Source organism: Megalobrama amblycephala, linkage group LG9 (assembly GCF_018812025.1).
Source record: "Megalobrama amblycephala isolate DHTTF-2021 linkage group LG9, ASM1881202v1, whole genome shotgun sequence".
Lineage (NCBI taxonomy): Eukaryota > Metazoa > Chordata > Actinopteri > Cypriniformes > Xenocyprididae > Megalobrama > Megalobrama amblycephala.
Window position 1 is genome coordinate 9,032,467 of NC_063052.1, and position 72,089 is coordinate 9,104,555.

A 72,089-nucleotide genomic window follows, 5' to 3' on the forward strand; every position below is an offset into this window, starting at 1 on the left:
GTATTATTTTTTTGTATTTGTTTTATTCAGTGTTGCTATCAGCAAACACTAACAGTTACATTAGTGTTAGTATATTGAAGTATTAACTGTCCATACATTGCACTTTAAAAAGAATCTGTTGAGTCTCTTGTTGGTGAATAGAATATATTTTTTGGAATATTTTTTCTTTGTATCTGTCAAAATAGTACAAGATTATCCTACAATATATGTGACATCACATAAGGGGTTAGCACAAAAGTAATCTAAATGTAATCCAAAAGTAGTCCGATTACGTTACCCAAAATGTGTAATCTAAGAGATTATATTACTTATTACAAACTTTGTCATTTAACTTGTAATCAGTAACTGATTACAATTCATAAGTAATCTACCCAGCTCTGTATATATATATATATATATATATATATATATATATATATATACAGTACAGTCCAAAAGTTTGGAACCACTAATGGCTCGTTTCCACTGAGCGGTACGGTTCGGTTCGGTACGGTACGCAATTTTTGCCGTTTCCATTGTCAAAAGTTGTGAATGGTACCCTAATTCCGAACCGTACCGTACCACTTTTTTGGGACCCTTTCGTTGGGGTACCAAGCATAACAGTACCGTACCAAAAGGGTGGAGCTACACTCTGCAAAACGTTGATTGGTTGACAGAGAATCGTCACTTGCGCGTGCTACAAGGGGAATGACAACACAAGAGAAGCCACACACAAATGTGGTTCAGACAACGCGTGCATTAATTATCTTCACTTCATGTAGGCTATATAACAAAACAAAATATAAAACATAACCCTGCCTCTTTTCGTTTTTATTTAAAAAATATGAAACCTATTAATGTGTGGTTCAGGCAATATGTGCATATGTACTCTGATTATCTTCACTGTATGTAGCCTATAATAAAATGAAATAAGACAAAACAACCTTCTTTTTTTGTTAAACGTCAGTTTTAATTATCAATAATAACCATTATAAATAAAATATGAGAAGCTATACAATAAGAAATAAAGACAAGCAAACAATTCAGTCAAACGTACAGCGCACTACAACGGTAAAGTTAAATAAATATATAAAGTAAAACTTCACTTTCCCTTCAGCCAAAACGATTTGCCCGGGAACAAATTATAAATTAATGAGACCAAAGATTGCCCGTTATACACAAGATGAATATCTTGTTTTTAACCACTACAGAGACATCAGAGCCAGCGGCGAATGTCAGAAGGACTAGCCGAGGTACAGCTGCTCTCGGCTGGGTACATGAGCACCGAGCGCCCGGTGATCGCCTGGATCTCACAACTCCGACAACGTCAGATCAAATTTTCAAATAGGCGCTATCTTTATAAATTAACCACAGATTTGAGATTTAAACAACTACATTCTCGCCTGAAAAACTTTTAAAACTACATTTCATGACACAGTAAAATAGTTTTTAAATTACGCGGGTTTTCTCCTCCGCTTGCTGGTAGGTGCTGCTGCATGGACGTCTGAACTTTGCGATCTTGGTATTCTGAAACGCCGAATGTTGGCGTGCAGCAAGCAAAGCTCGTCTTCTTCTTGTGACAGACAGCCTCAAGCCGATAAGCAAGAACAAGATTTGATGTAGTATGTCCTCCATTGTTGTTTACTATATCGTTTTCTTCTTCGCGCGAGAATGACGTCGATCACTATTTTCCGGCTACACCACGCCTATCAAGTAAGGGTACTGTTTGCGGTGGAAACGCAAGCCTGATCAAGGTGTACCGCTCCGAACCGTACCGAACTGTACCGAACCGAACCGTATCGCTCAGTGGAAACGAGGCATAAGGTTTTTAATGTTTTTAAAAGAAGTTTCGTCTGCTCACCAAGGCTACATTTATTTAATTAAAAATACAGTAAAAACAGTAATATTGTGAAATATTATTACAATTTAAAATAACTGTTTTCTATTTGAATATATTTCACAAAGTAATTTATTCCTGTGATGCAAAGCTGAATTTTCAGCATCATTACTCCAGTCTTCAGTGTCACATGATCCTTCAGAAATCATTCTAATATGCTGATCTGTTGCTCAAGAAACATTTAATGTGTACAATTGTACAAAATATTTGTGTAAAATATTTTTTTTCAGGATTATTTGATGAATAGAAAATTCAAAAGAACAGTGTTTATCTGAAATCTAATCTTTTGTAACATTATAAATGTCTTTACTGCCACTTTTGATTGATTTAATGCATCCTTGCTGAATAAAAGTATTCATTTCTTTAATTTCTTTTCAAAAAAATAAAAATAAAAATTCTTACTGACCCCAAACTTTTGAACGGTAGTGTATAATGCTACAGAAGCTTTGTATTTCAGATAAATGCTGTTCTTTTGAACTTTCTATTCATCAAGGAATCCTGAAAAAAAAAGTACACAACTGTTTTCAACATTGAAAATAATCATAAATGTTTATTGAGCAGCAGATCAGCATATTAGAATGATTTCTGAAGGATCATGTGACACTGAAGACTGGAGTAACGATGCTGAAAATTCAGCTTTGCATCACAGGAATAAATGACTTTGTCAAATATATTTAAATAGTACACAGTTATTTTAAATTGTAATAATATTTCACAATATTACTGTTTTTTACTGTATTTTTAATTAAATAAATGTAGCCTTGGTGAGCAGACGAAACTTCTTTTAAAAACATTAAAAATCTTAGTGGTTCCAAACTTTTGGACTGTACTGATATATATACATATATAGATATATATACATATACATATATATATATATATATATATATATATATATATATATTATAGAAATAAAAACCATTTAATTAATTTGGATAATGGTTGCTTCAATTCCATCCAGCTCATCCAACACAAGCTGCAGAGTTGTACGTAGTGCAGCAGGAATCAGAGTTTAATGATCATGTGAAGAGAGTAAGTGACTGACAAGACCATGGCAGAGGATTCGTTGTGCAACAGAGCCTAAAGGAGTCCGACAAATGTCTGATCTTACAGAATACGCGCTCAGCACAGGCGCTCCTTATTCACAGAGTATGCATGACTGTGAAATCGAAAGTAAAATGCAAGCACTCATTAAAACACAATTTCAATATCCCGCATTTTGAAATCGTCTCCCTGATGCATGCAAATACCTCCCAATATGAAAGTTATCTTAGGCTGGGCTGTGTAGCTGTCACCATCTCTTAGCTCCGTATCACGCTTGAAGAAATATTTGGTCTCTATTTGCACTTTTAATTTTGAGAGAGTATGATTATGGTTGCACTTACAGTATTGTTTGCACTTAATAAGACTAAGAGAAAAATCTTGTTTCATCTCATTCTTGTGAACTCAATCTCGTGTCTTGTCTTGTCTTGTCTTGTCACACCCCTATATATATATATATATATATATATATATATATATATATATATATATATATAGTAGTCAACATTTGAAGTGAATCAAAACTTTTCATCAAAGTTGTCCTAAAACCTTCTCCTTAGGACAACTTAGTTCTTAAGACAACTTTGATTAACCTTTTTTGATCCACTTCAGATGTTGACTACTGTAATATATATATATATATATATATATATATATATATATATATATATATATATATATATATATATATATTTTTTTTTTTTTTTTTTTTTTTTTTTTTTTTTTTTTACATATATACGCACAATTACTAAAATAGCAAAATGTAAACCATGTTAGATGGTGGGACACCAAAAAAAAGTCTTAATTTTTAAGAGATTTTAGTATGACATAAAAAGTTAAAAAATGTCAATGTTATGATATACAGTAAGTCATTTTTATGAGATATAAAGTCAAAATCATGAAATTTAAGTTGTTAAGTTGAATGTTAAGTTGAAATTTAAGTTTAATATTGTCATAATTATGTCACCCAATTTGGACTTTGGTATTTGGACTAATTTGGTTGGTATTTCATAATTTACTTTTTTTCTCACAATTATGACGTCAAAATTATGAGATAATCATAGTATAAATTATGATGTATTAAAGCATAATTATGAGATATAAAGTCAAACTTATAAGATTTAAGTTTACTTTTTGTCACAATTATGAGCTTTTTATCTCATAATTTTCACTTTTTGTTATAATCTCATAAATCTGTAATTCATGTCATAATTTTGACTTTTCTCAAAAAACAAGTCAAAATTATGAAATAGCACTAATTATGAAATAAAAAGCAAAATTATGATATATTAAGGCATAATTATGAGATATAAAGGTAAAAGAGTGAGGCAATGATGAAAAGTTCTAAATGAATGCTGAATCTAACAAAATAAAAATCTATGTCGGTCAATGAGAGACTATCAAACTTTAAATCAACCATATAAAAATAAAAGTTATCTAACAGGGTCTGCATATTGAGCGCTTTGGGCTGAAGTGTAATACTTGGGTTTAGATGTTCAGAACAAACCGTAACCAAAATATCTGAGGAATATCAATACAGGGACTGTTAAAAAGATGTTCAAGATACTGAAAACAGCAGAATCAAAAGATGGTGCTTCAGCTTCAACTACCAAAACTCTCTCAGAGTAAAAACAAAAACTCCAGTAACTGGAGTCGAGTCCAAACACTGTTCTGTCTAGGTGATGTCCTGAAGGCTAGAGCAAAACACACTCTCACAGTCCATGCCTCCTGCAAAAGTGAGCCACAGATCTGTCACAACACAGGCCTGCAGAGACATTACCCCTTTGTCATAGCGGTTCAAAAACAGCTCTGTGTTCCAGCTGGCATTTGAGTTGCCAGGTATGACAAGCGGAAGCTCTGCTTGAGCAGGACACATCTACATTCACCCGAAGTCTGGCTGAGACGCTTCGTGACAGCTCTCCTTTCCTCACCCCCTCGATACAACCCCATCCTTCCCCCGGTTCAGAAGAGCACAAGTCTTGACTGCTAAGTCACTGTCTCTCTCTCACAGCCTGTTTGCCAGCTCTCCCTTTATATCTAGTCCTTTTCCCTTATTCTTGTTCATCCTGGTCTCAAGGTCTTAACTCTTTCTCCCACAGCTACATTTTGTCTCGGCGACCTCTGGTAAATCTCCTTCGTTATGCAGACAGGGATGGAGGATTCGGTATATAGAGACAGTTTTTGAAACGGTGACCATGGCCTGTATTGTGCTGCCTCTCCAGAGATCTTGTACTGCAATTCATGTTTACATTCATGTTCCTTAAAGCTACTTTCAATTCTTACCCAAAGCTTCTTATAAGTACAACATGTGGGCAGGAAGTAAAGGCTTCAAGTCACATAGTGCTAATGAAACACTGGGAAGATAAAGCCGAACAGGTAATAGTTTAGGTTTATTTCAGACGATGTGGTTTGGATTATTAATATTTACGTCTAGTTGACAATTTAATTAAAAACAGAGTCACAAATATAGAATTACTCTGCAGCTGTGTTGCTTCTCCTCTCAGCATGGGCTGAGTTGTAAAGCTTTTTTCCAAAGCTTCAGCAATAACCTGCTGGCTTCCTAGAAAATGTTGATGGAGGATAGTGGAGCTTCAGCCCTCTCTAGTGGTGCCTTAGTGAAATGATCAAAGACTCTCTTTGTTCTGTGGCCACCGTTTCCATCTTTCTCTCATTCCTCATTCAACCAGTACCATGATCTCCATGATGAAGATAGACTCTATAGTGGTGTGCCCTTCTCATGAGAATCTCATGAAACCAATCAACAACATTTTCAGATTACTGATTTTACCAAAGTATCAGAAGAAGAAAAAAAATCTGGTTTTAGATCCCTTTAGAATTGATTTTATTGTGGCATTATTGTGTAGTAGGGTATAACAGGGCTAAAGGCACACTGGGGTAAAAGGTGCATTTGACTTTAAGGATGATTTATACTTCTGTGTTGACCTATGCCGGAGCCTCTGTGCTGTAGGCTATGCGTCTGTTTTATGCCTGAGGGAGGGGTTCTAGCTGACCAATCACAGTGCTTGCGGTCCACGTAGAATTGACGTGTTGTTACATTTTTAGGCTGATTTACACTTCTGCGTCGAGGCTGATTTACAATTCTGCTGTAGCTACAGCGTAGGCTGTGCGTAGCATACAACGTAGCCTGACGTAGTGATGTGACGTTTAACACCAAGGCTTCAAAGCTTGTATCAAAAAAACGAAACATCTCGCAGTGAAGCACTGTATCGGAGCTTGATTCATTTTGCCATAACCACGTGATCGGTGACGTCCGAAGCTTTGTTTTCGCACACAACCACGTGACTGCTTCGTATTTTGATTCGTATAACGTGAACCCTTGTGCAGATGTGAAGTGTCATTTGCTTTTTAGCAAAAGAATATCGTAATGCGAATAAATATTTACATTTGCAGTTTTGTGCATGTTCAGTTTGTATTTATTCCCAGTTCATACTTCATGACAATCTTCATTTTTTTAGATAATATATGCCCAAGCTTGCCTATTTCCCCCAAAAAAATGTATTCACAGACTCATTTATTCAAACTGTGTAAGTAAAATGACACGTGAAAGACTTTATGTATAATAATAATTTACATTGTTTTATACGCTTTTCAAAGCACAAACTGATTTATTACATGAAACAGTCCGAAAATAGCTGGGTTGTCTGGGACGCAAATGCAGTTTTTTCCACCTTTTGACCACAAGATATCGTTAGTGTGCACTGTGTTGAAAAGCTTCGAGTAATGAACCTTTTTACGATACACTTGAGGGGAAAGCCTCGGTGCTTCGCAAAGCTTAATTTCACCATCACTAGCCTGACGTGCACCTCTTCAAAAATGTAACAACGCGTCAATTCTACGCGGACCGCAAGCGCTCTGATTGGTCTGCTAGAACCCCTCCCTCGGGTCAAAAAACTGGCGCGGAGCACTCGGAGAAGAGCGAACACTTTCAACTTCCATATGAATGAAAAAAACACTCAGAGGACACATACAGTCAAACAGCAACAAAAGTCGTTACCTATTTGCCGCTTCTCTGCCGTTTCTGTTTGTAAGCTTCTCTGACAACGTACACGACGAGCTGCTTCCTCTTCGGCTTTTGTTTTGATACTCAACATGACCGCGTAGCTACACTGCCTCCTAGTGGTCTGCATGCACATCGACGCGGACAACGACGCAGAAGTATAAATGAAAACAGACGCATAGCCTACGGCGCAGAGGCTCCGGCGTAGATCCGACACTGAAGTATAAATCAGCCTTTTGAAGAGGTGCACAATTTTGATCTATCTATTTAATGTTTTTTTTTTTGTTTGTTTGTTTTGTTTTTTTTGTTTTTTTTTTTAAATGAAGATTTAAGTAGCAAATGAGAATCGCTAAAATTATTGAAGATATTTTGAGGCAAAAGTCTTGTGAATGATCTTCAGTTTAGTTCAAGGTAGCCTAATTAAAGCAACAGTTTTTCAATACTGGAAGAATCTGTAAAAGTATGTTATTTTGGGTAAAAGGCGCCCCTGCTGTTGGGACGAAACTAAAGGCACAATAATTAACATGATAATTAAAAATGTTATTAATTAAGTACTTTTATTCAGCAAGGATGCATTAAAGGTGCCCTAGAATTAAAAATTGAATTTACCTTATTTAAATAACAAGAGTTCAGTACATGGAAATGACATACAATGAGTCTCAAACACCATTGTTTCCTCCTTCTTATATAAATCTCATTTGTTTAAAAGACCTCCGAAGAACAGGCGAATCTCAACATAACACCGACTGTTACATAACAGTCGGGATCATTAATATGTATGCCCCCAATATTTGCATATGCCAGATGGGCAGCCAGTAACGTCTGGAGAGCATGAGCAATTAAAGGGGCCGCAGCCTGAATCGGCGCATTTCTAATTATGCCCCAAAATAGGCAGTTAAAAAAATTAATTAAAAAAAAAATCGATGGGGTATTTTGAGCGGAAACTTCACAGACACATTCAGGGGATTTTCTATTCATCAAAGAATCCTGTTTTCAACATTGATAATAATAAGAAATGTTTCTTGATCACCAAATCAGCATATTAGAATGATTTCTGAAGGATCATGTGACACTGATTTTTCAGCAGCTGCTGCTTTAGTCTTTAGCTTTGGCATCACATTTTAAAATCTTTCTAAGACATTTATTTTTAAATGAAATAATATGTCACAATGTTACTTACTTACTTATGTTACTTTACTGTATTTTAAATCAAATAAATGCAGCTTTGGCAAACATAAGTGACATGTTCTTTTGAAAACATAAATCTCCAAACTTTTGAACAGTGTATGTAATAATTTTTTAACTGCTTTCTGAATCTAACGAGCATCACTACTGAGAATAATGGGAATTAGAACATAACAGGAATTGGCAATAAAAAAGATAAATGCCTAAACATATTTAGTAATGGGAATTGGTGGTTAGGGAATGTGCTTGATTATCATTTAACAAATGTTTTTTCTTCCTTTTAACTCTGGGGTGAAATACGACCTGGAGGACATGTTTTTGTGAGATTCGCCTCTTAAGATTTCTGTCAAGCAGAGAGAATGAGTGACAGGTTTACAGAAAGCGAGGGCAAAGTAGGACAAAGTGTTGTACAGCTTTTGTAATACCATGTTTTATGTATCACTGTGAGAAACAAGCATAGGGGGCACTTGCTAACAATGTTTATACCTGGGTTATGAAAAAGTCATGGCAAATCCTGCTCTGTATTCAAAATGATAGAAGTTTAATCTAAAATACTTCACATTTTATAGGTCTTGGGACTATCCTACCGCCTGGCAAAAAAATAAAAAAATCTGTGCAAGGTTATCGATTTGAATGCAACTGTTGTGGGCAAATTTGTGGCAGGAAGAATGCTGGAGGAGATCAGGCCGGGCTAGTTTGAAATTACACACAGTAGAAACATGCCAAATCAGTGAGGACTTCCAGAAACATGTTCTGCATAAGCTGTTATGTGTTATAGGTAAACAAACTTGCAATACTGTATATCTGCATGCAAACTCTCAAAGATGGGTACGGCGTAATACAAGCTGACAGCCCAAGGCATTATATTTGAAAACAAACTCCTTTTGACAGCATGGAGGTGAAAGTTGTATCCAATTACTCTCGGAGAGCCTTGCAGAAACAAATATTCGTGCATATTCACCCACAGATACTAGGCTGTAACAGAACCTGCCTATAGGAGGAAATGGTGGTTCAGAAGTCTTTTTCCTGCTCCCATCTTCTATCTACCTGTATATCTGCACTTAATCTTGTCCAGCTGTATGATATTCATCTAGTTTCACAGATAAGGCTTAAGCTAGTCTTAGTTCTAACTGAAAGCAACTTGCACTGACATACCTTAAAATATGTCAGTGCCATTTTTTTGTTTCAAAATAAACACCAGTAATATTTTTATTTTTTCTAATTCACATTTATAAAAGCTACTTAAATGTCCTGAACTAAGGCCTTATCCTGGCTTAATCTAAGCCCTGTCTGTGAATCCAGACCATTGAGCGTCATATCTTGTTGCACGAAAACACATGACAAACATAAAGTGATCCGATCCACCCTTAGATGGAATGTTGCTTTTAGGTTTCTAGATAAACCACAAGCTAATCACACACTTTCAGCTTGACACTTTTCAGTTTGTACTCTCTAATTCTGCTTTTTACACCATGGGTATTTTATGTGTGACAATATAAGGCAAGAATAACCAACTTTATTCAAGATGCACCATAAATGTGGCATGTCAAATATCCAATAAAATATATTGAAAATGTTGTCTAGCTTTATGAGCTTAGTTGTCACAGCAATATACGACGATGACTATAAGTTTTTATACTAGAACAATGTTATTTCATGCAAAGAAACACTCCTTATACAGTAGTGAGCAAAAACACACACCACCATACACCCACATCACACACACCCACACACACCTATGTAAACAAAAGATTTGCCATCTAATGTACTGCTTTAAAGTTTGTTTAGTTTTAAACAACCATGACTAGCTGTTAAACCGGACTGAGAAACTTTATTAAATGCCCCTGGTGTTTCACAAATTTACAATAGCACATCCTTCAGTGTAGAGTGAAACTGGTTCAATGATGTTTCATTTGAAGTGAACTCAGGTGAGTGTACAGCCAGTCATAGATATTATTGGGCACAGCCAAAATCAAGTCTGTCTACATTGTCAACAGAACTTTTACTTTTGATTCCAGTGAAGTACAAACACCGCATACAGTAACTTCGGACCACTAAAAGGTAAGGATATATACAATTTCTATCTGCTCAAACTAATTGTTTAAAATAACTGATGGCTTGCTTATTTGTATTAGTAAGTTCAACTTTAAGTTTCCTGAAATAATATTATGCATCAAGAGAACAGCAAAGTATCCAAACGATGACAACTAATGTCTAACCAATTAGACAGTGTTTTCAACACACAAACGAACAAGGACACATTAAATGGTAAATGCTGCATGCAGACATGACAAACAGTGATAATTAACTAAAGTACAATTAAACAAATATAAGTTGCAAATATCTTTTTTTTATGGGGGGGGTTGTGGAAAAAAAACAGCTTGATATTGGCTGCTGGAGAATAATAGCTTTAAATATTTAAATTTATTTAGTTTTAAATATTAGCTGCCTAATTTACAGCTCCTTCAAGTTAATCCTCAAAAAGCTGAAAAACAATGTTGCTTATAATATTTAGGTTGTAGCTCATGTTCTTATTATTATAAATTACCAAAATGAAGTATATTAGATACATATAAATTACTAAAATGAAGTAGATACAGTACAGTCCAAAAGTTTGGAACCACTAAGATTTTTAATGTTTTTAAAAGAAGTTTCGTCTGCTCACCAAGGCTACATTTATTTAATTAAAAATACAGTAAAAAACAGTAATATTGTGAAATATTATTACAATTTAAAATAACTGTGTACTAGTTAAATATATTTGACCAAGTAATTTATTCCTGTGATGCAAAGCTGAATTTTCAGCATCGTTTTTCTTCAGTGTCACATGATCCTTCAGAAATCATTCTAATATGCTGATTTGCTGCTCAATAAACATGTATGATTATTTTCAATGTTGAAAACAGTTGTGTACTTTTTTTTTTCAGGATTCCTTGATGAATAGAAAGTTCAAAAGAACAGAATTTATCTGAAATACAAAGCTTCTGTAGCATTATACACTACCGTTCAAAAGTTTGGGGTCAGTAAGAATTTTTATTTTTATTTTTTTGAAAGAAATTAAAGAAATTAATACTTTTATTCAGCAAGGATGCATTAAATCAATCAAAAGTGGCAGTAAAGACATTTATAATGTTACAAAAGATTAGATTTCAGATAAACACTGTTCTTTTGAACTTTCTATTCATCAAATAATCCTGAAAAAAATATTGTACACTTTAACATTTTTTTAATTGAATGTTAAAGGCAGGGTAGAAGATTTGTTCCAGATTTTTTATTTATTTATTTATTTATTTATTTAAAAAAAATTTTTTTGCTAGCAATCACTAAGTTAAGTGGTCTAAATGTATTTATATGTATAGCCTATATATGGTCTGTGGAAAGCGTAGGACCATAAAATGTTCATCCAATCATTGCATTCGGTCCGATACAATGTCATACCTGCTTGTCAACGTATGTATTTTTCAACCCAATCTCATGGAAATATATTTTATGAGGTGGCTAATTTGTACGAATTCGTACAACCTCACTCGTATGAACTAGTACATTTTTTGTTAAATCGTACATATTTTACAAGTTGCCAAATTCATATGAATTCATATAAATGACCTACCTATAACCCATTCACACCATAACTACCATAGTAGTTATGGGGAGAGATGGAAACCCGTGACGTTATACTCGGAGTGGTTTGTGACCAGAATTTATGCGTTTCAATGGCAATACTATCAACGCTGAAATGAATCTGCAGCAGTCAGGTGGTACAGGCCACCTTTAAGATGTTGATGCTCATTATCTTTGCAATGTTATGTGCTTTGAGACATGAGGTAGTTTAACGCCGACTCTCAAGATGCTTTTGTTTGCTCCTTGCTGTACTCTTTCATGTGTGTCATCTTATTCTTTCAAAGCTAGCTCGCTATTGCTAGCCTCTCCGAAATGTATCGTGTGAAACAAGCATTCATTTAACTTAGGCAACTTTGCATCATCAAATTAGCTTTCATTAAAGGTCCCATTCTTCGTGATCCCATGTTTCAAACTTTAGTTAGTGTGTAATGTTGTTGTTAGAGTATAAATAAAATCTGTAAAATTTTAAAGCTCAAAGTTCAATGCCAAGCGAGATATTTTATTTAACAGAAGTCGCCTACATCGAACGGCCAGTTTGGACTACATCCCTCTACTTCCTTCTTTAATGACGTCACTAAAACAGTTTTTTGACTAACCTCCGCCCACAGGAATACACAAGAGTTGCGTTTGTAGAGTGTGTTTGTCGCCATGTCGTCGTAACGCTGTTATTTTCATCCCGCAGTCCAATCACCTTTGTTTGGCCTTCCCAGGGACGCTGTACTTAGAGATCAATGGTTACAATTTATGTTTAACTCGGTTCCCAAAAATTATAATCCACATGTAAAACTATGTGCAGCACACTTTATGGTAAGAGGCGTGACCTTTCCGGGCAAGGAGCGCTAAGCTGCTGTCGAATCACAACACAGGAACCGCTGGCACAATCAGAACTCGTTACGTATTTCTGAAGGAGGGACTTCATAGAACAAGGAAGTCATCAGCCCGTTTTTATGACAGTGGAAACAGCAGTATACAGATAAGTAAATATGTGAAAAATATTGTGTTTTTTTACACGAGAAACATGAACACATGTTATATTGCACACTATAAACACAATCAAAGCTTCAAAAAACCACGAAAAACAGGACCTTTAAATTCTATTTTATACACAGCATTAAATCAGTCAACCTGGTCTCAGGTCATTGATGCACTGATATTATTTTTTGTAGGACTAATATCCTTGTATGAGTAACTCCTGCTGTTTGTGGTGGCAGACATGAATTGGATGTCTCTACAAGTCCTGCTCGGCGGGGTCAGCCAATACTCCACTGCGTTTGGCCGCGTCTGGCTATCTGTGGTGTTCGTCTTCCGAATCCTGGTGTTTGTGGTGGCTATTCAACAGGTGTGGAATGATGAACAGAAAGACTTCATCTGCAACACCGCCCAGCCGGGCTGTGCTAACGTCTGCTACGACAAATTTTTCCCCATCTCCCACGTCCGTCTATGGGCTCTCCAGATCATTTTTGTCACTTGCCCATCTCTTATGGTGGTGGCTCACGTCAAGTATCGTCAAATGAAGGATGAGAAGTACACCGCTCTTCACAAGGATGATCATCTGTACGTCAACCCAGGGAAGAAGCGTGGAGGCCTGTGGTACACCTACATACTCAGCCTGGTGTTCAAAGCTGGCTTCGATGCAGGATTCCTCTATATTTTGTACTTTCTTTATCATTTCGACATGCCAAATGTTACCAAATGCACAGAAGAACCTTGTCCAAATACAGTTGACTGCTACATCTCCCGTCCTACAGAGAAGAAAATCTTCACCCTCTTTATGGTGGTCTCCACTTCTGTGTGCATCTTCATGTGTATCTGTGAGATATTCTACCTGATTAGCAACAAAGTTCGCAAATTCCTGCGCAAACAGAGAGACCGGATTACAGACCCCAACTATAGACGGGTGGATCCAACAGCTTCATCCACCCAGAACCTCAGCAACTTGGAAAAAGCAAAGGTTGCAGCAGTGGAAAAGGAGTCAGAGCCAACCTAATTATGATTCTGGAACAAACAAGCATGCAAACAGTATAAGACATGTTGGACCTTGGCTAATATTGTAGATAATCCAATCACGCCAATACACCAAAGGGATATTGCATTTAAAACAGTTTAATTACTTTTTCCTGTAACAATGACTCATCTATAACTAATTCTGAGTGTCCTTTTTGTATGTAATGAATCAGATACCAGTTATTAGGATGGTATTCTTGAGTCTCATTCAGTAGAGGAGCACACTGCCCCCTAGTGTACAGAAAATATAACCCCTTTACAAAACAACGTGGTGGGAGTTGACCACAAGCATTCTGTCCCTGGCATAATACAGCAAATTTAAGTCTGAAATCGACTACAAAACACTGGCATTATAGCACACTTAAACTCCGACACTCTTAAAAGTCAGACTCATTGGGAAGTCTTTACATTATAGGCTACATTAGTACCTTTATGAACTGCTCAAAAACATACTTAATGTAGCCTACATTCTCTGTGTTTAAATAATGTTTACAGAAATCATACGTTCAAATATCCAACAACACCCTTTATTGTAGCTTCACATGCTTCAATGTAAAGCACTACTAAATAGCCTACAACTTTCATGGTGCACATATCATGGTTTGACTAGTTAAATCAGTTATGACTCTTAATTTGAAGAGTGTAGGCCTATGAGTACTTAATTAGGCTACTATATATATATAGATATAGATATAGGGCAAATGCCTTTTAAAGTGTTGCTGCCATACGTCAATTGTTTTGTGTAATCATTTCACGGTTTAAAATAATGGCTGAAAAGCATATAATAGGTTATTTAAAGGGGACCTATTATGTCCCTTTTTATAAGTCTCAGGTGTCCCCAGAATGTGAAGTTTCAGCTCAAAATACCACACTGACTGACCTATTATTCCATGTTGTAAATGCCCTTTTTTCTTATCTTTTCCCTTATACCTTTGCACCGAAGACTTCTTGGAAAAATGCAGTAACAACTTAAAATATGAAAGGTATAAGTTAAAAATAAGACTAACAATGTTTACGTATATACACAGTCAGGTTCTTTTGGTAATGTTATTGATTATTTCCATGATAACGGTATTGTACTGGTGAGAGTTATTTAACTGTAACGGACAACTGAAATTATCCATATATACTCAGAACGATTAATGGTGTCAAGATTTTAGATCATTTTACGTACCATTCCATTTTGAACTGCACTGATGCATTATATTAAGATTCTAAAATTGTAAGAAATAGAAAAAAGACCAAAAGTATCGAACACGTGTTCATCCATTTAATGTTATTCTATGGATAATTTATTTTGGTTTATTTAATTTGATGCTGCTATGACTAACAGTGAGTATACTGTTTAAATCCTCTGTATATTTCTATGTCTTCTGCAATAAAAAGACAAACCATGACGATTTTTAATGTTTTTTTTTTTTATTTTGGACCGAGTCATTTTATATTAAGTGTTCTCATGTTACGAGGCAAATTTCACACAACCAAATATTATCCAGTTGATGAATAAAGTTAAGCTTTATTTTGAAACATTTCAAGGATTTTCAAGCAGATTCCATTGCCAGTTGTGGGCGGGGCCTTTTTCATCATGTGACGTCAAATAGGAGTATGCATTCCTGAACAGCCCATTTTGAGACAGTTTCAATAACAAACGGAGTGGATGGATTTTTTTCACAATAGAATGGTTGTGTACACACACTCTGTACACATAAATATGTTCAAAAACAATATAAAAGTGATTTTTGCATAATAATTCCCCTTTTAAAGGGATACTGTAATTTACCCAAAAATGAAATTTCTGTCATCATTTACTCACCCGTAGATTGTTCCAAACCAGTATAAATTTCTTTGTTCTGTTGAAAAACAAAGGAAGATATTTTGATGAAAGTTTGTAGCCCGGCCGCTTTGGGCCACCATTGACTACCACAGTATAATTTTTCCTACTATGGAAGTCAATGGTGGCCCAAAACGGCCTGGTTACAAACTTTCTTCAAAATATCTTCTTTTGCATTTCAGTACAACAAAATGTAAACAGGTTTGGAATAACCTGAGGATGAGTAAATGATGACATAATTTTCATTTTTGGGTGAACTATCCCTTTAAATCCTCTGTATATTTCTATGTCTTCTGCAATAAAAAGACAAACCATGACAATTTTTAAAAAAAAATTTATTTATTTTTGACCGAGTCTCATGTTACGAGGCAAATTTCACACAACCAAATATTATCCAGTTGATGAATAAATTTAAGCTTTATTTTGAAACATTTCAAGGATTTTCAAGCAGATTCCCTCACCAGTTGTGGGCGGGGCCTTTTTCAACATGTGACGTCAAATAGGAGTATGTATTCCTGAACAGCTCATTTTGAGACAGTTTCAATAACAAACGGAGTGGATGGATTTTTTTCACAATAGGATGGTTGTGTACACACACTCTGTACACATAAATATGTTCAAAAACAATATAAAAGTGATTTTTGCATAATAATTCCCCTTTTAAAGGGATAGTTTACCCAAAAATGAAATTTCTGTCATCATTTACTCACCCGTAGATTGTTCCAAACCAGTATAAATTTCTTTGTTCTGTTGAAAAACAAAGGAAGATATTTTGATGAAAGTTTGTAGCCCGGCCGCTTTGGGCCACCATTGACTACCACAGTATAATGTTTCCTACTATGGAAGTCAATGGTGGCCCAAAACGGCCTGGTTACAAACTTTCTTCAAAATATCTTCTTTTGCATTTCAGTACAACAAAATGTAAACAGGTTTGGAATAACCTGAGGATGAGTAAATGATGACATAATTTTCATTTTTGGGTGAACTATCCCTTTAAATCCTCTGTATATTTCTATGTCTTCTGCAATAAAAAGACAAACCATGACAATTAAAAAAAAAAATTTTATTTATTTTTGACTGAGTCTCATGTTACGAGGCAAATTTCACACAACCAAATATTATCCAGTTGATGAATAAATTTAAGCTTTATTTTGAAACATTTCAAGGATTTTCAAGCAGATTCCCTCACCAGTTGTGGGCGGGGCCTTTTTCAACATGTGACGTCAAATAGGAGTATGTATTCCTGAACAGCTCATTTTGAGACAGTTTCAATAACAAACGGAGTGGATGGATTTTTTTCACAATAGGATGGTTGTGTACACACACTCTGTACACATAAATATGTTCAAAAACAATATAAAAGTGATTTTTGCATAATAATTCCCCTTTTAAAGGGATAGTTTACCCAAAAATGAAATTTCTGTCATCATTTACTCACCCGTAGATTGTTCCAAACCAGTATAAATTTCTTTGTTCTGTTGAAAAACAAAGGAAGATATTTTGATGAAAGTTTGTAACTCGGCCGCTTTGGGCCACCGTTGACTACCACAGTATATTTTCTCCTACTATGGAAGTCAATGGTGGCCCAAACTGGCCTGGTTACAAACTTTCTTCAAAATATCTTCTTTTGCATTTCAGTACAACGAAATGTATACAGGTTTGGAATAACCTGAGGATGAGTAAATGATGACATAATTTTCATTTTTGGGTGAACTATCCCTTTAATGACAGGTTCCACTATGACAATATTAACCCCACATAGTTTGACTGTTGTCACAAAAGTTCTCTCTCTCTCTCTCTCTCTCTCTCTCTCTCTCAGTTCAATTCAAATAGATTTATTAGCATGGCATATGTACTTTTTGCATCACCATTAAAACGACATAGAAAATAGTTTAGATTAGAACAACTAAACAATTGAAATAACATTTGAACAAGCATAGAAGGAAAAATACTGAGAAAAGAAAAAATATATATAAGGATAATAATGATGATTATTACTATTATTATACAGAAATCGTGTAACAAGTTTACTTTAACTAATAAAATGAATTATTAAAATCAGCATTATAGCATATCTACATGTGAGTATAACAATATATTTATCAAATGTTCATTTCTCTCTCTGTTCAATAATGGAAACATTTTTTGTATCCCATTTGTATATGTTTGTACAGAAACTGACAGAAATAAAGGAATATTCACACGAGTAAAGACTGTGACAACTAGCCCCCGTCTCTAATACATATGGAGGCACGAAAATGTCATGTACATCCTTAATCATATATTACGCATGGCCACATAAATCACGCTCTTAGCTCAATAGAGTAACTCCACCCGCCTCCATAAATATGGTTACTAAAACAAAATTTCACACCATGTAAACAGTGACTCAAAGTTTCTACAATGAGCAGTTTTCCATTGTTTTAACCAATCAAATGGAAAATATGAGGCTGCGCCTTTGACAAACGTCATAACCAACCAATCAGCTTCGGGAGGCGGGACTTATTAAATACAGCCCGATCGCTCCATTTGCTAAAGATTCTCCGCGGAATGAGTTATCAATACGGACAGGTAAAGTCTGTCTTCCGGGTTTAGCATTTTACATTTTTATGTATGTTTTATGTTTATGTGATTCTTAAATATTTGTCGTACGGTCTAAACTCTTAGTGTTGGTGTACAGGCAACATTATTTATAACTGTGAACGCGTAATCGCCTAAACTTTGTAAAAACAGCCTTTTACAAGCTAGTCAGTTAGCCTGTAGCTACTCTGATGTGAAATACATTCAAAATTATGTTTTTGTGTCTGTTTATCGCGTGCTGGTCAGTCGTTTATCACATTACATGAAATGACTATGTATTTTACATCTTTTTCTTAATTAATGTCATACAACAAAGATGCAAAATAGAAATTGTGTCACTTTTGGGTCTAACCACTGAACCCTTTACCACCATCCACCAGTATACCGTAGTATTTACAGTTATTGTTACTAGTGTAAAATAACAATAAAAGAATATGAGGTTACTAGTATTACTCAGTACCATGTTATGGTCCAAACTTGTATGTTTTCTTCCGTAACACAAGAGATGTTCGACAGTCTCAGTCACCATTCACTTTCATTGTATGGAGAAAAATGCAGTGAAAGTGAATGGTGACTGAATATGTCATTATTCCTAAAATAGTTCCTATATTAATATGATAAAAAAATCAGTATAACAATATTAATTTTAGTCATACAGAACAACTGGAGGGTGAGTAAATAATGACAGAATCTACATATTTACCTAAACATTTCTTTTATTTTGATTATAATCCTTTATTTATTGTTTTGGTGACATAGCTGCCTTTGTTATGGACCACAGCTGACTCTCTGTTGATGTTTCATACAAACTTTTCCTTGTTTGTCTTTCGAAGGGTTATCCAGGACCAGGTGGTAACGCTCCCCAACGCCACCCGCCTCCAGGGGCGCCTTATGGAGGAGGTCCTGCTGCCGGACAGTATGGTTCACATTATGGCGGTGCCCCTCCAGGGCAACAGTATGGTGGAGGGGTTCCATATGGGTCTTATGGTCAACCCAGACCAGGAGCACCGTACGGTGGGGGCCAAGCTCCAGGTGGTCCATATGGAGGTTATGGACAACCCCAGAGTGGACCATATAGTCAGCAGGCACCTGCAGGTTAGAGACCTGTAACTCTATTTCATTTTAGTTGAGCAGAGTATCATATTAGGAGCATATATAAATATGTTACTAAATTAAATGTGTATGCGTGTGTGATTACAAAAAGGACACTTAAAATTCCACTGAAGTGCCTTGGAACACGCAGCTTTATTCATTGTGTTGATGTAATTTCCAATGAAACAGGAAGACAGGCGGGAAATATCTAGAAGCTCCTCCACCTTTTTTCAAAATAGCCAATAGTGTTTTGCCTAGATCACAGCTGGGCCAGAGCCGTTGAGCTTGTAAAGCCCCATTTTCCTCATAATCTCTAACCTTTTCTCCTCCATATTACAAAATAATAACCCTAACTTCATTTGCCACAATGGAAAGCATATTTACACCGTCTGAATCGTTTCCTATCCTCTATATAGTGCACTATAATGTGCCATTCATCATATAGAAACTAGTTTAGTTTAGATTTCAGCCGCAGCTTCAGCATCTGTTTATAGTGAAGGAGGGGGCGGGACTTCAGATTCTAGAGAGCATTTGATTGGACAGAAGATTTGATGAAAAGCTGAAGTCCGCGGTGATGTCATTAAAATCCATGATCCATTTTAGGGGAAGAATTTCCGAAAACCTTCCAGGATTTTTGGAAACTTTGGGGAAATTTTGGAAAGTTTCAACCTCTTAGCATCCGTATTGCAAATCAGAATATTAGAATGATTTCTTGATGATGCTGAAAATTCAGCTTTACCATCACAGGAATAAATTACATTTTAAAATATATTACAAATAAAAAATTATATTATTTACATTTATAAAGTTTTAATATTAATATAAAAAGTTATTTTGTATATTTTAAATGAACACTTTTTAAAATTGTAATAATATTCACAATATTACTGTTTTGCAGTTTTTTTTTTAATTAAATAAATGCAGCCTTGGTGAGCACAGCATAGCAAGAGACTTACCGACCCCGAACTTTTAAATGGTAGCGCACATCATGTTAATTTCTCTTAATAGACTGTGGAGAAATATGAATGTAGTTTGGAATATATTACTTTTTATCAGAATGTTTTCCACAGCTTCATACATCTGCAAATGCACCATAATAGATGTTGGTCCAGCAGGTGAATTTTTCAACATGGTCTCAGGAGTGGTAGGCAGCAGCTCCAGGCTGATTTGACTGATGATGTCTGAGCGTCAGGGTTGGCAGCTAAGACAGCGCGAGTCGCTGCCGTTCCATCAGGCATGCCGTGGCCGAGGGCTGTGAATAAAATACGAAAGATAGGAATTTATGAAGGTGCTGCAGACAAGGTCCTTGATCCTCCTGCACTGCAGCTGTGTCATATGCCCCTCACTGAATGAGTGATGCTGTTACACTGCAGGATGGCAGAAGCAGCTTGTACTGATCTGGTACAGAATGTGCCCACAGGAGAATTAGAGTGATGAGTGTGGTAATTCTGAGCGAAGGGGTTCGTGTGTATGTGTCCGTCTGCGTTTATGTCGGTAAGTATTCTATGATGTCCTGTGGGAAAGGCTGTCAGATTCAAAGACTGTCCTCTGAACAGTGCTTATCCCTCCCGAGGGATACGGTGACCGTCTGTGCTTCACCAAATTGCACAACTTATTCTTGTCCCTCTTGGGATCAAGATGACATATCACTAACAACCTAGGCTTTTTCGGACTGAGCCCATTTCCAATATGTTTTTCAAATCCGACCTATAGGACTGCTTGTTCTTATCATCGTCCTACTGTCATTTTGCAAGTAATGAACAATGTTTTGCACATTTATGCATATGCTGAATCCGAAAATGCTCCATTCAGTAAATAGCGGATGCCACGTGTGAATATAAATGAGCTAATTCGGTCCCAGCTCTATAAACAAAGGTTATTATTGTTAACTAAAACTAAAACCATAAAAAGGCAACATTTTTCATTTTCGTTTAGTTTTAAATTGATGTACTAAAATAAATAAAAACTACATAAGCTAAAAATATATGACAAATGACAAAAACATAACTTTATTTATTTATTGTCAGACTAAAAACAACTAATGGGATTTGAGTATACACCAAAAATAATACTTAAATAAAATGTAAATAAATGGTTTTCTGCGTGTCTGAACAATGCAGTAGTGTCTTGCACTTTTTCCTTTTTTTTTTTTCCTTTTCTTTTTTTTGAAGTGTCATCTTTTTTGAGTTATAGTTTAATTCCTAAATATAATTTTGACCTGTGGTTAACTATGGTTAAGTATTCTGTTTTTAACTGATTTAATTATCTCATATTGGAATATTTTGGAAATTCATTTGCATCTAACTCAATAATATCGGACGTTTTCATTTTGTAGGTAACATTCCCCCCGGCGTGAACCCTGAGGCCTACCAGTGGTTTTCTTCTGTGGATACAGATCATAGTGGCTACATTAACGCAAAAGAGCTGAAGCAAGCACTCATGAATTCCAACAACTCCACTTTCAATGACGAAACCTGCATTATGATGCTCAGTGAGTGCTGCCATTGTTACTATAACCCTCCTGACAGCGGGTAAATGATTGAATGGATGCTTGTATCACCATATAACTAAATTCAGAATGCTGCAATGTCAAAAAACAATACAGAAATAGAAGTCATCTGATGACAAAGGAAATTGAAGCAGGAATCAGTGCTTTGTCTTCATTTCCAGATATGTTTGACAAGACCAAATCCGGACGCGTGGATGTATTTGGTTTCTCTGCACTGTGGGTATTTCTGCAGCAGTGGAGGGCAATGTTCCAACAGTTCGACCGGGACCGATCGGGATCAATTAACAGCAACGAGATGCACCAGGGTGAGTAAATTAGAGGTCAAAAAGGACCCAAGATAACACGTTTGCAGTTAAGGGCACATGGTCACACTGTTATGACAACAGTTGTAGTCACTACTAGTCACTAAGCAGCACAGATTAGAATCAAATTTTTAGAATAAAAGTAGGGCTGGGCGATATATCGCATGCAATTGTCACGCGCATTTCGTCAGTAAAGCCGGTTCCCTGATTACCGCTAAATCGCCATCACCTGCTTTCAAATGGAGCGGCATTTAATAGACAGAGCCGTAGTTCACTGACAAGCCACGCAATATCGCGTTCATTATCGCAGATGAATCGCCTTTGATAATGAACGCGATATCGCGTAGCTTGTCAGTGATCTACGGCTCTGTCTATTAAATGCCGCTCCATTTGAAAGCAGGTGATGGTGATTTAGCGGTAATCAGGGAACCGGCTTTACTGACGAAATGCGCGTGACAATTGCATGCGATATATCGCCCAGCCCTAAATAAAAGTATAAAATTCTTTACAAAAAAAAAAAAAAAAAAACTCATCCTGACAGTTTGATATAGACCACACATATTGTTGTAGTTCTTAATAAACCTGCCAGCCAGTTGCCAGTAGTTTTATTTACTTGTGAAAATTCATTTTACTCACATTTGGCACTTAGTAAAGTACTGGTATTGTGGACAATTAAATACACAAAGGTTTGCCATCTTTGTGGGGACATTTTGTCACTATAACATAGGGTATTCCTGAACCACACATACACACACACGTTTGTTTTACTATATTAGTGAGGACATTGATTTTTATATTAGTTAATGATATTTTCTATGGCCTATATTTTCTATCCCCTAACCCTACCCACCTTTCTGCATTTTCTGCATCACTTAGTATGTTTTATAACCTGTTTTCTCACGGGGAGCAAAACATATTCCCACAGAGACAAGGATTTCGGATATTGCCAACTTTGTGGGGACATTGTGTCGCTTTAATATGCCCTTAATTTCTGGATTTTTAGATTTTCAAAAAAAAAAAAAAAACACCACTTAGTATAACTTGCAGGCTCTTTTCGTCATGGAGACCAAAAATATCCCAACAAGAATTTTTTTTTTTGTTATTGCATTCTGTCCCTATAATGGGGACAGTTTACCAGGACCACACACACAAGATGTGGCAGTCACAGAACCAAGTTTATAAGGAAAAGACAGATGCTGAGCTGGTCTGCTATAAAGCATTTTTTCCCATCTAATCCTGTGCGATTGAATGCAGCATTATTTGTTGGGCTGATTTCATTGTTGAGACGTCATGAAAAAATGCTCTTAAAATAACCTCAAAATTGTAGCCGTTATCTTGCAGTGTCTTTTTTTATACTTATTGATTTTGTACTGTATGAACAAGGCTGTTCTATAGTTAGCCGAGTCAGCTCCTCAGGCTAACTATATAGTTGGAGCCATTATAAAGATGTGAATAGGTCTGAAAGTGCATTTGATTTCTGGTGAGTGACAGTGTGTTGAAAATATGATATATACAAAAACAACAGAAGAATGGTTTAATGGGGCCTGTGGAGAGAAAAATTGGGATTTGGGGACCCTTGGAGGCTTTGTTGGACAAAAATCCTTCTAACATTGTTCATTTTCAAACCTCCTCTACTTTTTTTTTTGTTGCTAGCTCAATAAAAAGCATAAACTTTTGTGTCAAACCAGAGATTAGCAATGTAAGAATTCCCTGTTTTATATACACTACATTACTGTTCAAAAGTTTGGTGCAGTAACATTTTTATTTTATTATTATTATTTTCATTTTTTTTTTTTTTAAAGAAATTAATATTTTTATTGAGCAAGGATGCATTAAATTATGGAAGCTTGTTTTCGCCATGAAATTAAAAATGAATATTTTTATTGAGCAAGGATGCATTAAATTATGGAAGCTTGTTTTCGCCATGAAATTAAAAATAAAAAAGATAATTGCGACTTTTTATCTCACAATTCTGACTTTTTTTTCTCAGAATTGTAAGATATAAACTCACAGTTGTGAGTTATAAAGTCAGAATTGCGTGATAATCACAATTGCATCGTATAAAGTCAGAATTGTGAGATATAAACTCTCAATTCTGAGAAAAAAAAGTCAGAATTTCAAGTTTATATCTCGCAATTCTGACTTTATTAGATGCAATTGTGAGTTTATATCATGTAATTTTGAATTTATAACGTGCAATTGTTTATATCTCACAATTCAAGATATAAACTCATAATTGTGAGTTGTAAAGTCAGAATTGCGAGTTATAAAGTCAGAATTGCGTGATAAAAACTTGAGGAAAAAGTCAGAATTTCGACTTTATATCTCGCAATTCTGACTTTATAAGATGCAATTGCGAGTTTATCTCATGCAATTTTGACTTTATAATGCGCAATTGTTTTTATATCATGCAATTGTGAGAAAAAAGTCAAAATTGCGTGATAAAAACTTGCAATTGCAAGAAAAAAAAGTCAATTTTGATTTTATATCACGCAATTCTGACTTAACTCCCATTTGCAAGTTTAAGTCTCGCAATTGCAAGAAAAAAAGTTGCAATTACCTTTTTTATTTTTTATTTAAGGGTGGAAACAAGCTTCTAATATTAAATTGATCAAAAGTTAGGGCAGAAATGTATGATTACAAAAGATTTCTGTTTCAAATAAATGCAATTCTTTTAAACAAAGAATCCTGAAAGACAAAATGGTTCACAGTTTCCTCAAAGATTTTAAGCAGCGCAACGATTTTCAGTATTAATGAAAGAAATGTTTCTTGAGCAGCAAATCAGCATATTAGAATGATTTGTAAAGGTTCATGTGACACTGAAGACTGGAGTAATGATGCTGAAAATTCAGCTTTGCCATCATAGGAATAAATTACATTTTAATGTATATTAAAGTATAAAAGAGTTCTTTTCAATTCTAATAATATTTCACAATGTTTCTGTTTTTAGTGTATATTTGATGAAATAAATGCTGCCTTGATGAGCATAAGGCATGAGTTTTCTTTCAAAAACACAGACAAAAAAAAATCTTATAGACCCCAAAATTTTAACTGGTATAGTGTAAATGTAATGCTTTTATTTACCCATGTGTTCTTGTTTTCCAGCATTATCTCAGATGGGCTACAATCTGAGTCCTCAGTTTATTCAGGAACTGATCAATCGTTACTCTAAAGGCGGTGTGAACGGGGTTCTCCAGCTGGACCGCTTCATTCAGGTGTGCACGCAGCTCCAGAGCATGACCCAAGCCTTCCGCGAGAAAGACACCAGCATGACTGGCAATGTGAGGCTGAGTTACGAAGACTTCCTGTCTGGTGCCATTACCAGACTGATGTAAAGCACTGCTGCGGCAATTCAGATGACCTGACTCTGAATGTCTGGCACGACACTTCACCCTCTCAACAGTGCCTTTCACTGCAGCTCACCCTGATTTCACCACAATGAGCTGAAAACTATGTTCATTAAACATTGCCAACTAGCCAAATATTGCACTCATCGCAAGACTTTACCATTGTGATATGGTTGTCTGCTTTAGACAAATATGTAATGCAGTTATTCAAGGCTGAACTAATGCCAAAATATCAGTGGTACATGTGAATAAAATGCCATTAGCTATGCAACAAGCACTATTTACGTATTAATGGTAGTATATCACGAAAGTATGAATACATTTGATTTTATTTTTGTTAAAAATTAACATTTCTGTGCTTTTTGAATGTTAGCAAAAATATGAAAGCTTACGATTATGAATGCTTGAAATTTAAATTTGTTTAGCTCTCCCTCCCCAAAGATTTTTTTTTTTTTTTTGTATGATAATATTTATGCTCGCTACTTACCTGCCTTTTGTTTCCTATAAGATGAAAACAGGTAATTAATTTTTTTCCCCCGTTATTTAGATTACAATAAAAAAAACTTACAATAAAAAAAATGCATTTTGTTGTATTTGTGAAGTATTCTCTCTTTTGTCTTTTTTACAATTTTTTTGGTTAATTAAATATATATATACTTGTTCAAAAATAAGAATAAGCTGTTAGTCAAGACAAACGTCTTTCAGCATTGGTCACTGGGTGTCAGCATTGCTTTACCAGGACATCATGTATAGAACTTTTTTTTTCCATCCCTGAACGAATGAGACTCTGTCTATGATGAGACTTAATAACGTCATTCTGACGTCCACAAATAACCAATCACATTGTTGCTTACGGTGACGCAACGAGGCAGGAAGTGAAATCGCCTAGAGATAAGAGGTATGTAGTCATGAGATTTTATAAACTCACGCGCGAATGTTTTAACGAATGTATGAAATATTACGCTCTAAATCGTCAGAGGGACACTCATTGTGTTTTCAGGAACCTTTACAATTAAAGATATGTCGTATTATTGTATTTTTATTGCGCCATTTCTCACCTCATGCTTTGACACCAGTACCCTTGTAACAGTTACATGACTTTATAATCAGGTTCTTACACACATACATTATAAAACACGATTTTCCCCCGAGTTTGTAGATAAAACAAAGATAAAGTACGCTTTGCAAGAAAATACTATTTTCGTTTTTCTACTTCAAATTGTTTGTGATATAAGTGTAATGTTTATATGTGTGTGTGTAGTTGGACACGTTAACATTATATCATTAGATTCCTTCTACCCTATAAAAAGATATTTACATTATTGTTTCCTTGGTTGTATGAAAGCATGTGTGTAATCCTTTTATTTTGCACCGGTTACCAGAGTAAGGATACACTGTCAGCTTGCCAAAGGAATGAACTTACTCTTTTTCAGGTGTGTTTCTGAGTCTGCAACCATGTGGCCAGTGATCCTGACTGCCATGCGCACTTATGCGCCCTATGTGACCTTCCCAGTGGCCTTTGTGGTGGGAGCTGTTGGATACCACCTTGAGTGGTTTATCAGGGGCACCCCAAATGCCCCCGGAGAAGAGAGAGGCATTGCAGAGCTACGGGAGGATAGGAAATTAGAGGAACTGGCCGGTAAGGACAGCACACAGGTCCTCAGCCTGAAGGACAAACTGGAATTCACACCGAGAGCAGTGCTGGAAAGAAACCGACCGGAGAAAAACTAAGTTTTGTTAAATGTCATGAAGTCCTGCAAGATTACTATATAATGATGTACAACTTCTCAAACTTTGGACTCATTTGTCACCCTCCACGGCCCCAGGGACGGGAACTTTATCTTACAGTATGCCACTTCATTCTGCCACCCTAATTACATGGAGTCTTTCTGTAATATTTACCAGGCCTGCTGGTGGAACTTGACTGCTGAGAGAATTTTTTACAACTTTCATTCTTTGAGACTTCTTAATATTCATCTTCTGCCCTTAGGCATGCAGACACATGACTATAAGTCCTAACTTGGAGAGCTTTAATAAGTTTTCCATTCGTGCTCCCTGTCATATGCTCATGAGACTGAAGCTCAAAGAAAGACCACCTTTGTTAAGTTTGTCTGCGTGAATAAAAGTGCATTTATGCAAGGCGTAAATGAGTTGGACTAGACAATGTTTGAGATGTTTAAACTTTGGGTGGCTGAAGTGATTCGGATTCAGAACGCTCAGAAATGCATATAAGCTCCGTCATTGTGACTTCAGCTAATTAGTAATCATGGACATAGTGAATAGTGAGGAATGAAAGTGAAGTTTTGCCTCAGTGTTCATCTTTTCGGTTCATGAAAGAAGACTGAGCTCATATTTTAAACCAATTTTCTGTAAATTTTGAGTCCATTTACATGTACAGTACAGTGAACTCGTACTATTGCGGCTCATTACGCATGCAGTGCTTTCCTAAGCGTCATTATGGCTTAAATGTCAGTGATAATTGCACTGCTAACTTTTGTGCTGAAGTGTGTGGGAGGCTGCCTTGTGTTCATAATAAATGTAAAGATACACTTCACTTTTGGTACTGTTTGTTGGATGATCTTTTCAGCTAAAATTAATTTTGTGCATTACATTGCACAATAGACCAGACACCATATTGAATTTAATGCAGATGAAAACTAGGCTGTGAGACAGACTATAGACTTTACAATGGCATGCACTGTGTAAAGGTCCTAGATCTCGTAATTTTCACAACACACGTCTTTTAAAACTGTTTCATAGAGTTTCTAGGGTCTTTTTTTTTTTTTTCCCGAAAAGACGTTTCGTTAGCTGAACAATTGGATTGTTGATAAACAACAGTACAATCTATTGAACGCGCTGTAGTTCTATCCCTCACAGCATAGTTTTCATTCCAGTCAAAAATTAAATATGGCGCTACCCTGACTATGCCAGAAATCATAAATATGGCTGCTGATATAGATTTATTGATTCGTTTCAATTTCCTATTCACAATGTCTTGATCCCTTTCAGTTCCTTTTCAAATAATTTGGCTATATTTCTGTTATAATGTCTATGCTGCTTACATGTGGGGAAAAAATTCTAATTCTCTGCACAGGTCAGTTTCATTTATTCAGACCAGTAACTCTTCTTTTTTTTTTTTTGAAACTATTCAACCCTCATCCTCTCCTCGGGTCGTTTTGACCCGAAAGTCTTTTTCTATATTTTATTTAAATCGAATGTTTATCGGAGTGTTACAAGACTTTGTGACTTTTGTCCACTTGAACTTGGAATACACAAAAATGAGTGGATTCAACGAGTTTCTGTGGTTGTGATAAAAAAGTAACAAATCCCCCCCCAAAATAAAAATCAGTCAGTCGCAATGCAGACTGCACACATACGAAGTAGTTAGATTTGAACACATTTACAATGCAGAACAAAAAATAGAAAAAAAATTATCAAAATGAAATGATATCAAAATGAAATGATAAATGACCCATGAGGGAAGGATTTGTTACAGGTATGGGAGGAGAGGATGAAGAGCCAACTTGTAAGAGGTTTTTTTTTTTTTTTTCAGGGGGAAAAAAATGGTCATATATGTTTTTGACTCACTATAAAAGAGCCGGATCATAAGAGTCATTTTTTATTAATCAAATTAAACAACCTGTGCTGTATGTTTTTGCTTCACTTAAAGGTGATACAGAGGATCTTTTAGTCGACTGAGAAACCAAAGACTGTTAGTGAGTTTTTGAAAAGAGCTCATGCGTAAGAACAACCCCCCTCCTTCACAGCTCATTTCGTGGGAACGCCTCCCAAAACTCGTGCACGAGTATTGGAACACGAGTGTTTACCACCGGCATTCGCTGTGTCGTGTTAGTGGATTCATTATGTCGGACTCACCGCAAGTAACTCATAATCTGCAGTTGTTACTCCTGTCTCCTGACAAAAACATTGCATGCGGCGCCTGTAGAGTGTGGAAAGTTACTGGAGCGCGCAGCCGCGCTCGTCTCTCACAAGGAACGTCATGGCAGTGATTGACAAGCCAGAAGGCCAATCCGCACACGTCTCTCACAAGGAACGTGATGATCGCGTAAACGATTGGCTGATGTTTTTAAGGCCCTACCTCATGCACAGATGATGTATATTAATATTATTACTTTCAGTGCACCTAATAAATAGTCTTTTATCAGTTAGTAAAGACAGTTTCAAGTAATATCGCAAAAATGTATAAAACAAAACATCCTCTTTAGCACCTTTAAAAGAATCAGGTCATAAGAGTTGTTTGTGACTTGGATTACTGAAGACATACATTTATTTTGTGGTACATGTCCTTTTTATTGCATTGCATTATAAGCTACAATCTGACCTTACTAATGTGACAGAATTAGATTCATATTAAGAGAGAGGCTGCTGATCATTCTTCAGTATTCAGGATTTATTAAAATTGTATTAAAGGATTAGTTCACCCCCCCCCCCCCCCCCCAAAAAAAAAAAAAAAATGTAATTAAATTTCAACTCACCCTCATGTTGTTCCAAACCCGTAAGACCTTCGTTCATCTTTTGTTGGAATCCGAGACTTTTTTTTTTTTTTTTTATCCCCCATTAAAAGCAATGTAATTACCACATTCAAGGTCCTGAAAAGACATTGTTAAAATAGTCTGTGACTATAGTGGTTCAACCTTAATGTTATGAAGTGACGAGAACACTTGTTGTGCACAAAAACAGAACAAATTACATCTCTTTCATCTCTTCCCTGTCATTCTCCAACTCTGTTTACGTTGTATAGAGAGTGCAGGCTTCCAGGTTCTACATCTGAGCGCCGGCTCGGTATTGGCCGACGCTGTACATGTGAGCACCATGATGCATGCGTGTGCTGCTAACGCAGGATCTGGTCAATCTTAATTTGTGTTCTGAAGATGAACGAAGGTCTTACGAGTTTGGAACAAAATGAGGATGAGTAATTAAAGACAGAAATTTCATTTTTGGGTGAACTATCCCTTTATAATTGAAGTATTATTAGGATTGAATTCAGTATTATTAAAATTAAGATTGCGAATAATCAGAAAATCAGTATTTTTTACCCAGCCCCTAATCATTAAATACTTTCACTTTTATATTCATGATGCATAATCAGAGCAGTTAATTCCATAATTAAAATCAAATGTGTAACCCCTTGCAACACCAAACAAAATTGCAGATTTAGATTGATTTAAATTTTTATGATTCCATAGGACTGATGCATTGTCTGTTTGCTGTGCTGCACTTTCTCTTTCTTTCAGCACACATCTTGATTAATAGAAACCAGAAGAGCAAGACTTCACAAATCCCCAGAGTGTACTTAATAGAGGTAACCCTAACATTTTCCAGCAGAAGTTTTGCTTCACTGCTGCCAACAAGCTAGTGAAACTTTGAGTGCTGATCTAGATTTACATCAGCATAAATGCTGATACCAGGCACCGTCAGCTTGTCTGCTCAAAACAGTTTTCTATAAAAGGTTATATATTTGAAGAAATATTGCAGTTGAACTCAGTGAATGGCTTCAAGACGTCCCTAAACATTTACATCACCATAAACTTAATGCAAGTTTTGATTCAACATTTAACAGGTTCTGTGTTATTTTCTGCTGATTTGGGGGAAAATTGTGTGTCACTTTAAAGCAGTGGTTCTCAAATTTTTTAACTCCAAGGCCCCACAACAATATCCATAGGATATATCCATAGGATGTTCATGATTAAAGTCCCTCTGTAGTCAAAAATTCTATCCCTTAAAATAGGGAAAAGCCACGCAATATCGCGTTCAGTATCGAAGGCGATTCATCTGCGATAATGAACGCGATATTGCGTGGCTTTTCAGTGATCTATGGCTCTGTTTATTAAATGCCGCTCCATTTGAAAGCAGGTGATGGTGATTTAGCGGTAATCAGGGAACCGGCTTTACTGACGAAATGCGCGTGACAATTGCATGCGATATATCGCCCAGCCCTACCTTAAAACTCATATTTGATCACCAAAATGACACATTTAAACTTAAAATAGCTTGAATGTACTAACTTTACACCATTGCCTCATTTAGTATGCGTGGTTCTATGAATATGCAAATTAGCCCTGCCTCCTCTCACTCACACTAGTTCAGAGATCCACTCGTTGACAATCACACTTTGACATGATTGGTTACAAGGTGGTTTGTGACATCAGAAACACCAGCGATTTCAAACCACGTTTTTGAGACTGTCTTTGGTTCACTGCAGTTTTAAGGAGAAAATACTCAGCAGTGGTATTGACTTATGAATTTGCACATGGTTTGTCTTAAAGCATGTTAATAATAGACAGATAAACACATAGACATATAAACAACATTAAAAGCTTAATTTTCACCACAGGGGGACTTTAAGACCTTTTAAAAGTATTTTTTACTCACAATTTCTACCCGATAAATTATTTTAGAGCTTTAGCTGAGAGGGAAAAAAATGTATATTCATAAAATTTATATATATATATATATATATATATATATATATATATATATATGATTTTTGCAGTGCTTTAAAACTAGTTTGGCCTATTTTAATTCTTGTTTTGTCTTTTTGTAAATCATGTTAAGTCATCACGAAGCACCCTTGGAAGTTTTCCGAGGATCCCTAGTGGGCCCAAGGTCCTTGTTTGGAAACCACTGTTTTATCTGTCATACATGGCATTCTTTCTAGCAGAACTTTAGACAAAAAACATTTGACCTATGTGAGCTAATTGGACAAAACAGAAACTATAGAGGACTGTTTGGGTAATTCTGTTCTGAAATGTTTCATTTTCCTTTGGCCAACGAAAGCAATCTTTGTGATTGCTCAGACTGCATTCGAAACCTCTCTGAGGTTAATTTTAATGTGCAGCCTTACGAGAATGTCATGCATATGTAGGTCAGATGCCCTGCTGTATTTGTATGAGTACTCCTATTCTCGTACGTCCAGTAGTTGTGTGAGAGAGGATGTGTTGTCCGTTTTGTTTGTGCCTAACCAGGTAGGAGACTGTGGGTTTGGTGCTGGAAAGGTGCTAGTTTGTCCCAGAGGACAAACAGCCCTATTGTTCCTGAGTGATAGGAAGAAGGAACGACGCCTGCCGGCCTCTCTCAGCCCTTCAGTCAGGATGTGTACAGCCTCTCTGCACAATTACAGCATAATTATTCACTGTAGATTCCAATCAGTGACAAAAACAATGGAGAGACACTCAAAATCCTCCCCTTTCCCATGGGCTCAACTGTTCAGTTCCCACAACCAGTTTGCGCTGTCCCCCTTTGAACCTTTTTAGAGAGTTTCAAGACTGACTTCCATTTCCCTCAGTATGGGTCCCTAGAGTCTTATCAATACCCCATTGTCCCATTCCAGAGAATGTGCTGTATGTTACGCTGTGAGAAGTGAAATTGATACCACTTACTTTGGCGAATTTGTAAGAAAAAATTCTCATCCCAGAGATATTATGGTTCTTATTTTCAAAAAATAATCATGAAGTTCAAATATTGATTATTAATACTGATACATACGTATATCGAATTAATCACAACATTGTCAATTTTAAAAAAAAAGTGGGATATTGAAGGTTGGAAAAAAAATCTGATGGTTCAGTGAGGCCTCCATTGCCAGCAAGAAAATGAACACTTTCAGATGCCAAGAAAGCGAAGGTCTTACGGGTTTGGAACGACATGAGGATGAGTAATTAATGACAGAAATTTCATTTTTGGGTGAACGAACCCTTTAAGCTTGAAAACTTAGTCATAGTTTATAGTCAAAATGTTATTTTAACAATGACTCACGTCTCTCCTGTGTGACTGTAAATCTGATCAGCTCCTTATCTAAATTAAGAAGTAAAGTACTCTGACTCATCCGTTTCTCTCTTTGAGATGAGCTGTTCATATGGTAATAGACTGGGTAAAAAAATAAAAATCGAGACTGGTGGTGGGCTTAAAACACCCTAGCACCCATATAGCAAAGCAATGCACCATGGCAACATGTTGTATTGGCAATTTTATCGGGGTAAATATTCCTGTATAGAGAGAAAAAATCGGTGTCAAATTCTTGCATTTAGTATTGTCCTTGTGTATAGGAGCTGGTCATGATGACATCCTGGAACGCTGCAGGTGGGATTTCACTAAAAACAATGTAACAATGCCCATCGCTGGTCCATTGTAAGGGCGAACAAGCCTTTTAGCCATTGCCTGGAGTGACCAATGGAAAAATCAGGAAGCAGATAAGCCTTTTTCCTCCAGGTTGTCTAAGTTAAGGATCCAGTTAACTGGGAGTTTATTTGGCCACCTGACAGCTGCACATTTGTTCTATAAACCAATATGCTGTAGACTTTAAATTTTTCTGACTTAATGGTTTGCTTATTATTAACATGTCATTCTTTATTCACCGTCATGCTGTCCCAAATCCGTATGACTTTATTTTTTCTTTTCACAGTTTCCCTGTGACTTTAATTGTGTGTATTCTTCAAAATATCTTCCATGGAATAAAGAATGACATACAGGTTTGTCAACATGAAGGTGAGCAAATAATGACAGAATTTTCATTTTTGGGTGAATTATCGCTTTAACTAATGTTGAACCCAACTGAACTTTTACCATTTTTTAAAAGACACTTTAAAGGGATAGTTCACCCAAAAATGGAAATTGTCATCATTTACTCACCCTCAAGTTGTTTCAAACCTGTATAAATTTCTTTGTTCTGCTGAACATAAAGGAAGATATTTGGAAGAATATTTGTAATTCTTCCAAGCAGATCTCTTTTTTTTTCCCTATATGGTACTCAATGGGGGGCTACTATGGTAGTCAATTAATTGGTTACAAACATTCTTCCAAATATCTTCCTTTGTGTTCAGCAGAACAAAGAAATGTATATTGGAACAACCTGAGGGTGAATAAATGATGACAGAATTTTCATTTTTGGGTGAACTATCCCTTTACACTGTGTGCAGAATTATTAGGCAATATGATTTTCTGATCATATTTTTTTCCAAGCACATTTTACCAATTCCAATCTACATCAATCTTAATAACTACTATTAATATTGTTTTTAATCATTTATAAGTGATATATAATTGTTAATGAAGGTTGGAAATGAAAAATGCCTTATATTCAGGTGTGCATAATTATTAGGCAGGTTTTCTTTTACAGGCAAAATGAGCCAAAAAAGAGATTTAACTCAAATTATTAAATACTCATGAGAATGACGCAATACTAATGCAATAATAGAAATTGCAAAGTTAAAGCATGACCAAGGCACAGCAAAATGCTCAGTGGGTCAGCGGGGTCATACAAAAACAGCTGGAGAAGAAAAGACACTTGTTAACTGCAAAATAATTAAGAATTAAGGTGAAGAATTAAGTGTGAAACCATCAGGAACCCTTTAGTCTCCAGCGCCACCATTTTCCGGAACTGCAACCTACCCGGAGTCTCCAGAAGTGCAAGGTGTCAGGATCTCAGAGACTTAGGTTAGCTAAAGAATCCTAAAAAATGACCTGCACTCAATAAGAATCACAAGCTGAAGTGTTATAAAATACATGAAGACTGGGTTTTTATAGGCCTTATAGACAGACAGCTTGAGAGTGACTCCTGAAGGACCAGCACCACATCCTCTTGTACCACTGTTTGAAGAATTTATCTTCCAAAATCTGGCAGTAAGGTGTGGGAGTTCACTTTTAGTCCATCTCTTATACTGAAATGTCTGTCTTGCAGAGACTAAAAATGATCTTCCAAAACTTACTGCCAGATTCTGTATTATGTTCAAAAGTTTGGGGTAGTATTTTTTTTAGTTAGTTTATTTATTTTAAAATGTTCAGCAATAACTAAAGCATTAAATTTAGTGACAGTAAATATTAAAAATATTTAAATGTTATATGAACTTTCTATTCATCAAAGAATCCTGAAAAAAAAAATGTATCACAGTTTTCACAAAAATATTAAGCACCAAAACTGTTTTCAATAATTGTTTTGAGCACCAAATCGGCATATTAAATGATTTCTGAAGCATCATGGGACACTGAAGTCTTGAATAATGGCTGCTGAAAATTCAGCTTTGCCATCATAGAAATAAATCACATTTTTAATTCACCCAAAAATGAAATTCTGTCATTAATTACCCACCATCATGTCGTTCCAAACCCGTTAGACCTTCGTTCCTCTTCGGAACACAAATTAAGATATTTTTGATGAAACCCAAGAGGTTTTTTAGGGTAGAGAAGAAATTGTTTAACCCTTAAATGCATACCTCGGGTCTTTAGTGACCCGGGACATCATTCACTACCCTCCTCCTCATTTATTTTTTAAAGTTAGACATCAATCTTCTTGATATTCCTCAATCAATTCGTTATAAAGAATATAACAAGAAAAAAAATCATAAAATTATAAAAGAATGCCTATTTTTGTATTCATTTTTTGTAAAGATTGTATAGGGTCGCTAATGACCCGAGGTGTGTATAAGTGTACGTATATTTTTTCTGCACAACAATAATTGAATCTTAAATGATGGAATAAGTGCAATTTACCTTTATTCCACAAGGTGGCAATGTCTGATACACAATGCTGAAGTGACGACTCATTCAGACAGAAAACAAAATAATAAAAAAAACATGAAATGGCTCAGTGATTTACTGCAGAGCAAGTACTGAACGCAATCAAATATGACTGTAACTGTTACAGGATGAATCTGGTGAAGCTGTTAGCGATCGAAATATTGATTTTGAAGATGTTGAAAATTATATAGTTTTGAGAATACGTTTGAGATCGCGAATGGGCTCATATTCATGACCTCAAACATAAAAATAGCCTATTATTTGCTGAATTTACTGGGAAATGAGTTCTGACGAGGACAGTGATGATGGCATAAAACATCTGCTCAAACTGAACCCTTTCAAGCTCCAAAAGGTAACAGAATATGATTTATTTTATTCTTCTGTAATTGTGACTCTAGTATCAGAGGAGTTTTATACTATCACGACAGGTAGAGATCCTTCCGTGTTAAATATAGATCCGGGTCGATAAAGACCCGAATATGTAAGAATGACTGGCGAAACAGTCATGCATTTAAGGGTTAATAAAGTCGTTATTTTTGTTTTGTTTTTGTGCACAAAAAGTATTCTGGTCGCTTCATAACATTAAGTTTGAACCACTGTAGTCACATTGACTATTTTAACAATGACTTTACTACCTTTCTGGACATTGAATGATGGTAATTATGTTGCTTTCTGTGGAGGATAAAAAAAAAAAAAAACCTTTGATTTCATCAAAAATATCTTAATTTGTGTTCCAAAAATGAATGAAGGTCTTACGGGTGTGGAACGACATGAGCGTGGGTAAATAATATAAATTTAATTTTTGGGTGAACTAACCCTTTAATATTTTGCAGTATTACTGTATTTTTGGTCAACTAAATAAAGTCTTTGTGAGCATAAGAGACATCTAACAAAAACATTTTAAAAAATCTAACAAACCTTAAACTTTTGAACGGTAGTGTACACTGTAAAAAAAAATCCCAGTAAAATTTAAGGTAAAAAACCGGCAGCTGTGGTTGCCAGAACTTTACCGTAAAAAATACAGTAACAATGTAAAAAAAATCTGTTAAATTTACGGTAAAATAACATATTTCATTAACTGATATAATGTTAATTTACCAACCTAATGAAGTACTAATATCTGTTTTGTACTTTTATAATACACTGACAGTCATCAAACACAGTGGTGATAAGAGTCACATGATGAATCAAAGTTCATCACAAGCAGCTTTTCCACAAGCTGAGAAGGACAACACTAACATATAGAAGGTGCACACAGTGTCATTCACACACACACTAAACACCATCATGGTAACATGCATGAAATGCAATAAACATTAATTTAACAACATTAGATGTAACATAAAACCCTAATGTACATAACTGATTAGAACAAAATGAGAAAAACTAAGAAGAAACAGAGTTATTTCAACGAAAATATATCAAATGTGAAGTGTCACGCAGGGAATTGTGGGAATGTCAATTTACGTTTTTTTTTCTGTAAATTTTACAATGAATTGTTATTTTTCACTTCCAAAAACTGTGAATTTAACTGTATTTTACCGTAAAATTACATTAAATGTACCGTTAGATCTATTACAGTTATTCACCGTATATAGTACAGAAACTTTCTGTAAACCAATTGACAGTTTTTCACTGCAGCATTTTTACAGTCTTTTACTGTTAAAATCATGGTCATTTTTTACAGTGTAATTTCTTTACGTTTCACGGAAAAGCAAGCACACTGATTTTCAGTGGCGTTCTTGTTATTTTTAGGCTTCCGTTTTCCTTTTGTGGATTTTTTTTTAACTTCTTGTTATGGCTATTACTGAGAAGACATGGTTTTTAATCAGCTCAGCTGGCAGGAAGTACATGTGACCGCTTTGCACCGCATAAACTGGCATATATGCCTGACACTGCGGCCTTCAGGCCCCCTACAGACAGAAGTTTGGCACTCATTCTTAAGTCCCCATGGGAAGCAGGTTGACTGGCCACTCGAAGCCACCTCTCATCCAGAAAACACCCACACACGGCACACAGCACACACTGCAGCTTCTAAGGTACGTACAGTTCATAGAGTACTTTAAATCCTGTTTGCACGTCCTGTGTGAGGTTGGTAAGCAGGGAAAGGGGAACACATCAGCAGTTGGAACAACAATATCAGGATGCAGGAAGCGGCCTGCAAGAGTGGCAGCTCATTTTCATTGGCGCTACTCTGTGCAAATCACCTAAGGGCAAGCTGGCAGGCAGTGTCCCTGCTGGGTTTCACAAATAGAATGACCTTTGTCTGAAAAAAAAGAGTGTATTCAGCAAACTAATGGTTCGAAGAGAGCAGGGTTATGACTTTTGAAATCTAAAATGACAGACATCTGTTTGCCTAGTTAAATAAGCCTGCTGGTCTATTTGATGCATGTGTGGGCATATTAAAGTGCAGCTAGAAACTCTCCGATTCAACTTTTAGGTGGTAGGCTGAAGAAAAACAAAAGGAAACACTCCAGAACAAGGGCTTTTTTTTTCTACCCTAATAGAGAGTTTGATAGTCAATCAGTCTCTTGTTCGCTGTCTTTCTCTTTTTGCTTGGAAACCGAGAGGAACTAAAGAGGTCAGTCCTCACCAGCTGTTTGCTGACCTACACATCTTGTGTAGCACCTCTGATGCCTTGTATTGGCAGGAGATGACAGGCTAACTGTTAGTGCAGGCCAGCTGCGATAGAGAGAACTATGCATTGGCCAAAGACTACAGGTTATGGTTGGCAACCCCACAAGCACAAGACTCATTAATCTTTCATAGACTGGAGCCCAACAGTGCAGATAACACCCTCTAATAAAACACGATTTCCATTAGCCAGCAAAACATACCTTTTGAGGCACTGTTGAGCACTGTTTTGTTTTTCTTATTATTGTATTGTTTTGATTCCACCCTTTCCAGAAGAAGCTGTCCCACCTTGTAAAGTACCCATCATTCCCCTTTTCCCGCTACAGATAAATGCTTATCACTGTTGAGACTGCTCAAAATTGCTCAAAATTACTGCTGTGGAATGTTCTGTACTCATGGCAAAACAGGAAAGTGAAGGTCTTGATTATATAGAAAGGTTATCTACTCCAAAATAGTTTTGAAATAGTTTGAAACAACCAACAAATAACTTTAGTGTGAGGTAATGAAGCAGTTTGTTCATATATATACTGTATTGAACATTTTAAAATGTTTTCAGTGCATTTATGAAGTGTTTAACAGGGAACCGCTCAGCGTGTATGTATAACTTTGTAGGTAGTTGCACAGTTTGTGACTGCTAAACTGCCTATCTAGTATGATATAGTTATATATAACCCAGGCTCATTGGGGTGAAATTTTTGTTACTCTTCTTGTACATTTTGCGACACTTTCAAAGTGAAATATCTAGTCAGTTGCAATTACAAGCATGTTTAGTTTTATCCAAACTGATGAACTGTTTATTACATTGGTTGTATGTATATGCATATACATTTTTGGAGTTTTGCAAAAATTTAGAGGCACGTTTTTTTCCAATAAACTTATATACTGTAGATGCGTTCGCATCATGTCGGAAAATACCGTAATTACGAGATTCCAACTTATAAAAAGTGTCCATGTCCTGGTAGAACTTGTAATTACAACTTGTAAACTCTGAATTTTCATTGACTTGTACCACTGCAACTTCATGTGGACACTCAAAATGGCAGTGGCTCCAGCAGCAAAATGTAGTCATGCAGTTATGCTGCGTTCACACCACCTCGTATTTACTGGAATCTTGAGATGATAACACGTGACGTTATATTTGGAGCTGTTCACGTCCTCGGACTGGGAATTTATGCGTTTCCATGGCACCACTATCAATGGCGAAATGAATCTACAGCGGTCAGGAGGTACAGCGGCCATGTGGTACACCTGGGAGCTTTCAGAAAACTCCCAGCTTATAAGCTGTACTTACAAGCTCTATGAGGACGTGAATGCTTTTTACAAGCTGGAATCTCGTAACTACAGGAATTACGAGGTGGCGTGAATGCGCCTTTATTTTGTAATATTTCTGTTTAATAAATCTTATCATTGACTGTTGTTAAAGGGTTACTTTGCCCAAAAATGAAAATGTTGTTATTAATTACTCATCCTCATGTAGTTCCAAACCCGTAAGACTTTCGTTCATCTTTGGAACACAAATGAAGATATTTTTGATGAAATCTGAGAGCTTTCTGTCCCTCCATTGAAAAAACATAATTTACCACTTTATTTAGCTAAAAAATAGTAATCTCCAACAAAGTCCCTTTCCAGGAAAGTCTGTTCACTCAGCGGCCATATTTGCAACGCCTCCGGGCAGCTATTTCGGGCATATCCTATTTGAATGGGGGAATCCTGAAATCTCAAAAACTGCTTGACGAAGAAAATCTGCTTAGCAACAAAATCTGACATGAACTGTCCCATAAATGTTGTTTCTTATGTTCAAATAGCATTAAAAAGCTTATTTTTCAGGCTAGACGAGCCCATGTGCAGTCCTAAGCACGAGTCTTAGGTTTCTATGGGAACAGGAGCCTCAAACGGCAGCTGCAGTGACACAGGGACTTTATCAATCAGCGATTGGCTCTTTTACTTAGAAGGCGGGACATATTCCGCCATATTGCGCGTTGCAATTTCTCCCATTCATAACTAATAGGAATGAACAGTCTTTCTATATCTATAGTCTATAGATGCGTCCCAATTTGCATACATATGCACTATTCTATGACGTTTTTAAGTACAAATAGTGTGAGTAGTGCATTCACACAGAAAATTCCAAAAAGAAAAAGTGCACTTTAAATACCCGGATGATGCACTAAATTAACGGAAAAAACAAAGTGTGGAATGTTGGACACTTCATGCACTCAACTGTCACAGCTTTAATAGAGTACCTCAGGGATGACGCATTTTTGTAGGCAAAACCCAGAAGCGAGTTAGCATTTTAGGGCTTCCGGTTCCAACGCTGTAAAGTCTATGGGTTTTCTGAATGGGTTTTTGCTAAATCGCCTGAAATAAGGTCTGTGGTTAACAAAGCCTCTAAATACTTTCACGTTTTGATCTATGACATAATTCACACCAGTTATAACCCGCTTGTGATTTTTTTAAACCTTTACTGTGTCTTAAAAACGGCGGTTGCTAACAAATTGCTAAAAGGGACTACTTCCTTTGGCGGGGACTTTAGACGTCATCATAACAAACGGGACATTTGGACAGCATTTCTCATGAAAAAGTGGATAAGTATTCATAAACAGCGCAGATCATAATCAGCGAGCATGTTTTTAAATAACGTTGTTTTTTAAATACAGTTTGAGGAAGCTTGGTGGTGACGACGTTGATCCGCGACCATGGTGTGCTGTAGTCCGTTTATAGCCTACTGTTAGCTTTTTATATCTGACCACTTTAGTTAGGCTTCAAAATGTATTTATGTTGTTTTAACTTGTGAAGATTATGTGTAAGTGTCATAATAACCCTTTGTTAAACACAGAGCTTATTTTCTGCGATTTTCCAGAAGTCTATGGGAAAAATGCATTCAACCGAGGGAACCCGTGCACTGCTAACTTCCGGGTTTGCCTACAAAAACGCGTCATCCCTGAGGCACTCTATTGCGTTGCGGAGGGGGATAAACTTTATAAGGTTATTTTGTCATTAAACATCAGAGTCTATAAGACAAAATAACCTTAAAAAATTCATACACTACATGAATGAGTACATAGTACATAAGTGCAAAGTGTAGTGCGTCATTGGGACGCAACTTTTGTCTCCTACTCGCGTTCACCAGAGCACCACAACGCAAGCGTGTTGTGTTGACGTGAGAGCAGACGTTTTTGCGTGATTGCGTGTCGGAGTTTAATATTTTGAAGATGAATGAAAGTCTTACTGGTTTGGAACTATATAAGGGTGAGTAATTAATGACATAATTTTAATTTTTGAGTTGAACTAACCCTTTAGTCTTAATAATAAATAATAATAGCCTATGAAAATAAACGAAAGACATACAATTCCATTTAAAGTAGGCTATAGCGTAGAATAGGCTAACTAATGTCCCTACTCCCTATCTAATAATGTATTTGAATTATATTATGGTTTTGTCTATCAACCTTATTTTTAACGTAACGTACCATTTTCCAGTTATTTTATCTGTACAAAATCACACTGCTTGATGTTATGTGATCATACTCACATTGGTTTTTAGCACACATAGTTTTACTGTTTACCGCACTTTGTTCTTCTAGTTATTTAGTGAGTAATCGGAAGTCTCGCACATTCACAGGAAATATCTTACTTCCTGCTGAGAAATAAGGTTACTCGAATTACAGTCATTTTTTGTTATAGTGTTGACGTGGGGAGAAGCATAATCTGATGGCAGAGTCCGATGGCATAGTTCAAAGTGCAATTGTCGACCATGCAACATATATATCAACCTCTTTAGCAAAGAGCTAATCATTTTTAGTAGTCAAAAAGTGGAGTAAAAAACACAAATCCTTTAATGAAAATAAATATTAAATGAAATATAAAATAATTCTTAAATACATTTGGTTGGTATAGTTTGATTTTGGTCTCAAGTACAGAACATTATGTACTACGGTACCTTATCTGTACCATATCAATCATTCAGTTTAGCATTTGACTTAAACCCACCTTTCTCTTTTGCATTTTTTGACATTATGCTTGTTTCTCGCTAGGTGGTTTGAGTATTTCCTGACCTTGAGCCTCTCAGAACTAATCACTACTTGAGAGGCTCCCGTATCTGGCCACAGATCACAAAAGACAGTTCATCCCAAAGCACAGCCCATTTCCCTGCCTATCTAAACAAAGGAAATGGCTCTCGAATGCACAGTAAACCCCTAATGTTCATTTACACATGTCTATTCCTAAAAATGGAGCCCTGGTTCTCATTTTGTGCTCTTCATACATAATGTCTCGGTTTGTCTTCTGTCTTGTTGTGTTTTTTATGAAGATGTTTTTTGTTTACGGCAGGTTTCACATTGCTTATGCAATTTGAGTAACTAGGGAGCATGTCCTCCGCTAAAGGAGAAGCTCTTTTGTTCCAGTCCATCTTTGTTGCAGGGTAACCGTCCTGTGCTACAGGAAGAAAGAGATGTTTTTTTTCCTCAAATGGTGGTAGTTGCTCTTTAGCTGGTGCTGTTCTTGAAGAAGTCAATCTAATAAGTTTATTAATCTCCTCCTCTGCCTGATATCTCTTCTTTAGTCGATGTGTTATCGCTAGCTGAAGGAGATGGAAAAGCTCCACAACGTTGAGGATAACCGACACTGCGGCGATGACCTGCGTGTATATGGTGAAGATAGTTTTTTCTGTGGGCCGTGAGACAAAACAGTCCACCGTGTGAGGACAGGGAAACCTCTCACACTCGTATTTGGCCTTGATTACAAACCCATAAAAGAACCATAGACCTAAAATGAAGCTAACTTCAAGGAGAACCTTTATCACTATGCTGGTCGCGTAAGCGCACAGCAGCTTCCCTTTGAGTTTTAGAGGTCCTGGAGCTTTGCGGTTCTTATGCGTGTCTTTCTCCTCACCCCCTTCATCTTCCTCCTGTATTACCTCCAACTTGCACTCATTGTTTTTTCTCTGTCTTTGTTTTCTGCCCTCCTCCTCCGGCTTCTCCTCTTGCCTGTTCTCATTTCTAGTCCTCAAGGCCACATAGCCAAAGTAGAAAATGGTCGGCGTTGAGACGAAGATGACTTGCAGAACGAAGTAACGGAAGTGGGAGATGGGGAAGGCCTTGTCATAGCAGACGGACTCACAGCCAGGCTGTTTGGTGTTGCAGACGAAGTCAGACTGTTCGTCGTCCCATGCAGATTCCACCGCCGTGCCAAGCACAAGCATGCGGAAGAGGAAGAGCACGGTGAGCCACACACGCCCCACGCCCGTTGAGTACTCCTGACCTTCCTCTAGCAGGTGCTCCAGAAAACCCCAGTCAGCTCTGGACATCCTCTGCACAGGCAGAAATACAGGCTTGAGTATGTGCACCATATATAGAAACACATGGTGATTTTCCTCTAAATTATCCAGATACAAATCAGTAAACAGCGTGAGTCACTCTTAAGACCACCTCATAGAATAATGTCTCTGATCATTCAGGTTGTCCAGATTTAATGGGGAACAGACTGTTTTTCCTGCAGTAAATATAGCAGGTTGCATCTGGCAACAAACTTTAGCTATTTAGTCTTTTTATTTATTTTTATTTCGCATGGGTAATTTGTACATTTGGTGAGGTGAGAAAATTTAATGATCGGTTGTAAACTGTAGTGAAGTGATTCCAAAAGCCTTCTAAAATTTCCTCACACATTGTTAGTATAACCTTTTTATGCCAAGCTGTAATCATTAATCAGCTTTTATGATACATGCATACATATATAGGGCCTAAAATTAACATTCGCCAAGCATCAAATGCAAGTAAAAATCGGTGTTGGAGAGTATGTGAAACAATGTCAATCACCATTGGCTGGTAATATTTTTATCAATTGTAGCAATGCAATGTTTTGAGAACATGAACAAATGTGAACGTTTGTTCACGTGAACTCGCCAATAAGGGCATTTTCAAACACAAGAAGAGAGTTCAATTCAGTATTCGCAATGTCTTGAGATGTGGCTTTCCGAAAACCTACCACACAGTAAGTAAGAAGTAACAGTTGACGGGCCAGTGCTGCATCATCATGAAAGTTTAAATGGTTAGTTCACCCTAAAATGACATTTCTGTCATTAAGTACTCACCCTTATGTCGTTCCAAACCCATCCAACCTTAATGTTATGAAGCGACGAGAATACTTTTTGTGTGCAAAAGCAAAACAAAAGTAACAAATTTATTCAACGATTTTTCCTCTTCCCTGTAAGTCTTCTATGCAGTTGATGCAGTGAACACAGTGCAGAGCTTCTGTCTTCTACATCAGAATGCTGACTCATTATTGGCCGGCTCCTGTGTCAGCATCACACGCATGCGTCACTGTGCTCATGTGTACAGCGTTGGCCAATACTGAGCCGGCATTCGGATGTTAACACGGAAGCTCCGCACTGTGTTCACTGCGTCAACTGCGTAGAAGACTGAAATAGAGTAACATTAAGGTTGAACCACTGTAGTCACATGGACAATTTTAACAATGTATTTACTACTTTTCTGGACCTTGAAAGTGGTAATTTCATTGCTTTCTATTAGAGATAAAAAACAAACAAACTCAGATTTCATCAAAATATCTTAATTTGTGTTCCAAAAATGAACAAAGGTCTTGCAGGTTTGGAACGACATGAGGGTGAGTAATTAATGACAGAAATTTTTATTTTTGGGTGAACTAGCCCTTTAAGCTTTGCCAATTTAAATATTCAGGTGCAAGCAAACACTGTGTGGGAAGTTTTGTGCGCAAACATGTGAAGCGCGCCCAGAAAGCCACGTCTGAAGACAAATACTGAATTGAACTTGTGGTTGAAAAAGCCTGTATTGGTGAGTATCCTCATAAACAGTCAGTTATGTCTCAAGTGAACATAAACAGTTGAGAAAGAAAACACGTGTATTCGTATTATTGGATCTGTGCATTAGCTCTTAAAGTGACAGCAGCCTAATATATATCGTCTGTGTCCTTAATGTTAATCAAACAACAAAAGACAAAGAGAAAATCACTCACTGCTCTTGACTGAATAACTTTTGTAACTTTAATAAGGATTAATCTGTTTAATTTTTTCAGTAAAGACTATGCAGTGTTGCTTAACATTTGATTATTAAATTTCTGTACCTGTAAAATTCTGTGATTTTTATCGGGTATCTAAAATGTTGGTGTCATAACTGCTTGTTTTTTCAAAAACAGTTTCATAGCTGGTAAAAAATATTTATGGGTGGTAAATTTTCTTAAGTCATCTGCCATTGCCTGAAGACTTCAGATGCAAAAGCCTCTAAGTGCCGTCTGAAATTTTCTTCTAAAATTAGCATTTTTATCAAGCTTGTATGTTTATGTTCAGTAATTTCACTTTAATGGCAATTAATAGGTCATCTTCATTGCCATTAAAGTGAAATAACTGAACATAAATTTACGAAGAAAATTTCAGACGGCACACACACACACACACATATATATATGTGTATATATATATATATATATGTGTGTATATATATATATATATATATATATATATATATATATATATATATATATATATATATATATATATATATATATATTGTTAGTGAGGAAATTTTAACATAGAACACCCTACATATACAATTCATAGAATTCACACTTTATTTTAAGGTGTCTTTGTTACACTGTAATTATACAATTATACTTCAAATTTACACATAACACATTTACACATTGAGAATCAAGTGTATGTAAACTTTTGAACGGGGTCATTTTTATAAATTCAACTTTTATTTTGTCTTGTGGACTATATGTAAACATCTTTATGTAAAATATCAGGACAGTACTAAATAAAAAACAATACACATTTTTTATGATCCCTCCTATTTTGTTAAAATAATTAGCCTTTTTCAGATTTTGCAAGGTGTATGTACACTTTTGACTGTGTATATATATGGTGTGTATGTATGTATGTGTGTGTTTTACACTCCAGCTACACCAGCAATAGAGGCTAAATGAACCTCAAAACAATGCTAGCGAGAATAAAGCATGGATGACCAGCTCTGGCCTCTGTGCAATGAGAATTATCATGGACAGAGAGTTTAATCATGTGTAATCAAGCATGTACTTCTAACGAGAAAGCCCGTCTCTTTCCACAGAAAGCCCATGGGACTCTGGCCGCAGCATTCCCTCTTGAAATGATTCGCATTTGTGTAAACATCCCATTGCTAGTTAGCAAACTTCTTATCTGTTTGATTGTTTATTTTCTAATTTCTTTTGGCTGGAGGCCTGGTTTGTTTGCATCCGCTTACATGCACACCAGGCAGATCTTTTCTAAACTTTTAAAATTCTTCTAAAAAGTAATTCTTCTGTGTCCTGGCTGAGGGGTTATCGTAAATAGATTTTGCTCTTTTACTTTTTAGCCCGAGGAACTGTCTGAAGCTGTTATGTCTTTTATAATAAAGAAATATGAATTCACAGAAAGAACACTGCCAAAAATCTGGTTATCAGTATTCATCTTTATCAAACAGCACTACACATCTTTCTTTCTTTCTTTCTTTCTTTCTTTCTTTCTTTCTTTCTTTCTTTCTTTCTTTCTTTCTTTCTTTCTTTCTTTCTTTCTTTCTTTCTTTTTCACACTAAGAGACGTACAAAAAAAATTGTCACTTCTAAAACTATAGTTTCAAAAAAGATGTGTTAATTAATAACACATTTTTTGTGTTATTTTTTATGACACATTTTGTGTCATTTTGTGTACGTAATTGACACAAATTGTGTAAATATAACACATTAGTGTGTAGAAAATGAGCAGGAATAACACATGGTTGAGTTAAAAGTAACACAAAATGTGTTGTCCTTAACTAGACACACAGGTGTGTTAAGATATAACACAAGTTGTGTTGTTTTTAACACATCTGTTTTAAGAGTGTAGAGCTAAAACTCACAAAAAGTGTTTAAAGTCACTTTAAAAATTTTATACAACAGTTCAGAAGTTCAAATATGAATATGGTTAAAAATAACATTTTCAAACTTAACATTTCTAAACATTTCACATGGATACACACAGATATGTCAACAATTAACGTGTGATGTAATTAGGTTATTAAAAAAAGTTATATTGTGGCAGCGCAGGTAAAATATATTGTTGTATTATAATTTAATATATTAAGTAGCTTCTCTCTCATTACATAGTCACAGTAAACTCTAAAACACAGTTTATCGCTGATATGAGCTGTCTTACCTGTCAACCCTGTTTTATGTTTATCTTCTGTTATCCGTGTGAGGAGATTTTGCCGCTGAGAGTTTTAAAAGCACTTGTGGTCGAAACACAGCCACTTAATCAGAAAAAAAGAAACAAGTGAGGGAAAGGAAACTTTCCCATGCCTTATAGTGGCCCTCCCACAGGAACTCTGTGCAGGAAAAGGAATGGATGGATTCAAAAATAGATTTTCTGTGCTGAGCCTTTCAAAGGCCAATTTCGTCATGGAGAATTACAGTGTTTGAACATGCATAATGCAGTCTGGCCTGTTTCAAACTTGTATTATATATTTATATACATATATCTCTAAGCTTACCCTTTAATGAAAGACAAAAGATTGTTTTTAATTGGCTCATAAAAAAAAAAAAAAAACTTTGTGTGTGTGTGTGTGTGTCAGAAGCCAACATCACAGTTTAAAATAATTAAATAAGCAATGATGTAATTGGTGTGTAACTCTGCTTTTCCATTTAACCTTAACTTAATTTCTAGGAGACTGACAGCAAAATTAATGGAGAATTAGGACTGTGTATTCTCTGTATTCACCACAGGGAGGCCCTATAGACTAGTGGTGAAGTGGTTGATGGCTGCGTAATGGAATATACAGGCTAAAAATGTTATTCATGTACAGTAGTGGCCAAAAGTGATGTTCAGAGGGGAAATGGGGCTAACGGCACACCTTAAGAAAAAGGTGTTTTTCACTACTCCCATATTGTATGATTGCAGGAAAAAATAAAAAAATAAAAAATGTTTTTATTGAAAATTGATGGAGAAACAGATTTTGTGTGCATGGGGCAAAAAGCACAAAGTATTTACACAAATACTTTACAAATACTTTAGTTAATAATATGTTTTGAATAAGTTAATAAATGTTTATTATTATATTACTATATTATCATTATTATTACTAATGTTTATTATACTGTATATTTTACTATATGATATGATTAAAATAATATACTTTTAAATATTATAAATATGGAGATTATCTCTAAGGTCGACACCCAACTTAATATGATATTTACCATCTGAATCTAACCATGTCATGCCAACAAATGGAAAAGTCAGCCAGCTATTTATTATCATGTTAATTATTGTACACTCTAAAAAATGCTGGGTTAAAAACAACCCAAGTTGGGTTAAATATGGACAAACCCAGTGATTGGGTTGTTTTGACCCAGCGGTTGGGTTAAATGTTTGCCCAACATGCTGGGTAGTTTTATTTAATTCAACTATTGTTTAAAAATGATTATATGTCTGGCTTAAAATGAGCCCAAAATAGGTTGGAGATTAAAAATCAGACACATAATTACTAGAGGCAACAATAATAATCAAAAGATGAACATTTATTAATAAGCAATTTAATACATGTTTATTATTTAATTATTATTAATTAAACATATTAATAAATGTTAATTTCCAACCTATTTTGGGTTCATTTTAAGTGATCAATAAAGTAATTTTTAAACATCAGTTGAGTTAAATAAAACTACCCAGCAGGTTGGGTTAAAGATTCAACCCAACAGCTGGGTCAAAACAACCCAGTCGCTGGGTTTGTCCATTTTTAACCCAACTTGGGTTGTTTTAACCCAGCATTTTTTAGAGTTTACCTTTACATTAAAAAAAAAGCTGGGTTGTTTTCAACCCAAATTTGGGTTAAATATGGACAAACCCAACTGTTGGGTTAAAATTTAATAAAAAATTTAACCCAAAAGCAGGGGCACTTTTTACCCCCAATACCATACTTTTACACATTCTTCAGCTATTGAAAAACTGTTGCTTTAAATACCTTGAACAAAACTGAAAATCAATAACAAGACTTTTGTCTCAAAATGTATTCAATAATTTTAGAGATTCTCATTTGCTACTTAAATCTTCAACATTTTAAAAAATAAATAAATAAATAAATAAATAAAAATAGATCAAATTAGCACAACTTTGCTGCCCACGATCATGTCAAGGTTCAGCCAAATTTCCACGTGCATTTTGAAAAGCAGATGTTTTGGAAAGTCCTGCAGCAAATTTTTGTGTCATCTAGTGGTTTAGAGGAAAATAAAATCAAATGTGCCTTTTACCCCAGTGCGCCTTTAGCCCCATTGTACCCTATATTCCTCATAATTTTTTTTTTTGTTTTTTTTAGATTTTAAATATGAGAGAACAACAAATTAAACTAGGTTAAAGGGTTAGTTCACCCAAAAATGAAAATAATGTCATTTATTACTCGCCCTTATGTCGTTCTACACCCGTTCGACCTTTGTTCATCTTTGAAACACAAATTAAGATATTTTTGATGAAATCCAATGGCTCAGTGAGGCCACTATTGAGAGCAAAGCCACCGAACCTCTCAAGATCCATAAAGGTACTAAAAACATATTATGAAGCGACGAGAATACTTTTTGTGCGTCAAAAAAAACAAAATAACGACTTTTCAACAATATCTTGTGATGGCCAATTTCAAAACACTACTTCTGAGCTTTATGAATCTTTTGTTTCGAATTAGTGATTTGGATCTCCTATCAAACAGCTAAACTACTGAAATCACGTGACTTTGGTGCTCCGAACCACTAATTCGATTCGTAAAGCTCCGAAGCAATCGGCCATTGTTTTGAAATCGCCCATCACTAGATATTTTTGAAAAGTCATTATTTTGTTTGTTTTTTTGGTGCACAAAAAGTAATGACATGAGGGTGAGTAATTAATGACAGAATTTTTGGGTGAACTAACCCTTTAAGGTATTTATCTGACAAAATTATTTGGCAAAAAAAAAAAAAAGTCTACAGCTACATGTTTTATTTTACTATGCACAAAAAAAGCATACATTGACTACTACGGAAGAGGATTAGGGCCAAGCAATAATAAAAAAATAAAACCATCTCGAGATTAAAGTTGTTAAATTTTGAGAAAAAACCAGTCGAAATAAAATGTTGAGAATAAACTCGTTAAATTACGAGAAAAAACTCATTAAATTTCAAGAAAAGAGTCGAGAAAAAATGTTGAGAATAAACTCGTTAAATTTCGAGAAAAAAACTCGTTAAATTTAGAGAAAAAAGTCGAGATAAAATGTTGAGAATAAACTCATTAAATTATGAGAAAAAGTCGCTAAATTACGAGAACAAATTCGTTAAATTATGAGAAAAATTTTAAATTTCGAGACAAAAGTCTAAATAAAATGTTGAGAATAAAGTCATTAAATTACGAGAAAAAACTCATTAAATTTCAAGAAAAGAGTCAAGATAAAATGTTGAGAATAAACTCGTTAAATTACGAGAAAAAAACTCGTTAAATTTCGAGAAAAAAGTCGAGATAAAATGTTGAGAATAAACTCATTAAATTATGAGAAAAAAGTTGTTAAATTATGAGAACAAATTCGTTAAATTAATAATTTAACGACTTTTTTCTCGTAATTTAATGACTTTATTCTCAACATTTTGTTTTGACTTTTTTCTCGAAATTTAACGAGTTTTTTCTCTAAATTTAACAACTTTAATCTCGAGATGGTTTTATTTTTTTTAAATTTCGAGACAAAAGTCTAAATAAAATGTTGAGAATAAAGTCATTAAATTACGAGAAAAAACTCATTAAATTTCAAGAAAAGAGTCGAGATAAAATGTTGAGAATAAACTCGTTAAATTACGAGAAAAAACTCATTAAATTTCAAGAAAAGAGTCGAGATAAAATGTTGAGAATAAACTCATTAAATTACGAGAAAAAAACTCGTTAAATTTCGAGAAAAAAGTCGAGATAAAATGTTAAGAATAGACTCATTAAATTATGAGAAAAAGTCGCTAAATTACGAGAACAAATTCGTTAAATTATGAGGAAAATTTTAAATTTCAAGAAAAAAGTTGAGATAAAATGTTGAGAATAAACTCATTAAATTATGAGAAAGAAGTTGTTAAATTATGAGAACAAATTCGTTAAATTAATAATTTAACGACTTTTTTCTCGTAATTTAATGACTTTATTCTCAACATTTTATTTCGACTTTTTTCTCGAAATTTAACGAGTTTTTTCTCGAAATTTAACAACTTTAATCTCGAGATGGTTTTATTTTTTTTATTATTGCTTGGCCCTAATCCTCTTCCGTAGACTACACCATAAACAGTTATTAATATTTTTTGGTTTTCTCTTGTTATCGCATGTGTTCATAATTTGTTTGTTTGTATGTCAAACTTTTCAAAATATTTGAATGAAGATGTCAATCGGACATCGCTTTAGGCCACCACTGAACTGTAATTGTTAATTTTAACATGAACTGATCTTTATCCTTCCCCACGCAGGTTAAAAACCAATGTGAAATGAGATGTTGCGCATCCTTAGCCTGAAAAGGCATAATAAATGGAGTGTTTCAGATGGTTGACATAAAGTCGACAATCTCATATCAACAGTAAGCTGAATCCACGTTCCACTCTTCTTAATACACAGTGCATTCAGTTTATCCTTAGTTTATCCTTTAACTGAGGTAACTATCATGCCCCCATGGATTTAGTTTTTTCTTGACTAAATCCTTAAGTTTATAGCTCTGGGAATAAACAATCTGTTTAAAGTGATTATTTAATTTGAAGCGAAGAGCTTGTTGTGAGTCTGCTTATGAAATTTTTGGAGGAATAATATTAATAATTCATGCACATATGAAATATTCATTCTTATAATGCTTTTCATCCTCTTCCTTTGTTTACTGCATTTTGAAAACATTTTAGTTGGCTACAGTTAGTACAGGCCATAGCGGGGAAATCTAAAGCTTGATGAACTCCTTTGGTAATTCCTAGATAACCCTGTGAAATACTGGCGCATTATTTCTTATTCTTGAGTCCCTCCGTTTTTTTAATATGAACTAACGACCTGAGTGTTTATTCCCCATGGTCGTTTTTTCCTTGTACTCAGCATCGCAGAAAGCAAAAACAGTTTTCTAGTGAACCATTCCAATCAGTGCTGCACCATAAAAACTGTCAATATGCTGATAGGTTACTGACATAAAGACTTCTGTTTAATCTGCCAGCAGGTTACAGGCAAGAAAGCATTTCTAAAAGCCGGTTAAACTGACAGTGAATCACCCTGACAAGCTCATAAATGTTTGCTTCGAGCAGTAAAAGCTGCTAACATTTATGATACCCAACAATTATGCTGGAACACATTATTTCTCTACTATTAGGCATTTAACAGTGTCATAAAGACTATTCTTTAATAATGCTAAATAATACATTTTATGGTTACATAAATGTTATTTTATAATATAAACTTGTTGTTAACATAACACTATGTAGTTATTCATTGGCCCTCTTTTTGTTTCAAACATGTCTGTCTGACTTTCTTTCTATTTTTGAAGAAAATAGAATTTTTTTCCCCCCAATATAATGAAAGTGAATGAGAGCTGGGGCTGTCAAGCATCAATATGACAAAAAGAATCATGGTTCATAACTTCATATATTTAAAGTTTTCTGAAGCCTGAAATTTACTTTGTTATTCACTGAAAATTTCTCCTGAGAGTTCATGAGAAAAGTTCAAAACATAATTTTTTTGTTTGCAAATCAGACTAATCAGGTTCTTAAATTGATAGTTCACCCAAAAATGAAAATTCTGTCATTAATTACTCTCACGATCAGTCGCGCATATCTGCCATGTTTTGTAGTATTTTTTAAACACTTTTACTCGTGTTTATAGCGCTGAACCGAATCCTCCACTAAAGTGCAAATGGTTGTGGGCAATATTAGTGTGCGCTGATCCACACTTCGAAAATCTACTGGAAATTGTAGACCATCCGGGCACTTTTAGCATACTCTTTTCAACATACTATGCTTTGGGACACACTTATTCTAATCTCACATACTATTTAGGATGGATAGTATGGACATTGAAACAGGGCCCAACACATTTGCTGCATCCAAAATCGAAAACTTCACTACGGAAGCCCTGAATCACACAATGGGAAAAAAACAAAAAAAACAAAAACAAAACTTTATCTCATTATTTTGACAAAAGAAGTAGCTATTTCAAGATATTAAGTCGTTATTTCGACATAAGTCGTTATTATGACATAATATCTTATTATATAATATATTATTATTATAATATATTATTTCAAGATATTAAAGGTGCTAAAGAGGATATTTTGTTTTATACATTTTTGCAATATTACTTGAAACTGTCTTTACTAACTGATAAAAGACTATTTATTAGGTGCATTGAAAGGAATAATATTAATATACATCATCTGTGCACGAGGTAGGGCCTTAAAAACATCAGCCAATCGTTTACGCCAGGGGTTCTCAACCTTTTGCAAGCTGGGCCCCCCCAAAGCTGGTTCATTGCATTTGGGGCCCCAGTGCGTGTGAGCATTTCACAAAAACTAAAGGAAAGCTTTAACTGTAGTCTATATTCTGACTAGTTTATTCGTTTATATATATATACAGGGTGCGATTTGTGAAAAAAAACAGAGGGGAGGATGTTTTGAATTTTTTTTTTTTTTTTTTTTTTTTTTTTTTAATTTGTTAAAAACCACAGTGCTATATACTATTTTTTGGCAGCTGTTACAGAAACATTTTTTTTTTAAATCTTCTGATTTAACCTTGAGATTTGAAGTATTACATATTTGCACCACTAAAATGACATTAATAATTCTTAATTTCTGATAGAAATGCAAAATCAATCGGTAGTTATTAATAGAATAACGAGACACAAACCTTTACATTCAATCGCGTTTGGCCCCATTTATTTTTGCATACACGTTTACCTCAGATTTTATTATATAGAATTGAAGCTGGGCCATACGCAGGGTTTCATAATTCCCAAGGTCAGAAAATGTAGTTTGCTAGGGGGGTTCGGGGGCATGCTCCCCCGAGAAAATGTAGATTTCCCTGGTGTACATATGTGCATTTTAAGACGTTTCAAGGCCAACAAATTGGATAACAATAGCTTTAAAACCATGTCAACATATATCGATGCATGCACAGTTTTGAGGCAGCTTTAATCGCATGTTTGGCAATTTCATGACTTCACTTACAACAGAACAACGACAATCATTGCTCGTAGTTTCTTCTGCGCTTTATTTAAGCTATAATAAAGTCATTATGCAGCGCGCGCCGGCGCATTTGCGCATGCAATTCTTGAGTGCGCTCCACGACCACAGTATAACGGCTGATTGGACAGTCGTGTTCATTTTTCTGAGTTTTACAGACATAGCCTGACAAAATCTCATCTAACCACAATTCACTGTTGTTCAACTGAAGCTCCCTCCCTCGATTGACTTGAGCCTGGCACTGAGAAAAAGTCGGAATGCGCGTCTGAAAAGTGTCCAGTTTGTTGTGGTGGTAAAGAGACAGTTCTATATAAACGCAGCGTTTTACTTGGCGATGTTTGAAAAAAAGATTTTTATTTTTGGTATTTTATATGCTCTGTTGGTGGTTTGTGGAGTAGCATTAATCCCCGGTGGGTAATGGCATTACCCCACCGGGGATAAAATATTTCACCAGAGGGAGGGATACATAGACCAGAAGGGGGGAAATTCCCCCCATCCCCTCCTACAAATCGCACCCTGTGTGTATATATATATATATATATATATATATATATATATATATATATATATATATATATATATATATATATATAAACTAAATACGACCTCACGTTTTATACGTTTGCAGCCTATACGTTTTATACGTTTGGTCCGATTTTCGGCATTTTTGGCATCCGTAGCAAATATTTTGAGGGGTTTTTGACAATTGATCCACAAAATGACGAATATGAAAAAACGAATACGACAGTTTCGGACTCAGTCAGGTGCAAGGACCTTAAACTTTTGAGGCTTGCGCAGGAGAAATCAAACAAATGAGCGCCGTTTTCCAAGATCTGGATCCGCAGCACACACAAATAAACTAAACTGACATACTGCAGTTAAATTTCAAAATGTGGTGTTTTTATATTTATAACATTTGAATACAGTTCAGCAACATACATCACACGACCTGACGATCAAGAGAGCTGACAAATGACCATCACTTAATTTACCATCACCTCACGATTGAAAATGTGACACTGATATGACAGTTCAACAAACAAGTTAATATATTAAGTCACTTACATTTTAGACGAAATAATGACTGTTTTGGTCTATTTTAGCAGCGAAAATAGATCCGATGAATCCAAACAAACATAGCGCATTTCACAGCAACACTCAATCGTTTTTTGAATGATTCAGTGTTTTGAACAAATCGTTTGAGTCAAAGATTCAATGACCCATTCACAAACATCTGTCTCATTCTTGATGAATCGGCCGTTTGAACGAATCGCGAATGAACGACTCAATGACTCGCTTAATAAAACCGCTTATCACCTGCATTTGCGCTCACTATCGACAAACCAATCAAATTTGTTCAAAACTTTTTTTTTTTAATCAGTCCAAACACATTTTAATTTTTATTCAGGAGTTATGTATATACAAAACTATAACTTTTTATGACAGTAGTTAAGTGATAAAAAAAATTTTGCAAATTTTTTTTTCCGGTTTTTTTCCTCCCATCCAGTAGCCACTCGCACCCCCCCAGGAGAGTGTCCGCGCCCCCCCGGGGGGGTGCGCCCCACCGGTTGAGAACCACTGGTTTACGCGATCATCGCGTAAACGATTGGCCCTCTGGCTTGTCAATCACTGCCGGGACATTCCTTGTGAGAGACGCGCGAGACGTGTGCGGCTCCGCGCTCCAGTAACTTTCCACACTCCACAGGCGCCGCATGCAATGTTTTTGTCCGGAGACAGGAGTAACAACTGCAGATTATGAGTTACCTGCGTTGAGTCCGACATAATGAATCCACTAACATGACACAGCGAATGCCGGTGGTAAACACTCGTGTTCCGATACTTGTGCACGAGTTTTGGGAGGCGTTCTCTCGAAATGAGCTGTGAAGGAGGGGGGTTGTTCTTACGCATGCGCTCATTTCAAAAACTCACTAACAGTCTTTGGATTCTCAGTCGACGAAAAGATCCTCTTTAGCACCTTTAAGTCGTTATTTTGACATAACTCGTTATTTCGACATAATATCTCGTTATTGTGACATAAGTCGTTATTTCAACATAATATCTCATTATTTCAACATAAGTCGTTATTTTGAGGTATTAAATCGTTATTTCGACATAACTCATAGTATAACAAGTTTAATAATAGACACGCACAATTCAACATCTCCAGTAGCGTGTTGGCTCACAATCCAAGCTTTTACTGCGATCGCCATGTTTTCGAATCCACCTTTTGCCGAGCTCGCTCTTCTCTATTTTCCGATCACATATCACATCAGAAAGGCATTTATTTTCAATAAAAATGAAAATAATGTTCTAAAAGTGGAAATAACCTGCCTAACGAGTGTTTAATAATATTAACAGTATTTATTGGGTAGGGTTAGGGGAAGGTGTTGGGTGGGATTTTGTTCTCCCAATAAGGCAGCATCCATTTGCCTACTGTTTTTTGCATAATATATAGTAGGGAAGTATTTGATTTTGGACGCAGCAAATTATTTGAGCCCTGTCCCAAATGGAACCTTAAGCCCTCGCGGTCTTGAATTTGTTCTCGTAATTTAACGACTTTTTTCTCGTAATTTAATGACTTTATTCTCAACATTTTATTTAGACTTTTTTCTCGAAATTTAACGAGTTTATTCTCAACATTTTATCTCGACTTTTTTCTCGAAATTTAACAACTTTAATCTCGAGATGGTTTATTTTTTTATTATTGCTTGGCCCTAATCCTCTTCCGTATTTTCTGGATTTTTTTGATGAATATAAAGTTCAAGAAAACACCCTACAATCTCGCGGACTTCGCGATCACATGCACGTAGCGACCATTGTAAGTCCACAAGACCGTAAGTACACATGAAGTGTGCCATTTGGGACAGGGCCTCAGTCACAAAAGTCATTTCACTTAAAACTAATTCTGTGAATTTGTGTGTTCCTTAAAATGCCTTATCTAGTGCACAATTTATATGAACCAGTTTTATAATAATATTTTAATAATACAAATGATGCGTTTGTATCCTTGACTTCTAATTGTGTGGACAAGAATGATCCGTATTTGTTCTTTTGTGCACTATAGAAGAAAGTCAAGGAGGTTTAGAACAACATGAGTAAACAATGACTTGGGTGAACTAATGCATTAACTACTAATGCTGTAAGCATTATATAATTAACCAATCATTTTGGAGAATCGTTTAGGCGAGAGTGGCAGAGGACAGCTGTGTGGGGGCACATTTCCGGGATTCAATAACTAGCACATTTTTCCTGTCCTCTGATTCAGACTACACATGGGAGGTGGAGGCTGTGACCGCACACTAAATTCAGAGGTGACCTTTAGCTGTGATGTGACACAAGCCTCAGTGAAAATTTGATTTCGGTTGTGTTCAGTCCTGCTATTGCCAGGACGTGTTGTGATGTGCCTTGTGTATCACAAGGCCATGTGATAGCTTGAGTAAATATCAATGTCCCTGCTGCCTGTCCCAGAGTGTGCGAATTATGAACGCATGAAACAAACATGCGAGCATGATATGAAAAAATAACCACGTTTATGAATCATGAAATAGCTTGGAGCTTACCAGTGCCATACAAGCCTGCCTGTGATTTAGAAGTTACTCTATGAGATGTGCTCTAAACTGTGCTGATTGATGAAATTTGCATTATGAAGGTGTGGAGCCTTGTGTGAGGTTGAAGGCTCTTTATGTTATTACCGCATCAGACACTAAGTAGTCATTACTCAAGCATGTAATGGTAAATGTGGCTTCTTCTGTAATTATGGGGCTGCTCTATCCCCTCTCTATCATATTGAACTACAAACCCGTGTCTAAATGAGAAATTTAAGTCAATACCACACAATACCTTTCTAAATGATCATTTACTTACTAAAATTACCCTCCACCAGATGTGTTGTGCCCATCACAAATCACCACTTTCATGCATAGCTTATATCACTGTCATCTGGAATTATAGTGCATAGTGGCGGGGGACAGTCTCTCAGGTGCTTAATTGAATCTGTACAGAATAAATGATGCAAAAATGTTACCGTAGTATTGAGGCTGCACTGCTTCCAGCACTGTTGCTGAAACTTACATCAGAGATTCATATGGGAAGCATGCCTAATGAAGTTTTTATTATGGGAAAATTATATATTTTTTGCAAGATTCTTGTAAATGTATAAGGGTCAATGACGTGACGGGTCATTGTCCAAAGGCTTTAATAATTATAAAAAACAGATTTGACATCCAAAGTATGTAAGGTAGTACAACTAGATCTCTTTTATCGAATCCAAAAGGTTTTAATTATATTTTGCTACATATAAAGGTATTTTAAAGATTCTGAAGTGTCAAAATGTCAATTGGTTCAACCGTTAAAAGGTCAATACAACCATTTCATTAGTGATTAAAATATCTTAAAATGTAATAAATGTATATATATTTTTTTTATTCTGGCATGAGTTTATAACATCATATAACATAGTGCAAAACGGTATTAAAATTATGTGTAGAAGTTGTTGCTTTGTTATGAGAAAGAATGTCTGGAAAAATGAATTTCATTGATGACATTTGGAGTAACCAATATAAAGGGACCATTTTGGATCATGTGGTCAATATCATGTGACAGGATAGGAAATCATTCAAACACCTGCAAAGGACCACATGGTCGTGAAGCAAAGTAACTAACTCTCTCAACTATTTGAAAAATTCATGTTTTCACTTGCTCATATGCATGTCCCGAAACATCAGGTCATTCGGTACAACCGCTATAAAACATGAGAAATGTTGTATTGTACTAAATATAAAATGTTTGATTGTCCTTTTGCTAGCTAGCAAGCAAGCTAATTAAATATTGTCATTCGGTATAACCAAAAGTGTCATTCGGTAAAACTAAAATTTTGGTTAAACCAAATGACTTTTCTGGTGACAAATTTTGTCCATCTTGTAAAAAATTTCAAAGCAGTGTTAATTGATTAAAAAAAAAGACACATCTCATTGTTAACACTTAATAAAACTTCAAAATTAATTATATCTATATATTTTTTTTTTTACACTTTTAAAAACCTTATTCATCAATGACCCAAAAATTGAAATTTAAATAATATAATATAATATAATATAATATAATATAATATAATATAATATAATATAATATAATATAATTTTTATTATTGTTATAGTGCACTAGTCATTTGCTCCTAGCCAGCAGGGTCTGTATTTGTAAATGTAATATTATAAAATATAATATAAAAAAAAAAAAAAAAATACTCACGCACACACACACACACACACACACACACACACACACACACACACACACACACACACACACACACACACACTACTGTTCAAAAGTTTTTTTCCTTAGTTTATAAAGAAATTAATACTTTTATTCAGCAAGGTATAATATTGACATATTGATCAAAAATGACAGTAAAGACTTTTACATTGTTACAAAAAAATATTTAAAATAAATGTTGTTCTCTTGAACTTTATATTCATCAAAAAATCCAGAAAAAAAGTGTCACAGTTGACACAAAAATATTAAGCAGTACATCTTTTCAACATAATAATAAGAAATGTTTCTTGAGCAGCAAATTAGCATGTTAGAATGATTTCTGAAGGATCATGTGACACTGAAGACTGGAGTAATGATGCTGAAAATTCAGCATTGCCATCACAGGAATAAATTACATTTCAAAATATATTAAAATAGGATGGATATATATATATATATATATATATATATATATATATATATATATATATATATATATATATATATATATATCATTCAGTAAAGAAGCCTAGTTTATTTGATCAAAAATACAATGAAACAATAATATTGTGAATTGAGCTAATATTAAAAATTGTAATAATATTTCACAATATTATTTTAATTGTATTTTTGATCAAATAAACATCTTCTTAAAAAAAACCCATCAAAAATCTTTTTGACCTCAGTGAATATATTTACTGTATATGGAAAAGTTTGATGAGAGAGAGAGAGAGAGAGAGAGACTCCCCAATTACAGTTGATAAGAACCCTGTCATCCAAATGTTTAATCTACCAATCACTATTCAGTATGCAAATATTACAATGACATCACTGTTGGCTGTCAGATTTGTTTTATCAGTGTATACGTCAGTGGAACTTGCTCTGTAATGAGGTTGCTCAAGATGATCTGAGATACACTGCAGCACAGTTGCTTTGTAATCGTTTTTTGTGGTCGCTGACCAAGGTGCTGAACATAATTAAATCTCATGCTGCAGAAACAGGAATTCACATCTATAGTGTCCTCCTTTGTGTAATTGTTTCCATAGATATGTAGCCGTTTATTACTTCAGTCTTTAATTTGAAGAGGCATACATGTTTTATGCAGTTTTTGAAGAAGTCATATTCCCGCAGGCCTGCTTGCTAATGTGTGTGCAAAGTCTACAAAGTTACGCTGCATTCATTTGCACAGAGTCTGAGTTGACACCAGAGGCTGTGAAAATAACACTCATTGCTGCCAAAACGGTGTCTGAGCCAGATAAAAAAAAAGAACCCCCCAAAGTGTGATATTCAGTTTTTTGGAATATTAAATGGATGGTGACACTGTTTTAGTGACACGCACTATGGAACCACAAGGCTGAAAACATAAAATTAGGTACAGTGATTAGTTTTCTGTGTTTTAATGAATGACTAGGAGGAGGGAAAAAATAAACCATTCAATTTCATACAAATGTTTAAAGTGTTGACCTTAAAATACGTGTTCTCTTTTTTTGTTGTTATTTACACTGTAAAAAAATATATATTTTCATGATTTATCACATTTTTTTTTCTTTTGTCAAATCAACTTAGATAATTAATGAGGTTCAGATAACATCATATTTTGAGTTTCTGTTGATTAAATCGAACACCTTCATTGTATTAACTCAAACTTTTAATTTCACTGAACTCAACATTTTAAGACAACCAACTTACTTTTTTAAGTTAAACCAACAATTCTTTTTTTTACAGTGCACTTGTAATGTCCACTGCAAAACATTTTTATCTATCTATCTATCTATCTATCTATCTATCTATCTATCTATCTATCTATCTATCTATCTATCTATCTATCCATCCATCCATCCATCCATCCATCCATCCATCCATCCATCCATCCAGAAAATCGGGTTATTTTTTCTACCCAAGCCCTGGGTTGTCTTTTGGGTCCTTTTTTTTTCAGTGTTTGGGTAGTTTTAGTGTTACCTAGCTCCTGGGTCAGACGTAACAACCCATTTTTGGGGTAGATTTTGTGTTACTCAGATCCTGGGTCAGACATAACGATATTTATCGTAGGCTTTTTCGACCTTTTCAAGAGAAAGCAGTGTAGCTCCGTCAAATTAGTACATGTCTTCAGTAAAATAAGATTGTGTATATTTTATTTTATCTATAATTTATTTTTTGTACTGTAGCCTATATCATTTAATTTTATGCAAAGCAACATACAGGACGTAGCCTACTAAACAGGGACGTTGGAACTATATTGTGAGAGGGGGGGCGGGATTCTTCTTTGGGGGGGGGGGGGGGGGTATCCAATCACTGCTTAACCTAATAAAAAAATATTGATTAATATAGCCTACTGTTATATTATCTGTGCATAATATAGATTTTAAATATTTTGTTGCATTGTTAAAAGTTTCGGTGCATAGGACAGACCTATCCGCGATCGCTCTCCATGGTTCTGACCAAAGAAGAGCGCTTTGGAATCTCCATTACGCATAAAACGCATCATACCTGGGCTGCGTTTCCCGATAACATTGTCTCTTAGCGCGCTACGAAGACTCTTAAGGTATAACTTAACTAAAGGTATACTACCACTAAAGGTATATCATTGCTAGGCGTCTTCAGGGCTATCATCCACTCGCGAGGCATAGGCGCTGAAAGGCAGAGGCGCTGGCGCCCTCCTAGCAACGGCGCTGTTTTTGGTAAAACATGATTTTGACGACTTCATTAAGTTTTGTTTTATATAAAACTCTTTTTAAAAGATATTCGTTTTGTATAAATTGTATCTTAATTTTGATCAATGTTTTATCAATCAATTGCCCGTATTTAATAAATAAGAAGCAAATATATGGCAGACAATGTAATAACCTTAGTGTAATTGACAGAATTACTAAAAAATATTTTGCTACCTAAAAGTTAAAGATTTTTTGTGTCACGCATGCATGCATGTCTATTTCCCTCATATTAAATATAAAACGCATGTGGACTGATATTTTTCCAATGTCTGGACTCCTTTATTAATGGAGCATATAAACACACGTTTCAATATATTGGTATTAAATGCATTTTCTGAGAATTTATATTTCAAGTTTTTACTGCAAATGTCGAAATGCGCGCTCTTTGGTCCATCAGTGCTTGAGTCACTGATCACATTAGAATAAAATATCTCATAATAGAATACAAAATTGACTGATTTATGAATGTATATGCATAGTTCTCATCAGTCGGAAATACAGATAAACGCTTTCATTTGTTATATTTTTGATCCTGAAAGAAAACAGAACAACAAAAGAGCGAATCATAGGCCTACATGGAGTCTGTACGTGTTAAGCCTCGTTTACACTGCACACGTGTGCGGCGCGTTACGGCTGCGACGCGGCTACCGGAGCTGATTCGCGGCCACTCTAGTCAATGCTCGTGTTTACACCAGCCGCGCCGCGGTGCGTTTGAGAAGCGTCCCAGAAGCTCGCTGCGCCACTTCGCTAAAGATAGGCGCCTCGCCTATTTTTGACGGACGCCGCGTCAAAGACGCGCAGCTCAAATACAAAATAAAGTCAAAATAATCACCCTGAGTAAACTCCTGGTCATATTTCGCATCACTACGATGCCAGAAACTGACGACAAGAGATTCGAAGTTGAAAAACTTGAAATTTCTTTGTTTTTGTTGTCCATAACTGGAATTTTAAGTGTATTAACTTCATCTGTATGGCTACAGCAAAATAAAGTATAGCATAGCAATAAACACAATAAAACCGGACAAAATATAACAATTTAGCCATTAAAAACACGAAAAAAATCAATGAAAAAAACGTCAGACATGCAAATCTCGTGGTATCGGGAATCCAGCCGCTTCGCTTCTGAAATGCTTCTGGTGTGAGTTGACACCGCTCAGAAGACGGAACAAAACCTTGCCGGAGCCGTAATGCAACGCACACGCGTGCAGTGTAAACGAGGCTTTATGCTTCTTACGCGGACTTTTGGGACTCAGTTTTGAACTGGTGTCAAGGCACAATGAATGAAATGCACAAATGGTAATTAAATAGAACCCCTGAAATGAACGAGGGCGAGCTGTTTTATTTTCACAACATTTTGGAACATGAAAATTCATACCGGTAATATCAAGCCACTGAACGAAAAAAACAGCTGGCTGACCCTAGAGGGGTGGAGAAAAGGGTTGGGGGGGTGGAGGGGGTCGGGCTGGGAGGGGGGCGGCCGCCCCCCCCCCCCCCCCCCCCCGCCCCCCTGTTCCAACGTCTATGCTACTAAACTAAACGATAAGCCTACTAAACGAGTGTCGCGTCGGTCTTTTCGTGTGATGGAAACGCCTGATGCCTTGCATAAAATTTAGTTTTTATTAAAAAATATACAGAATATAAATACTTAGGATGTTAAAATATGTTCTCAGAACTGTATACTGTTTGTTTATTGACAGGTTATGGGGTCAGTCACAGCATATCTCGTCTACGAGTGAAACGCAGGGCGGCGGTCTGACATTATAAGTTCGCCTGCCGAACATGATACAAGCTCCGGCACGAGATCCAGCGCCGTTACGGTGGAAACGGGACAACAGAGACTGGTTGATTACACTTGAATTACTTCTAAATGTTTGACTTTTACTTCAAATATTTGTTAAATGAGCTTAAATGTAGGCAATATGTATTAAAAAATGATATAAAATATGCTATACTGTAAAATATAATTGAAAATAAAGGATGCAAACCAAGTGGTTGTGTGGAGTATTTTTAAAAAACTTGAGAGGATTTAAGTTCATCCGTAAATTAGCCTACTATATGGATGTGATTTTTTTTTAAAAGCTGTCTTATTGTGTCATTGTTTGTACAGCACTATATGGTCAACGTTGCTGTTGTTTTTATTCAGTGCTTTATAAATAAATTTGAATTTGAATTTAAACATTAATTCATGTATGAAAAAAGGGAAAAAGGCTAGTATAATAGTAAAAATGAATCTATCTATCTATCTATCTATCTATCTATCTATCTATCTATCTATCTATCTATCTATCTATCTATCTATCTATCTATCTATCTATCTATCTATCTATCTATCCAGTAATTTGTTATGACAGAAAAAGAGGCTACCTAGCAGTATTGATTCCACAGAAAAATTACGTAATGATGCATTGTATTATACAAAACTGTAAGTCAGTCTTGTATAACCCTGTCATTTTTATTACACTGCGGATACGTCACCACATGTATCATTTTAATCCACTGAATACCAACTATATTTATAACCCTCATGTTCTGTTGACAATGCCTTTATTAATCTCCTTTCTTCCCTTTTATATCCTTTAATATAACCCTCTGACGTAATTAGGCAGATATTACAGAAGCTTTGTCCGTTTGTTATACTATAATGCCCTTTTCAGAAATGTGACGAGCATCCATTCTAGTAAATTCGTTTCTGTTTAATGTGAATTTGACCCCAAAATACACTGTAAGGGGACAAAAAGTAGCATCAGTGCTCCTTTGTTTCAAAGCACTGTAGATTCCCGTATGTCATCACATTGCACGCGCTGAATTTATTCCTTCATTTTACAATCCCTAAACCACTATAACATACCAGCATATTCATTCATTAAGAAGCAGATTCGTTCTTCGGATGTATTTGCATGTTGTCGCGCGCAAGAGCGCATCTCTCTCTGCCCCTCCTCCCGGTAAGGTGCTGCGGGGAGATCCGCGGACCAATGGAAACGCGAGGCTGGGACAGAGGGAATCCTGAGCGCTGCTGTCAGGATCTCAAACAGCGGCGAGTAAAACGGACCGTCCGCACGCGCAACGAACAATCTGACCGGAGGAATATTGAATATTTTCAGTACGGGAATGCGAGTCTGACCTGCTAACTTAAACGCAAGGTAAGCAGAATGCCGGTGCGTCTTTGATGCATTGCATGAATTGCGTGTTTTATTGTTTTTTTTCCCCCTGCAAGTTGGATATAATATGCAAATATGGCTTGGAAGCTGTCACAGTGCACAGTGACTTACCTTTTAGGATGATATACCCACATTATAAGCATGCTTTTGATGTTAGGGGTAGGGTTATGTCTCAAAGGATATGTTGCCCATGTTTGGAAGCATGGTTTTTACTGCATGATAAGATACCTTTCCCATGTTTTATTATTTTAAGATGACTAGGTCATCTTGAGTACATGTACTGAATGAACCGGTCCACCCGGCTTCATTTCACAGGGGTTTAAATGCAGCAGTGCAACTTGACAGCACTTGGAAGTTTTGTCACGGAGCACTGGTCACGCAGACGCGTTGCGAATCACAGCACTTTGAGGGCTGATCGGGGACCTCTGAACCTTGGAGCAACTTAAGTTAATGAATAATTGATTGCTGACCGTGAAAGCATGTTCTGGGCAAGGATGCGCTAAGCGGCATCACACTCAGTTGAACCAGATTACGGTCTGAGATGGATGTTAGAGGTCCGCAGATTGAACTAGACTGACAAAGCACATCATATGAAAAGGCTTTAGCCCTATAGAGTTGTGGTTTCATCATAAAAAGGCCGTATGCTTATGTGACCTGCAGGACAAAAATCATAGAGCAGATTCTGGGAGCAAGCAATGATTAAAATATTATGTCTCCTCACACAGTTTATTGCATGAAAGATCACTGCCATGGGGTGTGTAAGTGGAGAGTTCATTTGATATAGGATCAGAAAAAGGCTTCTGTGATGATCAGGGTCGTCAAGAGGTGTTTTGCAAATAAGTATTTAGTATTAAATTCTCAATGTGACACAGCTATCATCAGCCTATTTCCATATACATAAGAAGTGTGGCAAAATATGATACATGTGTGTCACAAGATCATTTGCATTGATCTTGCTGTTGTTTGATGTCTTGGTGTTACTGGCTTGCCAGTGTGCTGTGTAGTTTCTGCATGTGCAGCTTGAGCAGAGGCGAATTGAATAAGTAGGTTAACTAACTGCTCATTGACTCAATTATATTTCGCCCTTATTTAGAAAAATGACACGTGAACCGCTGTGTTTGATTCATTTCGCTCTGGCGGCATGTGCTTGAGGGGGAAAAAGGAAAGACATACCTAATTGTTGGGAAGGAAAAAAGGGATCAGAGCTAATTATGCCAAGATAAACGCTTTGGTTATTTCTATCCTCCAAATCCGTTTAATTCATCTCATTTTCACAAAAAGACTGAGATAATGAAGTATATTTATGTGTTTGGGATTATGTGTTTTATTTAATGTTAAAGTCTGGGGGGATTTTTCGCCATCACTGAGGTTACTTTGGAATCCTTCTGTTTTTCAGTTTATACATGCTAATTAAATGGGTCCTATGCTTGTTTACATTTTTAGCTTTCTTTAGTGTGTAATGTTGCTGTTTGGGCATATAAAAGGTCTGCAAAGTTACAAAGCACAATGTTATTCCAAAGGGAGTTGCATCCGAAAACTGAAAAATGCTGCCTTCGGAGGGTGCATTAAAAGGTAGGAAGGCATCAAGGCACGTCCAAATCCAAATATCTTCATTTCCTGTCTAATGAGAAACCTTCATCTGATCGATTTTTAAAGGCAGCATAGATGTATCCTTCTCTGCCTTTGATATCTCACAATCCTGTGCTTTTCATTCTGTGATGGTTGAGCTAAAAAATACACCACATTCCAAATTATTATGCAAGTGACATATCAGTACAATAAACATTCAGATTTTAGTTTTTCTAAGAAAATGTTTGTTTGTTTATTTATCCATGTCTTTTTAGATAAATGGTATCAATCTCAGACAAAATAATTTGCCAGGTCTATGGAAACCCTACTTAGGCCATGTTCACACAGCGGCAGAATACGGTTGTCAGTTCTGTATTTAAGTCCTTAATACGGTTGCGTTCACACACAGTACGGTTATTTACGGGAATGACAACCGCATTCTATAACCGAACTCACACCTGTAAATTTTCAGGACTCACAACCGCATTCTTGGAATATTCGCGCTGTGTGAACGGAACGGCACTGAACAACTAGGGCCAGTTGTTCAAAAGTAATCTGATCGGATTTCGGCCATTGGATTGGATCAAATCTTGAAAATGGGTTGTTCAAAAGGAAAAAGGGATTCTGAAATCAGATTAGATCACGGAATCCAATCCTAGTTTTAATCTGGATCAAACCTTCAGTTTGTGTTGTTCAAAACTTGTCAGTAGGATTTGGATAACTTTGATCCAAAAAAACAGGATTATCCTGATCCCAACAGGGGGTAGGATTTCAAGGTGGATTCCAGGAGGAAAATGTAGTAAAACTTTAAAACTGGTCAAAAAATACAACATTTATATCATGTAATATACATACACATTTTTTTTTATTTTGCTCTTGATTAGTTTAACTGTTAAATAAATTAGAAGTAGGCATTAACCTACATATTTAGCCTTTCGGTAACCTACTGTAAAGTAAAAAAGATTTTGGTGCCATAAAACAATCCCCAAACAGCTGTAAATATCCAACAAAAATATTGTATTTAATTCAAAATCCATATTCTCTCTATCATCATGTCCCTTTAGGGGCTCCGTAGAGCACTGGTAATCCAGATTTGGTAACCTGGAAAAGTGTGTATCTGGATCATAGTGATCCAATCCAATTTTTCTTTGAAAAACCAGCACAAAAGTAAGATGAATTACCTGATCCTGGATAGCAAAACATGGGATTTCCAAATCTGGATCATTCTGATCCAGATTAAACTTTTTGAACAACTGGCCCCTAGTTGTCACGTCATACAGAGCGAGAGAGTCTGTGTTTTGTGTGTGGTTTCGCTTTCAGTAACTTACAGCGACAGAGATATGAGCTGTGCGTCATCTTAAGTTGTTAGATCCAGTCACTGTTCTCCACCTGAGCGGCTCATGTCAGTTTTGTGTTTCTTTTCCAAATTCAAATGCTGTTTCATGCGCGAGACGTCGCAAAGGACGTGACACGTGTATGCAACCGTTATAGACTCCAGCTAGTACGTGTTTACATGCTGCTGTTGGTTACTCCAGTTTTGATGGATGAACTCGCGGTTCAATTAGTCTCTTGTCATGTGAAAAGTGATAATACTTTTCAGTTTTATGGACGTCGCCATCTTTAATATTACGTTGGTCACTGTCGTTATGGTTACCAGTAAGAGAATACGGGCTTGACTCTCGTTGCACGTTCATACAGACAGTGTTCCAGACACTACAGTAAGTTGCTGTGTGAACGAGACATTTCAAGACTCACACCTGTAAGTAAATGCGGTTGTCAATCCCAAAAACTGACAGTGTGAACGTGGCCTTAAGAGGTTGTTCCACATTATTAAGCAAGTCACAGTTCTCATGCAATATGGGGAGGAAGAAAGATCTTTCTGAAGATGAAAAGCATGAAATGGTCCAATTTTGTGCAAAAGGCATGAAAACAACTAATACTGTGTGGAAACTGAATGGAGATTATCAAATTTTCATAAGATTTGTGAGTGATTTAGAGCACAGCAGAACTCGGTCAGATAAAGGCTTATTAATGAAAGTTCCTGTCAAAAAAATTAATTGTATTAAAAGGGCAGCTATAAAAAAAAAGCCAGTGTCGAGCAGCAAACAGGTATTTGAAGCTGCTGGTGTCTCAAGAAGCTCTCCATGCAGGCTGGCAGTTGTGCGTAAAGATGCATTTTAGCCACCACTAACCAATCCTCACAAAGAGAAACAACGTCCGAAAGTTGCGTGGTCAGTTTGTGTGTTAATGTACTTTTTTGACCATTGTGTTTCACTTTTGATGTCATTTAACGAGAAATTACTATTGTAGTACTTAAACATTCGCTTAATTATCAGCAAAGTTCGCGCTGTTTTGCTGTAGATCATTAAACTGTTATGCTGCCTCAGAAGTCTGTCTGACATCAGTTTAGTGAGGTGCCTTCATGCGCAAACACTGCCTGCAAAGTCATTGCCTGATCGGGCAGCGAGGCAAAAAAAGTTTCCTAAGTTTTCGGATGCAGCCACTGTTTCTGAACTCCCTGAAATGCCTCCAGTAGTCTTGGGTTTTCTTCCAGGAATGCACACCTCACAATATTCCTCATTTAAATATTCAAGGATTACGCAAAAAAAGGGACGAGGCCTGGTTGGGTTGCGTTAGTCGTGTGTTGAAACTGGTGGTTATGGTAAGGGGCGTGACATTTCTGAAACGTGCTCGAAGCGGTTGACTAATCACAGCACACTGGTCCAGCCGACCAATCAGAGCACATTGCACTTTTCAGGAGGAGGGGCTTCATAGAGACCGGAACTAAACAGATCGTTACTGACAGACTGCCAAGAGAGGCACTGCAATAATGTAAAACGTGAAAAATAATGTGTGTTTGAACATTCAAGCATGAAAACCTATTCTTTGGACTTTGGGCATAATAGGTCCACTTTAAATTTCATTTTATTATAGATAAATGAGAGCAAAAAGGTTTAGTTTAGATTTGAGACTGGAGACTTTTCCTCCCTCCACAATAGACCATTGCCTTAACACTGCCCTGCCTATTTATAAGAGAAGCCTTTGGGGAATTACACTGCAGGCTCTCAGCATGTCCATTTTTATTTTGACCACCACTGTGACGTTTGGAGCAGCTAAACAGACATTCCCTCACGCTCTCAAGGCACTGAACAGTTCCTTCAGCATTTTCACACATATTCATGCAAGACCCCATCTGTACTCGGATTCAGAGAGTACTTATCCCCTCAGAGATTCCTCCTTTAGCTCCTGATTCCTCTTGATTTAACTCAAGCACTGAAAGCTGTAGCCGTATCCAGACACACTGATTAGGAAGCTTCTCTCCGGTGAGGTCGTGGATTTACACGTTGGGACTCAAATACGAGCAGAATGGATCATTCGAAAAGCGGCTCTGCCTTAAATTTGCAAATTCATGTCAGTGTTTGTATTTTTTTTTTTAAACTGTTAGTGTCAACTATGTGTATAATGGTGCATAAAACATCTGAAGATAGTTTTAGGGAAAGTCCATTTTACACATTAATTACTCATTTAAAAAAAAAAAAAAAAAAGTTTAAAAGAATGATCTGTACTTATTGTGCCACATAAAACCGCTTTCTCTCTGACACACAATAAACCACATTGAGCATCCCGTAATAAAAAAGACCATTTTGCTTATCTTGAAAGAAATTTACTGGGATCTGAGTGCTTTATGAGCCATTCCTGAATATAGAAGGGAAAGTATATGTTCAGAGCATTTCTTTGACTTATACTGTATAATGGTTCAATAAAGAATGCTCTGCTTCTCAAGAATTATATTATATTACATTATACAGTTACTTCTGGTCCTAGAATCTGATTGGCTGAGAGGCCTTTCCAGCCAGGGTTAGGGTTAGCTAACCCTAACCCTAACCCTAACCCTAACCCATAATCTTTTACAAATACCACTGTTTTTGTGTCACGAAATCTAGTTTTAAGAGTTTTTTAGGCAAGAATCTAGATGTTTAAACATCAAATATGCAGTTTATTTATAAAGATATTGTCTGTTTAAATCAACATTTTCGGAGATGTGAGCTTCAGAGTGTCAGCGGCTGTTCAATGCTCATGTACTCCGCTAAGAATAACCTTACCTCGGCCAGTTTTTCTGGAATTTTCCACTGGCTCTGATGTCTCTATAGTTGTTAAACATGATATAATTAGTTTTGGGTATATCTAAAGGGCAGTCTTTGGTCTTATTAATCTTTTTCCAGAGCAAATAGTTTTGTCTGAGGGCAAAGTTTCATAACTTCACAAATTTTATAATTTAATTTTTATATAAACTTAAAGGTGCAGTGTGTAAATTTTAGTGCCATCTAGTGGTGAGGTTGCGAATTGCAATATAGAGAAGCTATGGTGGCCAACACAGGACAACGATGTCATCGTCTGAGACAGCAGAGAGTAGCCAGTCAAGCAAACGCACTCTATAGATCAGTTTGTCCATTTAGGGCCACTGTAGAAACATGCCGGTGCAAAACGGCGACTTAACATGTAAGGAGACCCGCTGTGTATGTAGATAGAAATGGCTCATTCTAAGGTAATAAAAACATAACGGTTCATTACGTAAGGTCTTTATACACCACTGAAAGCATAGTTATATATATT

At 35.9% G+C, this 72,089-nt stretch overlaps 5 protein-coding genes across 7 annotated transcripts in view; 4 read left to right on the plus strand and 1 right to left on the minus strand.

Annotated features, from left to right (window-relative positions):
• The first annotated feature begins 9,658 nt into the window (after positions 1-9,658).
• On the plus strand, positions 9,659-15,260 carry gjb9b (gap junction protein beta 9b). Of its 3 annotated transcripts, none has more exons than XM_048201507.1 (3): positions 9,659-10,048; positions 10,139-10,181; positions 12,953-15,260. In XM_048201507.1, exon 3 carries the CDS (start codon positions 12,955-12,957, stop codon positions 13,726-13,728), a length of 774 nt encoding a protein of 257 aa, XP_048057464.1. In that variant the 5' UTR covers positions 9,659-10,048; positions 10,139-10,181; positions 12,953-12,954; the 3' UTR covers positions 13,729-15,260. The 3 variants fall into 3 exon arrangements, with proteins under 3 accessions (XP_048057464.1, XP_048057463.1, XP_048057462.1); XM_048201506.1 differs by having other exon boundaries at positions 9,660-10,048; positions 12,908-15,260; XM_048201505.1 differs by having other exon boundaries at positions 9,660-10,181; positions 12,908-15,260.
• A 2,736-nt stretch (positions 15,261-17,996) lies between these two features.
• pef1 (penta-EF-hand domain containing 1) lies at positions 17,997-25,985 on the plus strand. The gene is made up of 5 exons (XM_048201508.1): positions 17,997-18,147; positions 18,990-19,251; positions 21,584-21,739; positions 21,919-22,062; positions 25,165-25,985. Exons 1-5 carry the CDS (start codon positions 18,127-18,129, stop codon positions 25,392-25,394), a joined length of 813 nt encoding a protein of 270 aa, XP_048057465.1. The 5' UTR covers positions 17,997-18,126; the 3' UTR covers positions 25,395-25,985.
• An 876-nt stretch (positions 25,986-26,861) lies between these two features.
• Positions 26,862-27,960, plus strand: smim12 (small integral membrane protein 12). Its single transcript, XM_048201509.1, has one exon. The coding sequence runs from the start codon at positions 26,862-26,864 to the stop codon at positions 27,135-27,137; it is 276 nt and encodes a 91-aa protein (XP_048057466.1). The 3' UTR covers positions 27,138-27,960.
• Positions 27,961-42,386: 14,426 nt separating this feature from the next.
• gja4 (gap junction protein alpha 4) lies at positions 42,387-47,904 on the minus strand. Its single transcript, XM_048201510.1, has 2 exons — positions 47,755-47,904; positions 42,387-43,881 (listed from the first exon to the last, which is right to left on the minus strand). Exon 2 carries the CDS (start codon positions 43,876-43,878, stop codon positions 42,832-42,834), a length of 1,047 nt encoding a protein of 348 aa, XP_048057467.1. The 5' UTR covers positions 43,879-43,881; positions 47,755-47,904; the 3' UTR covers positions 42,387-42,831.
• Positions 47,905-65,654: 17,750 nt separating this feature from the next.
• dlgap3 (discs, large (Drosophila) homolog-associated protein 3) overlaps positions 65,655-72,089 on the plus strand; it is a 224,162-nt gene continuing 217,727 nt past the window's right edge. Inside the window, exon 1 of the mRNA XM_048201512.1 lies at positions 65,655-65,888. The gene's annotated coding sequence lies outside the window, so the exon portion shown is untranslated. The remainder of the gene's footprint in view (positions 65,889-72,089) is intronic.

Excerpts from the sequence above, each read along its gene's own strand:
- smim12 (XM_048201509.1), top strand. The coding sequence starts at position 26,862 with ATGTGGCCAGTGATCCTGACTGCCATGCGCACTTATGCGCCCTATGTG.
- gjb9b (XM_048201507.1), top strand. The coding sequence starts at position 12,955 with ATGAATTGGATGTCTCTACAAGTCCTGCTCGGCGGGGTCAGCCAATAC.
- gja4 (XM_048201510.1), bottom strand. The coding sequence starts at position 43,878 with ATGTCCAGAGCTGACTGGGGTTTTCTGGAGCACCTGCTAGAGGAAGGT.
- pef1 (XM_048201508.1), top strand. The coding sequence starts at position 18,127 with ATGAGTTATCAATACGGACAG. Across the intron at positions 21,740-21,918 it reads AACCTGCATTATGATGCTCA|ATATGTTTGACAAGACCAAA; the intron begins GTGAGTGCTGCC and ends CTTCATTTCCAG. Across the intron at positions 22,063-25,164 it reads CAGCAACGAGATGCACCAGG|CATTATCTCAGATGGGCTAC; the intron begins GTGAGTAAATTA and ends CTTGTTTTCCAG.